This window comes from Vombatus ursinus, unplaced genomic scaffold (genome assembly GCF_900497805.2).
Source record: "Vombatus ursinus unplaced genomic scaffold, bare-nosed wombat genome assembly UNPS02009173.1, whole genome shotgun sequence".
Lineage (NCBI taxonomy): Eukaryota > Metazoa > Chordata > Mammalia > Diprotodontia > Vombatidae > Vombatus > Vombatus ursinus.
Genome location: NW_020948951.1, coordinates 11,817,134 through 11,889,222, shown reverse-complemented (window position 1 = coordinate 11,889,222; position 72,089 = coordinate 11,817,134). Strand labels below are relative to the sequence as shown.

The window sequence follows — 72,089 nt, the reverse complement described above, 5'->3', positions numbered from 1 at the left end:
TATCACCCCCGTTTTGCAGATAAATTAACTGAGCTTCAAAGAAGTGACAGAAATTACTCTTCACAGTCACATGGTCATTAAATGGATGATTAGTGAGCTTTAGCCAAGAATTGGGGAGCTTACCCAGGACATTGATCAAAGGAGGGCTGGTTCCAGCATGACCTTCTAGGGACAGAAAATAATGGAGAAGCCTGTGACCCCTCCTCACATTCCTCAGGCTGACTGGGTCCTAGGTCATCACCTGACTTTTTCCTCTGCTAGTCTCTTCCTCCACCTTCCACTTCAACTGCCCTGGCTCCTGGGCAAGCTGAGTATGTCTATATCCCACACTAATGGTAACTCCCTGGCCCAACTGGCACAGAAAACAGGAAACAAGAATGGCCCTCTCTCCTGCCTTTCCCCCTGCTAACCTCTCCTCCAGAGCTCCATTTGTGTGGAAATCTGAAGCCCCTTTCCCTACAGACATTGCTCAGGCCTCTCGAGCCCCCTGTTTGCCCAAAAAGGAATGTTTCCCATCCAAAGGGTCATAAATTTAAACCTGGAAAAGATCTCCAAGATCATTTAGTCCAAGCCCATCATTTTACACGTGAAGAAACTGAGGCCTGAAAGATGAGAAGGATGTGTCTATATTCTAACCAGTGGCAAGGACCTGAGCTGGAACCTGAGTTCAGATTCTAAGACTCCAGATCCACAGCTTTTTCCCACTGTAACTCAGACTCCCAGCCTTGTCCCCCATGGCTACATGTTCTATCTCAGTCCTGCCCCAGGCATTAGCTGCTTTCCATCTCAGTTCCTTCACCTCAGCTTCCTGTCAACATTCTGTACTTTCTGCCAACTGTCTGCAATTCTTGTCTACCCTGATTTTTATTCTTACAACTTTATCCTTCACCTATGTCCAGGTAGTAACATTAGACTGCCCCCTATCCCCATCCCAGATTAGCTTTCTCCCTGACTCCCGCCCTGTGGTTCCTTCTTTTCCACATCTACTGTGTCTGAGTTCTCGCCCCCAACCACAAATGTGGGAATATGGCTATCCTTACCATATCTTTGCTGCTAGTACATGATTCCTTCTTCCTTCTGAGAGACCTTAATGGACTTTAGAGGGGATTTAGGTCAACTACACATACCTAAGAAGCATGAGAAGAAGACTTGGGACCAGATTTGTCATTTCACTAATATGGGGCACTGTAAAGAGAGAAATTCCCTTTACTAGTTTAGAAAGCCACTTTCTCTGAAACTTAGAGTCTTAGAGAATTGCCTGGGGCGTTGAGAGATTAAGTGACTTACCCAGGGTCACACAGCCAGGATGTGTCAAAGCAGGATCATGAATGGGAATCATTTCTGAAATGCCTCCAACAAGTGTTTATCTGACCTTTGCTGGAAGACCTCTAGTAGCTCAGCTCATAAATTAGAGATCTTAGAGGTCATCTAGAATGATTCATTCATTTTACAGATGAGGAAACTGAGGCACAGAGGAATGATGTGACTTTCCCTAGTTTCCCCAAGCTTGGAGAGCTTGGATCCTTATGAATTTCCTCATAGTAAGCAGAAGTCTACTTCTGTGTCTTCTCCCCAGCTCTCCTTAGTTCTGTGCTCTGGGGTCAAGCAGAATGAAGTTAATCTCCCTTGTACATGACTGGCTTTAGTGTATTTGAAGATTGTAATCATGCCTTCCCCTAACTCTTCTCTAGACTAAACCATCTCCCTACTCTCTCTATCTTAGCTGCCTTTCTCCAGTTGTGTCCAAGCTGGCCAACATGCTTCTTTAGGGATCTACATAGAGGTTTCTCCCAAATCTCACAGTCTGGGTCCTGACAGTCTTCCAAGTTCTCCCAGATCTAAACTCTGTACTCTAAATCCTTCCCAATTCTGCTGTGACTCTTAGAGATGGTCAGGAATGCACACAGTTCTATAGGTGGGGTGGGATCCAGGCAGAGTATACTTGTTTTCTTCTCCCCTCCAGTCACATCCTCTGGAACTGGCCCAAATTCTGCCTGTCTACCGTTCCCCTTCTTTTCTCTGGTCTATCACCCATGTAATCTACATACCCTTTCTGCTCTTCCCACTTGTGAAGAATGTGAGAATATGACTGACTATTGGGATAAAGTTGAGGATGAAAATTCCCTCCTTGGGATAAAGGGGAGAAGGTGATAAATCACCTGAGGAAGCCTGGGAGCCTTGGTCATTGGGTGCACCCCCTGCCAGCCCCACTTGCTGTTTCCTCTCCAAAGTAACACTTCTGTGTATGAATCCCACTTTGCCCCAGAGCAAGATGAGATACCAGCAGCCTGCCCCACAGGTCAATCCCAGGCAGGAGGTTGGAGGGAGCAGAGAGGCCCATGTACATGTCCTGCTCTTCTGAGTTTCTGCTCTGCCCAGGCCAGGGACCTCAGGCCATGGGGCCCTGGCTCCCCCAGGACACTAGTACCAGCTCCTGGAGATAGATGTGCAGTCCAGCCTCCAAGAGAGACACCTCAGGGAGCCACGAGAGCAAAACTGGCCCTCCTCCCCCTCCTGCTCTAGTTCCCCTTGCTTCCAAGGGCTGTGCAATTAAGTAGAGGTACCCTTGGGGGACACTTAGAGTCTGTTCAGGCTTGCAATTGTCCCTAGGTCCCAACCCTGACTACCTGGACAGGAAGTGCTCTTCAGGGCAGTTACGTGTACCTCTGGGACTAGCACAACAGCCCTAGGAGTCTTTTCCACTCAAAGGGCAGACATTTTGTCCTCACTCCCTATGGGACCTCTGATTTTTACCACCATTTTCTGGACAGAAAATCTTCATCTGGTAGCCAGGCCACTCCTTCTTGAGAGATTGGGACCATAGAACTTGGGTTTTTTTTCAAGGGTCAGGCACCTGTGGTTTCAGAGAACACAGACACAATCTAGTTTGCACTGATCAAATATTTATTAAGCTGCTATTGTATACAGAGCACTATGGTGTTACAGTTTAATGAAGACCCAGTCTCAGCTCTAATGTAACAGTCAAGTAGGGGGATGTAGATTGTACACAGATGACAACAACAACAACAACAACAATAACAAAATTTTTATGATACTTTATGGATTGAAAAACACTGTGTAATAGAGCACCAGCCCCGGAGTCAGAAGGCCCTGAGTTCAAATTCAGCCTCAGACACTGGACACTTGCTAGCTGTGTGACCCTGGGCAAGTCACTTGACCCCATTGCCTAACAAAAAAACAAAAACAAAAACAAAAAAGGAAAAGCACTGTATATACATATCTCATTTGTTCCTCACAATAATCCTGTTTAATACACCCATTTTACAGATGAAGAAACTGAGTCACAGAGCGGTTAAAATAATTTGTCCATGATGGTACAATAACAAGTGTCTGCAATATTACTGTGCCACAAGAAATAGTCTTGATGATTCTAGGTCACATGACCAATTAGACAGAGGACATATTCACCAATCACCACTAACACTCAAAAAAAATTTTTTTAAATGAAGAGGATTATAAACCAAAGATAGAATCTATAAGTTAATAGATTAAGAAGCACAAGGTAGGGGCAGCTAAATGGTGCAGTGGATAGAGCCCCAACCCTGGAGTCAGGAAGACCTGAGGTCAAATCTAGCCTCAGACACATAACACTCACTAGCCGTGTGACCCTGGGCAAGTCACTTAACTGCATTGCCTCGCAAAACCAAACCAAAACAACCAAACAAAAAACAACAACAACAACAAAAGAAGCACAAGGTAATAATAGCCCTATGAATTAACACAGAAAAATACTCATTCTTAACACACTCAAGCCCCTTACATCATCAACTTCCAATCTCTAGCAGGGTGAACAAATTGATTCACAGACTTGTGCTTCAGGATTCACTCAAGGATTCACCTTCTTCTGTGGAGACTGTACTGGCACACCCTACCATCTTATCATCTTCCATTCCAATACAGAAAGAACCAAGAATGTACTCTGCTGAGCCATGTCAGGGGGAGGTGTGGAAATTTGGCCTCAACATCTGAGAACCTTAAGACTGTGAAGAATCTGCCCAGAATATCTACCTTCCCTTCCTTTCCCTTAATCCTTCAAAAAGTAGAGAAAGACTACCCAGCCAACTCAAAAGAACAAAGAATGAGAGTGAGGGACAGAATTGTGGAAAGGGTCCACTGAGTGGCTTCAATAAGCATGAAGTAAAAGGGTCTGAAATTAAGTTAGATCTACTTCTTTCCTGCAGAAGCTATGTAAGGCAGGGACTGACCCAATAACAAGTGAATGCACCAACATTGTAGGAAGTTGAGAAAACTTTGCACTCTAGTGCTAGGTAGGAGTATGCCTTCTATTAATGGAGGAGTCAGAAAGTGACATTATGTAATGTACATAGATACATGCATGCATACATATGTGTGTGCGTACATACACATATCAATGTATATATAACTAAAATCAACAAAAATTTCAAGAGGAAGAAGATTTGATTAACCCCCCCCCCCAGGGAACAACAAAGAGGACATTAAAATTAAAATGAAGAGTGAGTACTAAAATATCAAAGAATTATAAGCTTCTCTAAATAAATTTTATAATACAAAGGAACTAAATCAATAGCTGAGGAAAAACAGAATTATGTGGCATCCCAAGAGAGCATAACAACAAAATGTTCCAGAATGGTTCAATATAGAAATTTTTAAAAAAATAAGAGAGGAAGGTGGAAGAGAATAAGTGTCAGAACTTATGGCTTATATAGCAGAAATAATTAGCAGAGAAGATAAACTTGTACCCATGGTGGCAAATCTCTCCAAAGAAGCAAAAGAGAGAATTACAATTTTGGAAAACAAATTTACTAAAATGAAGAACAGTCTGGAAAAAGAGAAGCAAAAGGCAATAATGCTGAAAAAGACAAATTACAAAAGCCAAAGATCTCAAAGAAAGGATGTGCAGATGCAGTTTAAAGATCATAGGTCTTTCAAAGGAACATTTTAAGTAAAAAAACCTGAACACCATAATGTGAGAAAAAATGCAAGAAAACTGCTCAGAGTTTCTGAATACAGAAAACAAAACAACAATTAAAAAAAACCATACAGATCGCCTCTGGAAAAACAAACTCTTTGCTTCAAATTCCAAGACACATAGTGGTTAAATATAAGAATTCCAATGACAAGGGGCAATTAGGTGGAGCAGTGGATAGAGCTCTGGCCTTGAAGTCAGGAGGACCTGAGTTCAAATCCGGTCTTAAACACACAACACACAACACATACTAGCTGTGTGACCCTGGGCAAGTTACTTAACCCCAATTGCTTAGCAAAAAGCAAAAAAAAAAAAAAGAATTCCAATGACAATACCAAATTCTGCAGGTGGTCGGGAGAAAGAATTTCAAATATAAAAGGTAGGAAATACAAATAACACCAGGCTCTTCTGCACTGCCCCCACCCCCTCTAGAAACTGTAGACAAGAATGAAATCATATAGTCCAGAAAGCAAAGCAGCTCAAGATACAAACTAAAATGAAATATTCAGCAAACATGAACACAATTACTGATGAAAAGACTTGATGTTCAATAAAAGAGTCTTTTGAAGAATTCCTTGAGAAAGAACATAGACTATTTGGTTTGTAAATGCTTGGTTGGTTGTTATCTTCATTCTTGAAGAGGACCAAAATGGCATCACTATACTAGAGTCAAATTACAGTGTGTCCAACTATGGCTGATCAGACCAATATGAGCTCTGCCACAGGTCAGGCACAAATAGCCCATGAGAATATTTGGGGTGCCTTCTCTAAATTTGTGCATCTCATGTTTCTTTTGAGCTACCTAATTCTTCTTTGCTCATGGAGCAAAGCATTTTCTCTGATGTGGGCATGCCATGCTGAGTGGTCCTGTGCCAAAGTCTCATGTCATACAATTAATTTCAAAGTCTTAAGAGAGGCCTTGAGAATGTCCTTATATCACTTCTTGTGACCACCATGTGAATGCTTGCCCTGTGCGAGCTCTCCTTAAAATAGCCTTTTTGGCAAGCATATGTTTTGTATTCAAGTGACGTGGCCAGATCATTGGAGTTATGCTCTCTGAAACAGAGTTTGAATGCTTGGTAGTTTATTTCAAGAAAGGACTTCAGTGTCTAGTCTCTTATCCTGCCAGGTGATCTTCAGAATCTTACTAAGACAATTCAAATGGAAGCAATTCAGTTTGCAAATACTCCAAGCAATGAATACACAAGAACTGTTAATAATAGGAAATAGGAAATAGTAAATAACTAAATAATTTACCCAATCGTCAGATATTATTAAAAAAACCCACAAAGTTTAAGATTAACATAGAGGGTTAAAAACAATGACAGAGGGGCCATTAAGAGATTTTTTTCTTTAAGCACACAAAGAGGACAAAGATGAAAGCCGAGTTTAAAGAAATAAAAGTGACAGTGGAGGAGCAGGCCTGAAACACAAAAATTCCCCAGAGATACATTAATATATTTTGTGGGACTTATTGGACAACTGGGAGGGTGCATAAAGGGGAAGGCGGGAGGGAGAGGATAGAAGAGAATCTGTGATGAATTCTAATCAAATACATGGGTAAACAAAGGGATGGTAGCTTTTTTATTCCTCAGAAAAAAGGGAGGGGGAATCTGAGAATCAAATAAGTGACAAAAGGGAGGTACGGAAGCAGGGTAACAAAAAAGGAGGTCTCAATTCAATGGAGGGGGGAGGGCACTCCCATTTAAAGAACACTGCCATGGATTAAGTGGTATTTATCGGTATGGGGAGATAGAGACCTTACAATAGGTATGATCTGTGAAGCATTAGTACATGAGAAGACCACTTCCTATGAAAGAGTGTTGTATCTCCATGGACAACACCCTACCTCAAGAAAAGGAAAATGGAACTCCTAGGGTCAACTGACACCCAGAAGGGTAGGAGAACACAAACGCAGAGAAGACATTGAATAACAAAAGGGAAGAAGAATGATATTGGGAAGGGCAGTGAGTAGAATTGTATTTGTGATACAGGGTAATTTATACCACTAGACGATGCTTTTATTCTTCTTATTTCCTTCATTAAGTTCTACTTTTAAGAGTGATACACAAGAGAAAAAAATAGGATGGTCAGGCATAAGCCAAACACAATAATATAGAATTGGTTAGTAGAGAAAGTTCAACCTTGGCACTGACAAAACTTTAATTTATGAGGAACACAAAGAGACTCAAGAAGGAATAAATAAGCACACAGATCATAAATCAGAGAATGAAAGTTCAGAATAGGTAGAAAGGGAAGAGATTTAATGAAGACAACAAAGTTAAGAAATCCTTATTTTTCTAAGAAAGCACAGAATCTCACACTGTGAGGTCAAAATGGAAACACGATTTAGACATAAAGGGTTTTGTCATAAACAAATTAGGGGATCATGCAAAAATTACCTGTCAGACCTATGGATAAAAGAAGATTTTATGACCAAATGTGTGTGGGGGGGTGGAGAGAGAAAGAGAGAGAGACAGATAGACACAGAGAGACAGAAACAGAGAGACAGAGAGAAAAAGACAAAGACAGAGAGTATCATAAGATGAAATTAAAAAGGTTTTGCACAAACAAAACCAATGCAGCCAAAATGAGAAGGAAAACAGGAAACTGGGGGGGGGGATTTTTAGGCAAGTTTCTCTAATAAAGGCCTCATTTCTTAAATATATAGAGAATATATAGAGAATTGAGTCATATTCATAAGAATAAGAGGAATTACTCAATTGATAAATGCTCAGGGGATATCAACAGGCAGTTTTCAGAGGAAGAAAGCAAAGTTATCTACAGTCATCTGAAAAAATTCTCTAAACCACTATAGATTAGAGAAATACAAATTAAAACAACCCTAAGGTATAACTTCATGACTATCACATTGGCTAACATTACAGAAAAGGAAAATGACAAATGCTGGTGGTGATGCGGAAAAATAGGTATATTAATGTCACTGTTGGTGGAGTAGTGAAACTAATCCAATCACTCTGGAGAACTATTTGGAACTATGTCCAAAGGGCTATAAAACTGTGTTTGACCTTTGACCCAAAAAACCACTACTAGGTCTGTATCCCAAAGAGATCAAAGGAAAGGCTCTATAGGTACAAACACTCTTTATAGCACCTCTTTTTGTGGTGGCAAAGAATTGGAAATTGAGGGGATGCCTATCAATTGAGGAATGGTTGAACAAGTTGTAGTATATGATTTGATATAATATTATTGTACTATAAAAAATGATGAGGAGTGATGGTTTCAGAAAAATCTGGGAAGACTTACACGAACTGAAGCAAAGTGAGGTGAGCAAAACTAGAAGAACATTGTATATAGTAGCAGTAATATTCTAATTATGATGAACTGTGAAAGACTTGGCTACTCTGATCAATACAATGATCTATAATAGTTTCAAGGGACTCATGATAAAAGATGCTATCTATCTCCAGAGAGAGAACTGATGAACTCAGAGTGCAGATTGAAGAATATTTTTTCCTTTTCTCTATTTTCCTTTTTAAAAAAAATTTTGCAGGTGGCTAATATGGAAAACTTTTTCCGTGACTTCACATGCATAATGGGTATCATATTGCTTTCCTTCTTAACAGGTAAGGGAGAAGAGTAAGGAAAGGAGAGAATTTGGAACTCAAAATTTTAAAATGGATGCTAAAAATAAATACTTTTTCTTTTAAAAAAAAGCATAGAAAAAAGAAAAAATCTAACAATGAAAAGGAGTTTGAGAGGACTGATACTGGGAAATTTGGAGCTAAGCACTTGTTAGGGGAGAGAAGGGGGAAAAAGGAGAAGAATGTGATAACTAAAATAAAAGAAAGAAAAAGGAAATTAATAAGTAATTCCAAACTATGGAGAAGTTTGTCAAATAGGAGGCAGGGGTTGGATGGAGTAGAAAGACTGTAGGAATAGGGTTGCCTCAAAGTGATTTAAAAAATAATTATTTAAGGTAGCGACTCAAAGAGAGGAAGAAGGACAAAAACTCCTAATTAAAAAACAACAACAACACTAAAGACACAAAGGAAGGAAAACATAAACCTAACAAATCATAGAAAAGGTTAATAATTACATGAAAGACAATAGTAATAATGAGACATCATACCAAAATTTCTGGGATGCAGATAAAGTAATCTTTATATGAAAAACCATATCTTTAAAAACATACTTCAATGAAATAGAAAAATAGAGGAATAAGAATTGAAAATACATTAAAAATTAAAACCCCAAAAGGTACATAAACACAAAAGTTGAAACCTTATAAATTAAAGAAACATAATCTGGAAACCAAAAAGACTGTGAAACTGTTAAACAAAATTGAAAACCGGATCTTGGGGAGCCAAGATGGCAGAGTAAGCAGTAAATCACTGTAGTTCTCCCTTATTCACCTCCAAACAATCATTAAATAGTGCCCCAGAACAAATCCTGGGACAGTGGAGTCAGTGGAAGGACAGAGTGGAGCAGTTTTTTAGCCTGGGAGACTTGGAGGATGAACAAGAAAGGTCTGTCTCACTCAGGTAAAACAGGAGCACAATCCAGGTCAGGAACTATCCAAGCAAGCCAGCAGCAAGACCCACTTCAACGAACCAGTAGGAGATCCTGAGCCTCAGTGTGATGGAGCAGGCAAATGCCAACACCAGGACCCACCATGTGCCTTAGCATAGCCAGGGGAACGAGCATACCCAACTCCAAGAACCACCATATGTTCCAGAGGCTAGACCTTTGTGTGCTTCAGCAAAACCCCAGGTATACAGGCAGTCTCCAAAGGCCAGACTTCCATGTGCTTCAGCACAGGCCAGGATAAACATGGCAGCCAGACCTCCACAGGCTTCAGTGTAGCCCTTGGGAACACAGAAAAACCTCACTAAGCCTCGACACATGCTAGACACCACTACTAGACCCCAGCTCAACACCATGTAAGCTGTCAGACTCCTACAGTCTCCAGCTGCCAACAACAGATCTCGATAAATCCAACCAAAGAAAAATCCAACCAAAAGAAAGAAACAAAAGAGGTAAATAGAATATTAGAAAAGTTAGAAATGACAGACCTTTGGAGAAAACTGAATGGGAACAGAAAAGAATATACCTTTCTTTCAGCAGCACATAGCACCAACACAAAAACTGACAATGTGATAGGGCATAAAAACCTCAAGATCAAATGTAAAAAGACAGAAATAGTAAATGTATTATTTTTGGATCATAATGCAATAAAAATTACATTCAACAAAGGGCGGTAGAAATATAGATTAAAAATTATTTGGAAACTAAATAATAAATGGATCAAAGAAGAAATCATAGAAACAATCAATAATTTCATTGAAGAGAATGATAACAATGAGACAACATACCAAAATTTGTAGAATGTAGCCAAAGCAGTACTTAGGGGAAATTTTATTTCTCTAAATTCTTACATCAACAAAATGGGAAAAGAACAGGTCATTTAGTTGGGATGCAACTAAAAAAACTAGAAAAAGAACAAATTAAAAATCCCAAATTGAGCATTTATCAACTGAATAATGCCTCTGATTCTTATATATTTGACTCAATTCTCTATATATTTGAGAAAGGATGCTTTTATTAGAGAAACTTATAGTAAATATGTTTTCCAATTTTCTGCTTTCCTACTAATCTTAACTGCATTGTTCTTGTTTGTGGAAATATTTTTTTATTTAATATAATCAAAAGTATTCCTTTTACATCTTATAATGCTCTCTGTTTCTTGTTTGGTCATTAATTCTTCTCTTATCCATAGATCTGACAGGTAAACTATTCCATGCTCCTCTAATTTGCCCATGGTGTTACCCTTTATATCTAAATTGTGTATCTATATTGACCTTATCTTGGTATATGGTGAGAGGTCTATACATAGTTTTTACCAAACTGTTTTCCAGCTTTGCCAGAAGTTTTTGTTAAATAGTGAGTTCTTGTCCCAAAATCTTGGATCTTAGGGTTTATCAAGCACTAGACTACTATGGTCATTTATTATTGTGCGCCATGGTGGTGCACAATCTATCCACTATTCTATTTCTTAACCAGTACCAGATTGTTTTGATGCCCACTGTGTTTGAGTTTCTGTTTGAGATCTGGTACTGCTAGGGCACCTTCCTTCATAATATTTTTCATTAATTCCCTTGATATTTTTTTTCAATTTTTAAACATTTTTCTTTAAAGTTTTGAATTCCAAATTCTTTCTTTCCTTTCCCTTTTCTCTCATTGATATGGTGAGCAATCAGATACAAGTTATACATGTGCAATTATGTAAAACATTTCTGTATTAGTAATTTTGTACATCCCTTGATATTCTTGACTTTTTGTTCTTCCGGATGAATTAGCTCTGTAAGATAATTTTTGGTATTGTGATTGGTATGGCACTGAATAAGTAAATGAATTTAGGTAAAATTGTCATTGTTTTTATACTGACTCAGACTATCCATGAGCAATTGGTATTTCCCAATTGTTTAGATCTGATTTTATTTGTGTGAAAAGTGTTTTGTGATTGTGTTCATATAGTTCCTGGATTTGTCTAAGCAGGTAGACTCCTAAGGTATTTTGTATTGTCTACCATTATTTTAAATGGAATTTCTCTTTCTATTTCTTTCTGCTGGACTTTGTTGGTAATACATAGAAATGCTGATAACTTATGTGGGTTTAGTTTATATCCTGCAACTTTGCTAAAGTTGTTAATTATTTCAACTAGTTTTTTAGTTGATACTCTAGAATTCTCTAAGTATACCATCATACCATCTCTAAAAAGTGATAAATTTGTTTCTTTATTACCTATTCTAATTCCTTCGATTTCTTTTTCTTCTCTTATTGCTGTAGCTAGCATTTCTAGTATAATATTGGTTTAGCAATCTTACATATAATTTTTTATCTTGGTTTTAGAGAGATCCTACTTATCATTTTAAGAAAGACCCCATTTATTCCTGTGCTTACTAGGATTTTTAATAGGATTAGGTATTATATTTTGTATAGGATTTCGATAGCATTTTATTTAAAGTTTTTGTGTCAATATTCATTAGAGAAAAAGGTCTATAGTTTTCTTTCTCTGTTTTTGCTCTTCCTGGTTTAGATATCAGCACAATATGTGTGTCATTAAAGGAATTTGGTAAGATTCATTTTTAGACTATTTCCCCAAATAGTTTATCTACTATTAGAATTAATTGTTCTTTGAATGTTTGGTAGAATTCACTTGTGATTCCATCTGGTCCTTAGGGATTTTTTTTTTCTTAGAGAGTCCATTGATTGCTTGTTCATTTTATTTTTCTAAGGTACAGTTATTTAACCATTTTATTTCTTCTGGTAATGTGGGCAATTTATATTTTTGTAAATATTCATCTATTGTATTTAGATTGTCAGATTTATTACCATATAATTGGCAAAATATCTCCTAATAATTGCTTTAATTTCCTCTTCATTTGTGATGAACTCATCCTTTACATTTTTGATAGTAGTAATTTGATTTTCTTCTTTTTAGAAAAAAATCAAATTCATCAGTGGTTTATATGTTTCATTGCTATTTTCTTAAAACCAGATCATAGTTTTATTTATTAGTTCAATGACTTTCTCGCTTTCAATTTTCTCAATCTCTCCTTTGATTTTTAGGATTTCCAGTTTGGTGTTTAATTGGAGATTTTTAATTTGTTCTTTTTTTCTATTTTTTTTTTGTATGACCAGTTCATTGATTTGTTCTGCCTCTATTTTGTTGATACGCATGGTTATATGTTTATGTACATACATACACATACATACATACATACGTACACACACACATATATATATAGTATTGCTTTGGCTACATCCCATAAATTTTGGTATGTTGTCTCATTATTGTCATTAGCTTTAATGAAATTATTGATTGTTTCTATGATTTGTTCTTTGACTCATTCATTCTGTAGGATTAGATTATTTAGTTTCCAATTAATTTTTAATCAATTTTTCTATGGCCCTTTATTGAATGTATTTTTATTGCAGTATCATCTGAAAAAGATGTATTTAATATTTCTACTTTTCTGCATTTGAATGTGAGGTTTTTATGTCTTAATACGTGGTCAATTTTTGTGTAAGTGCCATGTACCACTGAGAAAAAGGCAAATTCCTTTCTATTTCAATTCAAATTTGTTCAAAGGCCTAACATATCTAACTTTTCTAAAATTCTATTCATCTCCTTAACTTCCTTCTTGTTTATTTTTATTTTTTGGCTAGATTTTTCTAATTCTAAGAGGGGAAAGTTGAGGTCCCCCACTAGGATAATTTTACTTTCCATTTTCTCTTGTAACACATTTAACTTCTCCTTTGAAAATTTGGATGCTATACCATTTGGTACATATATGTTGAATATTGTTATTACTTAATTGTCTATGGTACCTTTCAGCAAGATGTAGTTTTTTTTCCCCTTAATGATGTCTTTTAATTAAATCTATTTTTGCTTTTGCTTTGTCTCACATCATGATTGCTACCCCTTCTTTGTTTTTAACTTCAGCTGAAGCGTAATACATTCTGCTCCAGCCCCTTACCTTTACTCTATGTGCATGTCTCTTTGCTTCAAATGTCTTTCTTATAAGGATTCTGGTTTTTAATACACTCTGCTATCCACTTCTATTTTATGAGTGAGTTCATCCCATTCACATTTACAGTTATGATTACTGTGTATTTCCTTCCATCTTATTTTCCTCTATTTATCTTTCTTTTTTTCTCCTTTCACCCTGTCCCTCCTCACAAGTGCTTTGCTTCTGAACATCACCTTCTTCAATTTGCCCTCCCTTCTATCAGTCCTGCTTCTTTCTCTTATACTCTTTCTCTCCTACTTTTGTATAGCGTAAGACAGATTTGTATACCCAACTGAGTTCATATTATTCCCTCTTTGAGCCAGTTCCAATGAAAGCAAGGTTCAAATGCTGCCTGCCATCCCCATTCCCATCTTCCATTCCACTATAATAACTCTTTTTTGTGCATATTTTATGTGAGATAATTTATCCCAATCTCTCCCTTCCCCATTCCAGAAATGCATCTCTTTTTCTTGCCCCTTAATTTTGTTTTTGTTGACATAATCCCATTTTAGTCAACTCACACCCATACCCTTTGTCTAGGTATACTCCTTCTAACTGCCCTAACAGTGATAAAGTTCTTAATAGTTACAAGCATCTTCTTTCCATGTAGGAATGTGAACAGTCTAACCTTATTGAATCCCTTATGTTTTCTCTTTCCTGTTTATCTTTTTATGTTTTTCTTGAGTCTTGCATTTTCTGTTCAGCTCTGTTTTCATAAGGAATGCTTGAAAGTCCCTTATTTCATTGAATATCCATTTTTCCTCTGAAGTATTATACTCAGTTTTGCTGGATAGGTTATTCTTAGCTTTAATCCTAGCTTCTTTGCTTTCCAGAACATCATCTTCCAAGCTCTCCAATCCTTTAATGTAGAAGCGGCTAAATCCTGTGTAATTCTGACTGTGGCTCTGTGATAGTTGAGTTATTTCTTTTGAGCTGCTTGCTGTATTTTCTCCTTGACCTGAGAGTTCTTGATTTTGGCTAAAATATTCCTGGGGATTTTCATTTTAGGATTTCTTTCAGGAGGTGATTGGTGGAGTCTTTTGATTTCTACTTTATCCTCTGGTTGTAGGATATTAGAGCAGTTTTCCTAATTTCTTGGAATATAATGTCTAGGATCTGTTTTTGATCATAGCTTTCAGATTGTCCATTAATTCTTAAATTATCTCTCCTTGATCCAAGTTCCAGGTCGATTATTTTTCCAATGAGATATTTTACTTTTTATTCTATAATTTTTTGCTTTTGTTTTATTGTTTCTTGAAATCTCATGGAGTCATTAGTTTTCATTTGCTCAATTTGAATTTTTTTTTTTGCTTTTTGCTAGGCAACGTCCAGGGTCACACAACTAGTAAGTGTCACATGTCTGAGGCTGGATTTGAACTCAGGTCCTCCTGACTCCAGGGCCAGTGTTCTATTCACTGCACCACCTAGCAGCTCCTCCAATTTTAATTTTTAAGGAATTCTTTTCTTCAGTGAATTTTTGTATCTCTTTTTACATTTGGCCAACTCTACCTTTTAAGAAGTTGTTTTCCTCATGAATTTTTGTACATCTTTTCCCATTTTTGTGCTTCCTTTGCCAAGCTGTTGACTCTTTTTCATGATTCTCTCATATCACCCTCATGTCTTTCTCCAATTTTTCTTCTACCTCTCTTATGTGATTTTTAAATTCTTTTTGAGATCTTCTAGGACTTATTTTTAGGCTTGACACCAATTCATATTTTTCTTCAAGGCTTTATATTTAGTTGTTTTGATGTTGTTGTCATCTTCTGAATTTGTTTTTTGATCTTTTTCATCACCAAAGTAATGTTCTATGGTCCACTTCTCTTTTATTTTATTTTTTTGGTGGGGGATTTGCTTATTTTTCTTGCCTATTTCTTGATTTTAATTTTATGTTAAAATTAAACTCTGCTCTTGGAGTGGAGTGGTTGCTGTCTCAAGTTTCAAGTTTTTCATGCTGCTGTTTTCAGAGCTAATTCCAGAGACCTCTAAGTTTTTGGTTCTTTTAAGACAGTATAATCTAAGGAGAGATGTAGTCACTGCTCCCCTGGCATGTGCTCTGGTCTGTGTGTGACCACAAGTGTTCTTTTTTGCCCTAAACCTGTGACCATGATCCCTTCTCCCCTGTAGCTTCAAGATCAGGTGTGCTAGCGCTCCTTCTCACTGTGTATGAGAACTGGATACCCATTTGGATAATGTAACATAGTTCTGAACCCTGTGACAGTAAAGCGTTCCCTGTAATCTCCTTTTGAGCAGTTGTCTGGTCCCCTTGCTGTTTGTGGCCTAAGAGCTCCAGGAGTTGCTGATGCTGATATAGTTGCCCCCAAGGCCTTCATTGACTTACTTGGGTGGAGATTTGCTGCTAGCTTGTTCTGAATATGGGGGCCTTGCTATTGGCTTATGTTGGGCATGGGGCCTCACTGATGGCTTGCTGGGGCAAGGCCTGCTGCTGGCTTGCCCAGGCTGTGTTCCATTCTCACTTGAGTGAGACAGACCTTTTTATTTGATTAACCTAATAAGTTATCTTGGGTTGGAAAATTGTTTCATTGCATCTTTTTGTTGGTTTTGCCACTCCAAAATTCACTTTGAGATATTATTTTAAAGTTGGAGGGGAATTTGGGAGAGCTCAAGTGAGTTTCTGCCTTACTTTGTCATCTTGGCTCTACCTCCTGATTTAAAATTTTTAAATGAAATCCTTGCCAAAAAAAATTACTGCAGTTTATTCAAAAAAAAAGATTCACTATGATCACATTTGATTTATACCAGGAATGTATGGATGATTCACTATTTAGGAAAACAATCCTACTGAAAACAAAAAAAAAATCCACAACTACATAATTATCTTCACAGCTATTGAAAAATACTTTGACAAAATATAGGACATAAACTCTACAAAGCATAAGTATAGAGCAGGGATTTTTATCCTGCAGTCCACAATCCATGAATAGATTTCATGGGTTCTATGAATTTGGATGGAAAAATTATATCTTTATTTTTACTAACCTCCAAGTAAAACTAATCATCTCCTTCAATTATGAAAATAAGTAACAAACCATTATTCTGAAAGGCAGGTCTGTAGGTTTCATCATATTGCCGAAAGGGTCCATGACAACAGAAGAGTTGAGAATCCCTATCCTACAGAGATCTTTCAGAAATACTGGGGACTTGGACTCTACCATTAAGTTAATGAACTAGTTATTTCAACTATAGTATTAAAACCCTTTAATTCTACTTTACCTGTGTATTTAGGTCTTTAATATTCTGCTGCTTCACTTCCTAGTGCAGACTCCACAGCAGACTCCAGACTTTCTCTCTCTGCTCCCATCTTCATAACAATCACACCTCTTTTACCTCTTATTTCCCTCGCAAGCTTCCTCCGGCAAAAAGCATTCTTAACACATCTTCTCTACTCCTTGAAATTTTTTTCTATACCCCTGTCTATCTTCTCTTCCCTTCCTCTATTTTCAGAGGATGAGGGAGGCTTCCCCCTGACCAAAAGAAACCTTTGTACCTGCTTTCCAATCCCTTCTCAATCTTAGTTGTTTTCTTCTGGATACTCCACAGTTTTTCAGTGTTTCCCAATATTAGACACCAGAACTGAACCCAAGACACAAGATATGATCTAACCAGGGAGAAGTACAGTAGAACTATCACCTTCCCTCTTGACATAGAACTTTTCATTCAGCCTAAAGTTGTGGTAGTTTTTTTGACCACTAGATGACACTGTTGAGACACATAGTGAGCTTGAAGCCCATAAAATGGGCCTCCATCACTAATCTTCACATTGGCTATTATGTAGCACATCTTCATCATCCTGTATCTGTACTGTTGTTATGATTTACTCCAGGTTCTGAAACACAAGCAAGATTCTGAGCAAGCTTTATCATTAACGGGATTGGATAGTGGAAAGAATCTTGGCCCTGTGAACAGAGGACCTGAGTTCAAATCCTAGCTTTTCTTTTTAAACTTAATTGACTTAAGGCAAATCACTTCAGTTCCCTCAATTGCATCATCTGCAAAATAAAAAGGTTGGATTAGATAAACTCTAAATTCCTTCCCAGCTCAAAATCTATAATTCTATCATTTATCTTTCTCTGTGGTGTGCCTCTGTCTTTATTCCTTTGTATCTGTCTATATGTACATCTCTCTTCTTCAATCTCTTCCTGCTAAAGTTAGGAGAAAATGCCTTCCCTTTTTTTCTCCCCACAGCGTGCTCCCTGCTCTACCTTCAACACAGCTTTTTAGAGAAAGCCATCCTCCTGTCTCTCAAGTAAGACTATCTCATCCTCATTCAGGGTACCTAAGATAGTGTCCCTTAGGATTTGTGTTGGACAAAATGGCATGATAAAAGGTCAAGAGCCAATAAACCTACCAAGTCATTAAAGTCTACAATTTGCTTTTAGAAGGATAGGTGCCAGGGGATATTAGCTTAAATGTGATTTCTATTCTTTACTATCTGTGTGAACTCAGACAAGTCACTACTCACTACTCTCTGGACAGTTTGCTTATGTGACTGCAGCACCCTCTTGCACCTAGGTGCAAGGTTTAAGGCACATTTTAGGCCATTGTACATTCAAAGTTATAGTTAGTAAGCTCCCACCAATGTAACAGGTCAAGTTAATGATCCTTTTTAAAGTGCTTACCATTTGCCAGGCATCGTGCTTAAGAAAGGCAAAAACAGAACAATCATTTTTTTCAAGGATCACATGTTTTAATGGGAGAAACAACATGCAAACAACTGTGTACAAGCAAGATTTTTTATATATATATATATATGTAAATATATATGAAATTTGGGATAATCATAGGAAGCATATACACATATTCTTTTACCACCCACCTTAATGCTATAATATATAAAAACTTCTTGTAGAAGGTAGCTGGGACTTGAAGGAAGCCAAGGTCCCACTAGAGTGTTTTCTTTAAGTGCTAGCCAGAAAGCATACTAGATCAAAGCAAAAGACATTTAATTTAATAGCAACATCTCCTCCCCACTCTACCCAGGACAAAACCATTTGTGGAGAGGGAAAATGTATGGCTGCAGAGTATATGTAAGGAAACACACACTGAGTGAACATGTGCAGCCAGAGTGCTTCATGCTCCTGAGGTGTTGGCCTTTTCTCTGCCTCTAATGCTGCCCCAATGCTCCCCTGCACAGATACCCAGGTTCTCAGACTTTTGGACTTCAGTTGTCCTCTGTGCTACCATCTGCTGGTTGTAGTTTTGTATAACCCCTTTCTTGGGAGAGGACTCTAACAATTCTTTTAACTATTTGGGAGTGGGGAACCTGCAGCTCTGAGGTCACATGTGATCCTGTAGGTCCTCAAGTGTGGCCCTTTGACCAAATCCTCTTCATTTGTGATGAACTCATCCTTTACATTTTTGATACTAGTAATTTGGTTCCAAATCCAAACTTACATTCTGTGAAGGTTGGATTCAGTCAAAGGGCTGCACTTGAGGACCTAGAGGGCCACATGTGGTCTCGAGGACACAGGTTCCCAACACCTGCCATAGGCTATTTAGCTCTTTGAAATTTCAGACTCATCCACCAGCACCATACAGCTAACTAGAGAAGCCTTTACCTATTTAAGCCTTTATATGTGTAAGTCTATCTTTTGAACTGAACTTCTGTTGCTCAGATTCCCTCAGATTGGTAAAGGAAGTGAATTTCATAGGTTGCAAGGTCATCATATGTCAACAGCATGACTCAGGAGCCAAAAAATAATCTATCACAACCTTAAGTTGCATTAAAAGAGGCAGAGTGCCAAGAGGAAGGGAGATGAAAGTTCTTCTGTACACTGCCCCGGAGTGTTGGGTTCAGTTCATCATTGTTGTCCAAGAAACTCAGTTGCTCTTTCTCTTTTTCCCACCCACATATGACTGATTGATCAGGCAGACCTTGAACTTGGGGATGTGAAAACTGCAGTCATGTAATATTTTAATCATTGTTTAATTTGGGGGCAGGGAGGACAAGAAGGCATTTCTTTGGGTAAAGCCTGCTAGGCTTTACCAAGTTCCTCCTTGTGCTGGCTTTACTATTATATACTCATTTCCACATTTTCAAAGCTTGTCACAATTAGCTTTTCTAAATTCTTGTGTGAAACCTAGTGCAAGAAGCAGGGACAGAGCCATGCATAGACAGAGTAGGTTGAGTGGGGAATAGAATAGGCCCCTGATCAAACATTTCTCCCCAGCTGACCGACCAAGGCAAGTGACTCAAGATTCACATTATACTTTGGATGACATTATTATTTTTAGAGGGCCTCTGATAAATTGTATATGGGCTTCCTTCCTATAGGTAATTTAGAGGCAGAAGGCATCAAAGCTAGCAATTGGGAATATGTTGTTGCTGTTCAGTTGTTTCTGTCACGTCCAACTCTTTGTGACCCCATTTGAGATTTTCTTGGCGAAGATACTGGTGTGGTTTGCCATTTCCTTCTGCCCCTCATTTTATGGATGAGGAAACTGAGGCAACAGTTAAAGGACTTGCTCAGGATCACCTAGCTAGTGAGTGTCTGAGGCCAGATTTGAACTCAAGGAGATGAGTCTTCCTGACTCCAGGCCCAGCACTCTATCCACTGTGCTACCTAGTTACTGAGTTAGGATTATATTAACACACATTAGATTCTGTGGAAGCACTAGTTAGACTGGGCATAGCCATGGTAGAAAAACAAGAACATTAGATTTGGAATTGGAGGACCTATTTACTTGTGTAACCTTGGGTGAGTAAGTCACTTACCCTCTAACCTTCATCCTTCTGATCTGTAAAAAAAAAAAAAAATGGAAGAGATTGACTAAATGTGCTCAGCTTTCTCTTCTAGTTCTAATTCCTATGCTCTATCATCTTTGAGGATCCTTCCAATTCTGAGATCACATGATTAGAATGAGTAAACCTCCACATCCCCCATCTATTATGAACTCCTTCCCACTATACATCCATTTTACAAATGAGAGAAATGAGACTCAGGAAAAAGAGTTGATTCAGAAGTATCAAAAGGTCTCTGTGGAAGGTGAGTATCCAATGGAAAGTGAAGAGGAAGTGTCTTCACTGTTTATAGGATTGGATTTGAATGCTTTTTTGCAAAAAAAAAAATTCTGTCCTACATTTGATGTATTGCTAGCTTGAGTACTTGAATGGGGGCAGAGAGTTCTTTTCTTTTTTTACGTGGCGACTTAGACAAAGTAAATTTTGATGCTCCCAAGGGAAACCTGGGGGAAGAAGCATGAACCAAAGAGTGATTGCTGTGAAGTATTTATGATTGAATCTGGTTCAAGTGAGTCCTGAACTTTGTCAATGGATCATTACTTACATTAGTTTTTTTCCCTCAACTCTGACATTCTATCTTCTGTGGTACTTGGGTGCTGTCATTCTAGGTATCATGTTCCAAGGTCTTTTCTCTCAATTCTGACATTTTTGTTCTAAGGTCCCATTCCATCTCTGACATTCCTGTTCTTTTAATCTTTAAAAAATTTTTATCATGAGTTTAACAAGCATCAACGACAAAAACAGAAAATTATAGATGAAATGGTAAGCTTTTGTTATATATTGTTTGTTTTTAAATCTGTATTAAATTTAACACAGTAGTTACAAAATTCTGAACTTATTTTTGTTTTATTTTTGTATTTAAAATTTTTATTAATGCTCTTTTTCTTTCTTTTTCTGTATCTCTTTTACTACCTCAGCTTCTCCCTCCAATAAAGCCATCCTTTATAACAAATAAATATAGTTTAACAAAATAAAACCATCCATTGACCATGTCTGAAAATGTAAGTCTCATTTGTTACCTCTAGTCTATCACCTTTCTGTCAAGAGGTTCCCACCTCTTCATCATCTATCTTCTGATGTGATGATTGGTTATTTCATTGATCAGAGTTCTGAAATCTGACATTATGTGTTCTAAGGTCTCTCCCGGCTCTGATGTTCTATGAATTTGTGACCAGCTGGATATAAACATGTCAAACTCAACATGTCTAAAGCAGAACTCATAATTTTTCCTTTCAACCCAACTCTCTCCTAAATGTCCTTGTTTCTGTCAAAGACACTGCTATTCTTCTAGCCTCCAGGGTTCATACACTCACTAGTACTTTTGATTTCTTATTCTCCCTCATCCTGCATATCCAATCAGTTGCCTAATCTTCCCATCACTCTCTCTGTATCATCTTTCAAAATGAGTCCCTCTCTCTATTTACTCAATCACCGCCTATGTTCAGGCTCTTATCTGCTCATCCGGACTATTTAAATAGCCTTCTAATTGATCTTCCATCCTCCACACAGTTGCTAAAGTGACTTTACAAATACAGACATGACTATGTCACTTCGCTCCTTAAATACCACCTCCTCCCTTTTGCTTCTAGAACAAAACGTCAGTTTCTCTGGCTACTAAAGTCCTTCACAAACAGATTTCAATCAGTCTTTCAGGTCTCATTATATGTCCTCCTTTTCATCCATTTTGCAGTCCAGCCAAACTGGCCCTCTCTTTGTTCCTTACATATGGCCCCACATCTCCCATTTCTATTACACTGGCCATTCTATTACACACATGTCCAAAATGCATTCATTTCTCACCTCTAGCTCACAAAATGCTTCACTTCCTTCAAAAGTCATCCCAAGTACCATCTCCTACATGAATTTTTTCTTGATCCTCCTCTTTCCCCTCCAATATAACAAAAAGAGAGATGGCTGTGGAGGCAGAAGACCTATTTTCAAGTGGATCCTTCGATGCTTACTTTGTGACTTAGCACATGCCCCTTAACTTATCTGGGCCTCGGTTTTCCCATTTGAAAATGAGGGAGTTGGACCCTATGAGTTCTGAGGTCCCTTCTAGCTCTTGATCAGGGTGTTATGATTCCTTGTTACTTCATATTTTTTCTGTCTATACTTCTCTATGTATGTGTTGCCCACACTGTCCTCAGTGAATGTAAGCTCCTTGAGAGCAAAAATTGTTTTAATTTTTGTCTTTGTATCCCCAAGACCTAACACAATGTTTGGCACATAGTAGGGACTTAATGAATGTTTGCTGATTTGTTGATTGGTTGTATCTGTTCATTGCTAAATTAAGTAGCTTGACCTGCAAGAGTAAAGGGAAGGATGATAGTGAAGGTGGGAATTAGGGGGCTGCTTCTTAGTTTCCTTGGGGCTGGGCCAACATTGGAAAACCCTGAGCCAGCAAGAGGTCCAGCTGGGCTTGCCTAGGAAAGAAAAAGGAAATCAGCCACCAGAAGGAGATGTTTTCTCTTCCGCAGACATTCCCCCAGCTCAGCAGAATGTAAGGGCCAATCAGTATAGTAGGGTCATATCTTCTGACAAACAACAAAAATATTTTATTGGTCTCCCATATAAACTTATTAACCCCATAACCCTGTTCAGTTGTAGAGATCCATGGTCCAGAGAGGACAAGGGCCTATTCTCTACAGGGCCCACAAGTGGGCACCAGATGTTCCATGAAACCTGGGTTGTGGACAGAGGGAGCTCAACCAGTGGGCCACCTCCCAGCCTCTTCCACTGTTGAAGCTCAACAGATCTGCCTCTTCTCGCAGATCCAGTTGTCAGAGGATTGCTCACATGTAAAGTCATTCCACTTGCCATGATGCAACATCATGACACAGTTTTCTTTCCCTTGGCTGTCATTGGGCTCCCCAAAGTTCCAGTTGCTGTGGGGACACAAGCACACACACACACACACACACACACACACACACACATATACACACAGAGGCCATAGTCAGTCCTAAGGCAATGGTTCCAAGTTAGATTGTCATCACTCAAAATGTGATTCTAGATGTCAACTTCATTGGAGGATCTAGATGCATGTAGACGCAACTCAACTCTAGACTGGCCCAAGAGATTGAGGTTTTTACCTCTAAGCTGCTTAAGAATTCCAGGGAGACAGGCTGCCTCTTCTGGTAAGTCCTCTTTAGCCATTCCAGCCCTTAGTCATCTCTCCCTCTTAGGCTTCAGCTGTATTTGTTATTTACACCCTTTATGGGGCAATTGATAATTATTTACTCATGAGTAGGAAGGAACTTCAGAGGACATCTAGTCCAGTTATACTAAAATGGGAATCCCCTCAATAACATGTCCAACCAAATTTTTTTTCCTTAAAGCCTTTTGGTGAGGACTTAAAATCACTACTTCCCAAAGCAGCTCATTCTACTTTGGGACATCTCAAATTGTTAGAAAGTTGTTGTTGTTTTGTTTAATTTTTTTCTCACTGCAACAAGTACACATTTCTCCTAATAAATTTTTTTTTTCCGTTAGTCTTAATTATGTCTTCTGAAGTCAATCAGAATGAGCTTAATCCCTCTTCCACATCAGGATGCATCAAAAAGCTTGGAGATAGCTATCATGTCCTGCCCTGCCTGAGTCTTCTTTTGTTTGGAGACCTCTCTAGTGCCTTCAACCAATCCTTCTATAAGGTCTCAAGGCACCTCTCTGGATGGACTCCAGGTTCTGAGTTTTTTTTCAAAATACCATGCTCAAAACCAACCACAATAGTCCAGATGTAGTCTGATCATGGCAGAATACATCTTCTGAAATTGTACAGTGTGTCTCCCAATACAAGGGGAGATCCTGTTAGCTTTCATCTTATTACCACTGAACATTTGCATTGTATTGAAATGGTATTTAATTTCATATATATGCATACATACTTACATATATACATATGCATACATTATATAAACTAGACTTTTCCCTGAAAACACAAACCATTTCTTACTCATCTCTATATCCTTTTCTGCACCCAGTGTAGGGTCCCACATCTAGTGAGGGTTCAGTAAATATCAATTGAATGAATGAGTTAATTGGGGAGTCCTTACAGACCTGAGGCCCCATTACTAGCCAAACCCTTTTAAGGATGGGTCAGGGGCTCACATGCCTATATCTTGGATTGAGACTCACGTGTAGCCAAGTTCTGTGCCATCAATCCATTTATGAACCCCTTCTTGGACCTTTCTGAGGCCAATCCAGTATCCAAGAATATCAGTAGGGGTCAGGAAGTTCTGGATAGGGAGAGAAAGATGAGATTCATTCAGTTGATGTTAAACTAATGGAAACTAGCATCTAATTTCTAGCCTGGCACAATGCATGGAGACAAGAGGAAAAGCTATTTTTGATATTAAGGATTTGTAGATGGTGAGGAAGGACTCACGGAAGATACAACTATTAACATAAGGCAGCACATGAGAGATGAAACCCTGCATTCTTGAAAGAATCAAACATCTAAGTTTCAGTCCAAATCTAATCATTCAAGAAGCTATGTGAGAACTGTATGGCTCTTAATCCTCCTTGAGCCTCAGTTCCTTCCTCTATATGACAATGATATTGCTCACAATATGATCACAAATAAGAGTCAGATGAGAGTGAATGAAAAGATTTTTGCAACCAACAACTTTTAAAGAAATATGAGGGTTATATATGTAAAGCTTATATCACATTGCACTCCATCTTGGGATGGGGGCAGTGGAGGGAGGGGGAGAAAATTTGGAACTCAAAATTTTATGGAAGTGAATGTTGAAAACTAAAAATAAATTAATTTAAAAAAAGAAATATGAGGGCTAATTAAAATTTGTTAGTGCATGTTACATTACTATAAGTGTACCAGGGACAATAAAGTCTCTCCATCTCCATTAATATAGTTGAATAACCTGACCCAGTTGACCTAAAGAAATATAGAAGATAGAAAGATGAGAGAGCCACAGAGTGAGTGTGTGTGGAGGGAGAAAGAAAGGAGGGGGAGAGAGAGGGAGAGAGAAAGAGAGAGACAGGGAGGGAGAGGGAGAAAGGGAGAGAGGAAGGGAGAGAAAGTGAGGGGGAAAGAGAAAAGGAGGGAGAGGATGGAGAGAGAGGGGGAGGGAGGAAGGAGAAAGAGAGGGAGGGGGAGAAGGGGGACACATAGGCACAGAAGCACAGAGGGAAGGAAGGAAGAAAGGAAGGAAGGAAAGAAGGAAAAAAGAAAGAAAGAAAGAAAGAAAGAGTACTCACAAGGGTTCCTTTTTGATTTCTACCACTCTCTTGGTGGGGATGGAGAATAGAGAGGAGCAGAACATTGTTCAGGCATTTGGAAGAGAGGAGGTAAGTGGCAGGTGACTCATCAAAAGCCACCATGAAACTGAAAATAGAGACATATTAGGGTAATGCCATAAGGGAGCTTTCTCATAGCCCCCTTAGGGATTTCTGCGAGAGCCTATGAGAAATGAATATTCAAGTTCTTTAAAAACAACAGCAGTGACTATGAAGACAAACCAAAAACAAACAGAAAGGAACAAAGGTGCCCTGATTGGATGTATTCTTATGAATTGTAAACATTCAACTGAGGCAGAGACTCCATATAGACCAGTGATCAAAAGATGTGATCTTTAGGAGGCAAAGCTACAGAGACCAGTGATGAGGACCTTTGAGGAGCTGCCATGACATCATAGCTGCAAGAGAGGGAAAGTGTTGATGAACATCCTTCAGCTATATGTGGCAAAAGCTATTAGGGAAAAAGTCATTGGGTTGTGAAGGAAAGCACTAAGAGGGAGGAACAAACCTTTCTTCACTAGCTTGCTATAACTGTTCCCAGGCCAGGACTATAAGTCTCGGAGATTAGGTAGATTTCTTGGTTAGGGCTTGCCAATGTGAAGTTCTTATCCCTAGGGTCTTAGATATGATTCTTCTCTATATCCATTAATTTAGAAATAAAAATGATTCATACTTTGAATTTGTGTCCCTGAGTACTTATGAAGGGAGCTGATGGCTACCTTTGTGGGGTGGGGGTGGTGTCAGATACTGGCATTCCCAAATTCCACTTGGCTGGGACCAGTAAGTAAGAGAGAGGGACGAGAAGTCCCCAAAATGTACTTAGGTACTTTGTGTGAGGAGGAAGCCTTTGACAAGAGAGCTATATGTAAATAAGAGAGACTAATTACAAGAAGAGGGATAGGTCTTTGCGGACTGTGGTAGTCAGAGAATGGATCACTATCTCCTCCAATAGTTTCTCTACCTTTTCCCACCCCTTAAATCTAAATATAACATTGACTACCTTGATCCATCCCACTTCCCTGAGGACCAGGTATTCCACCCCCTACAAGGTTTTCCAGTACCCTTGAGGGGGGGGGTGCTATATAACTTCTAGCTTCTAGTTTCTCCCTTTTCTAATGAATTATTCAAATACCTGCCAAGGAAATCTTCCTGGGAAACAAAAAATGATCATGTTTTTTCATGTAATATAATAGTTTACCTAGAAGATTCTTAAAGGGTCACCTACAAATTAATTGAAGTAATTAATTACTTCAACAAAGTATTAGAATATTGAATAAACCTACACAAATCCTAAGTCTTTCTGTTTGTTGCCAACAAAATTTAACTGGAAGAGATGGGAAAAGAAATTATATTTAAAATATTTAGACTTTATAAAATATCTGAGAGTCTGCCTAGCAAGACATACATGCAGGAATTATATGAATATAAGTATAAAACACTCCTTATATAAAGACAGCCCTCAGCCCTCAATTGCTCAAAGTTGAGCTGTGCTAATATATAAAAAAGGACAAGTTTACCTAAATTAATTTGCTTATTCAGTGTCATACCAATCAAACTGCCAAAGGATGACTCTATAGAACTAAAAAAAATAATGAATAATAATTCATTTGAAAGAATAAAAGTTCAAGAATCTAAGGAAAATAATGAAAAAAAGGGAGGGAGGGAGACCCAGCAGTACCAGATCTCAAAGTAGAGTAGAAAACAATAATTATCAACACTATTTAGTACTGGTTAAAAAAATAGAAAAGTTGATCAGTCAGGCAGATAAGAATCACAGTATCCAATAGCAAATGAACATAATAGCATAGTATTCAATAAAACTAACGGTTCCAACTATTAGGGTAAGACCTCTCTAGTCAACAAAAACTGCTGCAAAAACTTGAAAGCAATCTGTAAGAAATGAAGTTAAGATCAACATGTCATACCATATGCCACTATAAATAGGTTATATCATAAACAAATTCAAGGAGCAGAGAAGTAATATATTTCACAACTTTGGGTAAGAGAAGAGGTGTTGTCCAAACAGGAGATAGAATTAGAGGGAAATAATGGACAATTTTGATTCATGAAATCGAAAAGCTTTTGCATAAACAATATCAATGAAACCAAAATGAGAAGAAAAACAGTTAACTAGGGAGGAATTATGTAGCAAGTTTCTCTAAAAAAAAAGTCTAATGTCAATCCATCCACAGCAGTTATTAAGAATTATATTCAAGATGTTTAGTGAACCAATTCAAATGTATAAGAACAAGAGCTTTCTCCCAGTAGACAAATGATCAAGGGATGTGAACAGGAAGTTCTCAAAAGAAGAAATCCTCTGAGTCACCAATAATGAGAGAAATACAATTTAAGACCCTATGGCCCTACCACACACCTTTGATTGGTAAAGGTGGCAGAAAAAAGGAAAATGACAATTGTTGGAGGCAATATGGTAGGGAAGACACACTAATGCATTGTTAGTGGAGCTGTGAATTGACATATTCTGGAAAGCAATTTGATATACTAAATGGTGTATGTCCTTTGACTGCGTGATTCCACTACTTTAGGATACTTAGTAAACATCGTAAAGAGAGGGAAAAAAAAGAGGGAAAGTATCCAGTTATACAAAAATATCCATAGTGGCACTTCTGTTGTTATTAGTAGTGTAGCAAAGAACCAGAAACTAAGAAGGTGCCCACCAATTGGAAAATGGTTGAATAAATAATATGAGTGTAGTGGACCATTACTGAGTCATAAGAAATGATGAAAGAGTTAGATTCAGTGAGACTTGGGAAAAACTGAATGAATTGATGCAGATTCAAGTGAGTAGAACCAGGACCACAACTTAAACAATGACTCCAACACTATAAAGAAAAAAACAACTTTGAAGACTTAAGAACCCTGATCAATATAATGACCAACCATATCTCCATAGGGTTTATAATTAAGCATGTAACCAGCTTCCTGAAAGAGAGGTGAGGGAGTAGAGGTGCAGAGTGAGATATATATTTTGGATCTAGCCAGTGTATAGACTTGTATTACCTGAGTCTGCTAACTTGTTACAAGGGAGGATTTGTGTGTCCTCCTTCCCCCAGAATGGAGGGGGACAGTAATCAATGAGTTGGAATAAGAGGAGGATGGAGATAGTGATACAAAAAGAAAGAAAGAAAAGAAAGAAGGAAAGAAAGAAAAAGGGAAGAAAGCAAATAAAGAATGTTAATAAAGAATTTTTAAAATGTATGGAGGAGGATAAAAGGAGGTTCAGGGAAACACAAACAAGTAGAACAACTTTGGAACTACCATGCTCAATCAATATCTACTTAATAAAGTAAGATGTATATGATGGAACTTGGTAATTTCATTTATGATCCTCTTTTTCTATTCTTTCTATATGGAAATGTTCATGGTTGTTGGTGTTTTAAGAATTTCAGAATCACAAAAAAGTAAAACTTTTAAAAGATTAGTTTCCCTATTGTTACATGTATGACTTTGTTTCTCTCTTGTTGAAAAACCTATTACTTCTAAGATAAAATGCAAAGTCCTTAGCCTGGCATGCAAGGTTTTTGACAATTTGGCTCTAACCTATCTTTCCAGTATTATTTCACATTATTTCCCTTTGGTGTTCCAACCAAACCTAACAACTAGTAGTCCTCCATCTTATCTTGCCCTCCTCTACCATTGTGCACTTACATGGCCCCTCCTCCTATTCACTTGTTAAACTCCTTTCCTTCCTTCAGGCCCATTTCAGGCGTTACCTAATTCATGAAATCTTCCTTGAGCCCCTGAAACCCTTCTTCCCAGCAGAAAGTGAGCACCCCTTTCTCTATCTTCTCATCACATTTTGCCCGGGCCTCCCCTCTGCAGTGATTGAACTCTCCCTTATAAAGAATTATTTGTATATGTCAGTATCCCTGTATATTTCAATGTATGTTCCTTAAAGGCTGGGATTGTATAGTTTTAAAAAAAATTTTTTGTTTTAGCATTCTCTGCTGATAATTATAATTACAAAGCCCATTTCTCTAGCATTTAAGGTTTACAAAGCACTTTCCTCACAATAACCCTAGGAAAAAGACAGTGGACCCAATTTGCAAATTGAGAAATTGAGGTTGAGATAGGTTAAGTCATTTGTCTAGAGTTATACAGCTAGTATGTTGCAGAGCAAAGATTCAAACTCATATCTTTTTTGCTCTAAGAACAATATGCTTTGTGCTACACCACCTTGGTGTCTACTTTGGCTTCTATTTTGTCTCAATCACAAAATCCCTTCAATGTAATTAATGCTTAATCAATATTTGCAGAATTGAATTGAGGTGGAACATTAAGGAAGGGAAGAGTTTGGAACAGTTTTGGATGGACTGAGTGGTTGAGGAGAGTTGGTCGCTTCAGGGAGTGAGTGATGAGTATATCCAGTGAACAGGGATCCAAGCCCCTCCCTTCTTTGACCTCACCTGCTCATCTCGGTTATTAATAATCACCAGGTGAGCTTGCTTCTGGACACAGTCATCCCTGGCCTGGGACCAAGTGAGCTTGTTCTCGGAGAAGAAGTAACAGGAACCTTGGAAGTCCCTCCAGGTACTAGGGCAGGGTTGGCAGGAAGATCCTGGTGAGGGGAGGGGGGAGAGAGGGAAAATTGACATCAGTTTTGAGCTCTTCATAGAGGGAGACAGTTTCCCAGTCTCTTACTCTCGCTTCACCTGTGAACAGGTGATCAGTCAGCCAGTCAGTAAGCATTCATTAAATAACTACTATGTCAGTCAGCAATAAACATTTATTAAGTACATACTACGTGCCAGGGACTGTGTTAAGTGGTGGGGATACGAAGAATGGCAAAACACAGCTCTTGCCCTTGATGAACTCACATTCTAACAGGATTTGAAACAGAGCAACAAAAGCCAAGGATGGGATGGGGTTGTTGAATTGAGGGCAGGGGGATCTGGGTTATAGGATGACAGGATAATAAAATCCTTCATCTTTCAGGCTAACAAGGAACCTCAAAGACCATTTTGTCCAGTTTCTAAAATGGTGCAGGATTCCCTTTTATGGCATTGTTTGAAGATGTCCAGTGATAGGTCAGTCAACAGGCATTTATTAAATGCCTGCTGTGTGCCACGCACAGTACTAAGCACTGGAAATATAAAGAGAGTCAAAAGCTAGTCTTTCCTCTAAAGGAACTCACAGTCTAATGGGGAGACAACATGTAAACACTTGTGTACAAACACAACATATACAGGATGAATCAGAGATAACCAGTAGACCCTGGCATTAAGGAGTACCAGGAAAGGCTTCATGTAGACCATGGGGTCTTAGCTTAGACTTGAAGGAAGCTAGGGAAGCCAGAAGGAGGTCGAGAGGAGGCAGGGGGAGCAGTCGGTGAAAATACCCAGTGTCTGGAGATAGAAGGTCTTTAATTCCCAAGGCAGCCTTTTCCTTTGGAGGATAGTTGACAATAGTTATAGTTGACATTCACATTTTGCTTAAAAAGTGTTTCCCTCCTAACAATCTCATGAATAAGTATGTAAGTAGAATTAGCATGCCCATTTTATAGATGAAGAAACTTAAACTCAGATAGCTTGAGTGACTTGCCTATAGTCATAAAGCTGGTAAACAGAGAATTGAGATTCAAAATCAGGTCTCTCTGGATTCCAAGTCCAGTGCTCTTTCCATTAAACTACAGTTCTGCTTGTGGCTTTAATTGTTAGGAAAATTTTCTGAACATAATAAAGGTTTGAGAACTAACAAGCATCCTGGGATTCTTACGTTCGTAGGTCCAAGCATTCCCTTGTAGCCTTGGGAATTATTTGAACTCCTGATCTTTGAGTCAGAAAAGTGGTGGGGTTGGGAAGGAGAAATGGATAATACGGAGTAATGCAGCAGAGAAGAGAGAGATTGAGGTGGGATATTGGACCACTGAAAGCCCCTCAGAACACATAACTTGTACTGAGGTTATTAATTGTAACCACCTTGTCAAGAACCGAGGGAAGTTCTAGGAAAGGGCTTTCCCTAATTTCTCTTCTTTGTTCTTGTCCAGGATCAGACATTGTAATATTCTCTATTTGCTTTTTTGCCTAAATGTTTCCTATATCCTGATCTTGCCTTAAATACAGAAAGGTCAGAAATTAGTTGGAGATACACAAAATTTTAAATTTAGGACAGAGAACCAGACCTATGGGTTAGAATTTTCCTAGCTGAGAGCTTTAAGCAATTGTGATTGTACTACAACTTTTTGTCTGACGTCAATGCCATATTACTGCAAAGAAAAGGACTGCTCAGGCTTGAAGGTCATTATATTGACTCTAGGATGAAAAGTAAGCTAATTATTGCAATATGGTATAGATAATTAAATCTCCAGAAAGAAATTAAATCTCCTTCTACCACGGAGGAGATGGTAGCCAAAGATCACATTCTGAAATAGTGGCGTCAAACTCAAATAGAAATGGGGGCCCCTAAACCACTTAAGAGTCCTGTGGGTCACATATTGACTTAAACCATATGTTTCCATTATTTATGTTCTTTTTTATGTATTTTGTTTAATATTTTCCAATTATATTTTAGTCTGGTTTGGGTGATACTTGGGAGTATTTTGGCCCTTGGAATATGTGTTTGAAACTTCTGCCCTAAACTATCCTATCAGGGAAAAAATAGAGACCATTTAATGGTGTTACACTTATATTGTGTCAAAATCTGCTTTCCTGTTACTTTCACCTAATGTTTCTACTTCTGGCCCTGGGGCCAAGCAGAGCAATTTGAACTCCTCTTCCATATGACTATTCTTCAAATCCTTGGTAGCTTTCATGCTCACCCCACCTTCAAATCTTCTCTATTCCAGACCAAACACAATCAGTTCTTTTAACCAATTGTATAGCTCGATTGCTAATCACCTTTTATGGAAGTTCTTCACTTTGACAATGTCCTTCTTTTAATATGGCATTCACAACTAGACACAATATTCCAGATGTCTGAAAAATGGCTTTCAAACTCTTTTTTGGGAATTTCCACTGTCATTCCATAGGGAATGGGTGAGGTCAACCTGATGAGCAGAGTACAGAGAGACCATGCAGAGCAATGGAAAGAACAATGGATTTGGAGCCAGGAGACCTGGCTTTGAATCCTGGCTCTGCCAGTTACTACTTGAGCAAGTCACATGACTTTTCTGGGCTCCAATTTCCTTACCTGTAAAAAAAAGGGGTTGGACTGGATGCCATCTAAGGCTGATTCTCACTCAACATTTGTGACCCTATGGATAACCTCAAAGTTTCTGGGCTCCAGGGCAAAGCCCACCATTCACTTCACCTCTCATGGATTAGACATTATTCTCCCATTAAGGAAGGCTGACCCTAAATTAGTTGTAAGAGAAGTCAAAGTGACATGAGGTGATGTTTACTCTGCAGAAGACTTAGGGGACACAAGATGGCTATCTTCAAATATTTTTAAAAATTGTCCTAAGGAAAAAAGATTTAACTTATTCTGCTCATTCCCAGAAGGCAAAACTAAGAAAAATGAAGAGAGAGAAGTTGAAAAGAAACAGATTTAGGTTCCATATCAGTGAAAACTTGATAACAATGAGAACTATCTGAAAGCATTAAGAGGTAATGTGTTTCCTATCAAGAAGTCATCAATGGGGGTTAATGGCCACTTATTCATAATATTGATAAAAATTGAACTCCTGTTCATCTGCAGATTTTACTTGATGCACTTTGCATAAGATACTAAGAAAAAAGATGATTTCAGAAAGATATGGGAAAATTCATATGAACTGATGCAGAGTGAAGTGAGCAGAAGCGGAGAAACAATTTATACTATAATATCAATGTTATAAAAAGTTTTGAAAGTCTTCAGAACTCTGATCAACTAAATGATCAACCATGATTTCGGAGGATTGAAAAAGAATACTGCTTTGTCTCATTACAGAGAAATAATGGACTAGTATTCAGAATAAGAAATACTTTTTTGGTAACCAATATGAGAATATACTTTGCTTCACTGTGCTTATGTTATACAGTGGTTTTGAATGTCTTTTTTTCCTTATTAAACAGGGGTGGGGGGATAAGAAGTAGAAAAAATGAATGCTTGATAATTAAAAAAATATAAAATTATAAAAAGCACATGGTGAATCAAGCAGTCAGGAAAACAATACTTACAATGACTAAAGCAATGTAAATAGAAAACAAAACAATCATTAAGTCGATTGAAAATAAATTGCCAAATGACAAAGAACAAACAAAAGGCCAAAAAAGAGGGGTGAGAAGACACTCTCTCTTACACCTTTGGAGAGATGGGAGGTCCATGAGTATGGAATATTGCATGTGTTTTCAGATTTTTTATTTATTAATCAGCCTTGCCAATTTTTTTCTCTTCCCATTTTTCTTTTCTTTTTAAAAAAATATTATTTGTTATATGAGATGGCTCTCTGAGATGGAGAAAGGAGAGAGGGAAAGAAAGAGGAAAAATTTTAGTGATAAAAAAACAAGAAAAATCAGTAAAATTTACTCTAAAAAAAAGAGACCTTTTCCAATTCCAAAATTCTATGTCAATGTGTTGAGTACATCAAGTTATAGTCTTCTGAAGAGCCCACTCCACAGGTACTTTGCAGATTGTGTTATTCCATGAACAAAGGAATATAAACAGTCTGGTACATTAGAACTGGGAGGGACCTCAGAAGATACCTGGTACAATCATTACCTGAATTCCACCTAAAATATATTCTCTAAATGGTCATTCAGTCGCCACTTGAAGATTTTTGGATTCAATCTATGAAAACAGACCTCAGAGGACACATGATACAACCCCAAATGAGCATAAATTTCCTGTATAACAAAGTCCAAAGTGACATCTAGTCTCCATTTGAAAACCTCCAGAATCAGTACATGGGAAGGGATAAGGGTCCATCAATCATCTCTCATGTCTCCTGCCACCCTAGTCTATAGGAGGACCTATCTCAACTTCCTAGAGCCATACTCCCTGATTCCACCTCACCATTTCCATTCCTCACAGCCTCCAGTCCACGAAACATCTCACTCCGAATGTTGTCTCGGTCTTCTCTTGCCTCAGCTAGTTCCCGGGACACTATAAATGCACATGGATTGTGATCAGCACAGGATGTAGGGTTAGTATTAGTACATGGGAGTAAGCCCTTAGGGAAGTGGAGGGACAGAGGTAAGATTATGAACCCAGAGAGAGATAGACCAGAATTAGATACTCATTTGAGGAAGATAGGTTAGGGTTGTTCCATGGAGAAGGGTCAGAGTCCTTCTAGGGATCAAGGTCAGGGCTAGTCCGCTGGGAGGGATTGACATCTATCCAAAGGAAATGATTAAGATCAATGTGAAAGAAAGGGTTGGAAAGAGCCCAATGAGAAGGGTAAGAGTCAGGCCAACAGGAGTAGGAGTCTGGGACAGCCTATGGGGAAAGGTTAGGTCCAGGTGGGGAATGAGAGAGTGGGAGGAGAGGGAATTGTGGGTGTCACAGGGTTGGAGGGTGTACATCAGGTCTTGAGGTCTGAACATACAGTTAGTACTCAGGCTGGCTTGACTCTCTTGCAGGTTCCTCAGTTCCTTAGCCATTGTTTCAGCTGAAGGAAGACAAAAATGCCCCATCCCCACCTCTTGTGAGCATCTTCTTAGGAGCCACAAATAAAGATTGTCAGAGTTGAAAAAGACATCAGAGGTCCTTTAGACCAACCAGGAGCAATTATAAAAGAAATTTCCTCTACAATATCCCCAACAAGTAGTTGTCTAGACTTGAAGACATCTAGTAACAGAAAACTCACTATACCCTAAAAATAGGCCATTATACTTTTAGACAGTGATAATTGAACAACTCCTTATCCCCAATTTCTCTCTACCCTTTCCTAGGTATGTCCACTTTTCTTGTTTTTTTAACTTCAGCCTCAATTGGTCCTAAAGCAGTTCTAGCCCCACCCTTATCTGGACCACAGTCACTCACATGATGCTCAACTATGGAACAAAGCACAGGATCATAAGATCATAAAACTGGAACATAGAGTTGAAAGAGACCTCAGAGGACATCTAGTCCAAAGTGCTAATTTTCCAGATGAGGAAACTGAGGCCCAGGGAAATTTAATAACTTGACTAAGGTCACACAAAGAATAAGTAGCAGAGTGTAAATTAGAACTCAGAATTTGTCACTCCAAATTTAGTACCTTTCCGCTGCTCCATGATTGAAGCTTCCACTTTAGAATCCTCAAAGAGAGACCTGCTGAGGAATCCCCATCCCTGTGACCTTGGTTTTCTCTTACCCTTTGTTTTTAGAGTCTGATGCTTGTTGTCCAAGGTGCTCAAGGCTACCTGAAGAACTTCCAGCCTCCCTGAATTCATTGACCCTGGTCACAGAGGAGAAGGATGGAGAGAAGGTAGAGTCAACCCCATCAGAGAAGCAAGGGGTCAGTTCAGAGCTTGAGCCCAGGAAGATCTTCCCAACACATAACCATATTCCATGTGTCCACATTGCTGTTTATTCATGTATCTATCCCCCATCTCATCCCTATCCCATCCCTCATATTGTCCTCACTCTTTTCCCATCTTATTTCACCTTTGAAAAGGGACTTCAGAGGACACATGATACAACCCTTAACTGAGCATAAGTTCCTTATATAACAAAGCCCAAAATGACATCTAGTCTCCACTTGAAAACCTCCAGAATAAGTACATGGGAAGGGTTGAGGGTGAACAAATATCAACCATTGTCTCATCTCTATCTTTCCTTTTCCTCTTCCTCCTCCTCCTCCTCCACCTCTTCTCCTCTCTGTCTCTTTGCCTCTGTCTCTTACACACACACACACACACACACACACACACACACATACACACATACACACACACAATTCAGTCTCTGGGGTCTGTTGGCCCTTCTGGAGGTTCAGAAGTGCTCCAAATATCTATATTTACCACAAGGGCTTAGGCATTACAATCCCCAAAATGCTATTATCACTTCATTGGGAGTGGCACAGGATTCAGGATCTGCATCCTCTCTGATCAGCAACACAAGCAGTCTGGTATTTGTCTCATTTTTGCCCTAGATCCTAATCCCTGGGGGACCCAATCATATTGCCAAAGATTTGCATCCAGATGCAATCCCTCCCTCACACATACACTGAACATGATTCAACGGACACAACTCTCTTCCTTCCACATACTCACAGTCCCTTGTATGCACAATGAATAATAAACTATACGTGCTGTTCTCTCTCCCTCTGCCAAAACCAGATTAAATTACCTAATGCCAAAGGATGACTAGCTTCAAGAGCACATATCATAGCATCAGAGATAAAGAGCTGGAAGGGTCCACAGATACCACTTAGTCCAACCTCCCCTCACTTATTTTTTAAAGATGAAGAAAATAGGGCCCAGGGAAATTGATTGGTTTGTCCAGAATTGTATAAGTAGTAGCAGATGTAGGATTAGAACCCAGATCCTCTGATTCTAGAGCCAAAGATTTTTCCATTGCAATACACTGCCTTAAGTGCCTTTTTATTTCTTTTGTAGTCACTGGGTACTCAGTGATTGTGGAGAGTACTGATCTCTATACCTTCTCTGGTTAGCTATCTGACTTCCCTACCATGCCTACTTCCTATCCTTAATCTTAATACCATTTCAGTCCCCATCCCATTTCCCATCTCATCCCCAAATCAACTACTACCCATCTCACCACCCCATTCCATCTCCCATCTCTTTTCAATATTACCCCTATCTCATCACTATCCCACACCCTATTCTATTCCCCTTCCTTCTCCCCTTTCACCTTCAACTGTGGCCCAAGTGAAAAGATTGTGGGCAGAACCCAAGCATATAGGTTCCCAACCCAAAAAAATTGAGGGTTCACTCACCATTGCCTTGTATTCCCTCCAGGTGCTCCACTTCCTTTGATAAGTCCGTGACTTGGAGAAACAAGGGACACATTTATCTCTCTTTCTCTCTCCCTCCCTTCCTCTCTCTCTCTTTCTCTCTCTCTCTCTCTCCCCCATTCCTCTCTTTTGCTCCTTCTTCTGCTATCCTCCCTCCCTCCTTTTATCTCCTTCCCTTCATCTTCAGTTCTCATAGTTCTAGTACCCCATCCCAACTGCCTTTAGGCTTTCATTTACTCTCTATCACCCTCCCTGTCTCAGAGCTCCTGGAGTCAGGACGCTGGTAACCATGATACTAAAGAGGGTCTGGACTCCTGGATCTCTACAGTCCTTCCCTCTCTTCTTACCCTTGGCCAACAGCATACTAAGAAGAGCTATCCACAGAAAAGAGGTCACAGAAAATAGCAGGTAAAAGGGAAGGGCAGGACGGCCTCCAGGAAGCTGCTTCACCCACCACCCTAGAGAAGACACTGATGTTAGAGAAGGAACAAGAGAGGAAACTTCCCCTTTCATCCCCTCCCACATAGATGGGTGGTCTCCTTACAAAGACCAGGGTAAGGCTCACTATATACCTATATAGTCTTTTGGGGACCCTTGAATTTGGGGACCTGGAAATGAGACTTCAAAAACTTAGGAGGAAAGGATTATAGGAGCATATATATTTAAAGCTAGACTTTAGAGATAATCTTTAATTTCTGGTCTTGCCCTTTATTTTATAAATCAGTAACTAGTAACTCAGAGAGGTGAAAAGGCTGTGATCTGTATAGTAACTGACAGGTGAACCCAGTTCCTCTGACTCAGAGTCCCATGACCTTTCCACACCATCATATGCATTTGGAAGAGAACAAGGGTTGGAAGGGATTTGAAAGAAATTAGTAGTTTGGTAGATTGGAGGGAAGGAGGGAAAGGTTGGTGGGAAGTTGGAGAGAAAAAGACATATGGAGTAAGGAGAAAGATGAGAAGCATGGAGATAAGGAGCTAGTAGAGAATATTGAGGGATCAAACAAAAATAGAAGAGATTGGGGGAGATAAGAAAAATGGGGGGGTGAAATGAGAAATAAGAGAGAGTTAGTGGAGATAGGAGAGGGCTTGGGTAAAGCAAGGAGAGAATAAAATGGAGGAAGGATATTATAGAGGGGAAAAGAGAGGAGGGGCCCTAGAGAAGACAGGGTAGAGGGCCAGAATCTAGACTTCAGGATTACCCCTTTGCCCCAGCAACCTTTCCAAAGCTGAGAATCCAACAAAACATTCAACTCTAAGATCGGGTAGGTTTGTTCAGCAAAATAGCCAGTCTTTTAGCTCACCAGCTTCCCAGGGTCGCCATTGGCGCTTGGTGTCAGCCATCTCAAATTCCTCAGAGATCTCCCATTGAGTGTATTGGGCAGATTCCATGGATGTGCAGCTTTCTCTCCTCTGGGAAGCCCTTGCTTGGAAGGTTATTTTAGTAAACTCCACCCTTCACTTAAAAGGAAATGATTTGTTGCTCCACCCACTCCCCCTCCCTCAACTCCCCTTAAATTTTACTTCTTCCTTTCACAGTTTTTTCTTACTCAGCACTTAAACCTGGAGAGGACTCTGTCTGTCTGCACCTGCATTACAAAGGAGCCCTGGGAGCTGATGGTAGGGATAACTAAATCTTTCAGAACTCACTTAAGCATGTGGGCATGATAGCTGTCTTCATACCTAAAGAGCTTCCATGTGAAAGACAGATAAGTCTTGTTCAGTTTGGGATGACAGAATTAGTAGTTATAGTTAGAAGGAAAATACTTCTGTTCAATGTGAGGAAAAATTTACTAACAAAGCTGTCCAAAAGTTCAGTGACCTGCTATCTTGGGGGACAGTAAGCTTGATGTCACTAGAAGTCTGCTAGTGTAGGCTGGATGACCTTTTGATGGGGATATTGTATAAGGAACAATTACAGGTTGGATTAGACAGACTCTAAATTCCCTTCCTCCATAGAGATTCTCTGATTGCTCTTCTCTTTTTCCTGGTCTCAGGCCCTAGGATTTCAAAAGAACTGAACAGAGGTCTGGGGTTCATTCACCTATTCTCTTTTATATATCCAAGGCATCCAGCTCCATTTCCTGCTGCCATCATCAAAGGATATGGAGGTTCCAACAGTCAGTCGTGAGTGTCCATAGCTTCTCAGGTTTGGCATGTCATTGGTGGAGTTGGAAAGGGGGAGAGGAGTGCCTGAAGGAGAGTCTCTGTACTTTATTCCACCTAAATCTGGTCTTTAACCTCACCTCATCCTCCAATGATTCTGCTACTTTCTGCTTCTTCAATTTATTATCCTCATACCTCTACTTTGCCCTCTCCTCCCATTTAGTTTTTCTCTTTGATCAATCCCTTTCTCATTTTGATCTTCAATTTCTCTTTGTACACTGACTTCTTCCCTATTGCTTGCAGACATGTCCAGACCTCCCTCTTAAAGAAAAGCCTTTGCTGGACCCTGCTACCTTCTCAAGCTATCATCCTATAGTTTTCTTCCGTTTCAATGCCAAGCTCTGAGAACAGATGTTTACATTTGTTGCTTCCAGTTCCTCACTCCCCACTCACTTCTTTTTTTTTGATTAAATTAAATTTTCTCCAATTAACAGGCATTTATTTTCTTTCCCTTCTACCATCCCCACAAAGAAAATAAAAACTCTTGTAACAAATATGTACAGTCAAGCAAAACAAATTTCCACCTTGGTCATACTCCAGAAGTATGTCTTATTCTGCATATTTAGTTCATCACCTCTGTCAGAAAGTGAGTAGTATTTGTTATCATTGGTCCTCTGAAATCATGATTGCTCCTTGCATTGATTAGAGTTCTTAAATTTTTTCAAAATTGTCTTTATAATGTTATTGTTATTGTACAAATTGTTCTGATTCTACTCACTTCACTCAGCATCAGTTCATAGAAGTTAACAATCAATAAAATTATGTAATTGGGGAAAAAGAAAATATTATTTTAAAATAATCAATAAACTTTATTGAGGACCTACTATGTGCCAGGCACTGTGCTAAGTGCTAGAGATAGAAATAAGAAAGACAGTCCCTGTCTTCAGGGTGCTTACAATCTAGTTGGGGAAGACAGCTGAAAAGTAAGAGAGGTTAAGATAGAGTGGCCAGAGGGTATCCAGAGTAGGGGAGTAGAAGGGGGATGATGTCTGAGGGTTCAAGAGCAGATAATAGGAAATGAAGTTATTGGGAAAATTTGGAGCCTTCTATAAAAGGAAGACTTAAGAGGAGTTAATTGTTTCACCCTCCAGCCCTTCAATCAGAGGAGAGAGACAACTGAGGGTATTGAGGAAGTGTTGAGTATCAAAACTGAGTCAATCTCCAAGATAATGAGATTTCAGGTAATGAGCTTATCCAGAGCCATAATATTCACAGAATGTCAACCAAGCAGGGCAGATGATAGGAAATGGGAGTCTTGGGTTTATTTGAAGCCACAGTTAATTTCTTATGATACAATACTGTTTCATCACATTCATGTGCCGTAACTTTTTTAGTCCTTCCTCAATTGATGGAAATTCCCTTTAAATTCCCAGTTCTTTGTCACCACAAAAGGACTACTATAAATATTTTTGTACATATGGATCCTTTATATTTTGGGGAATAGACCTAATAGAGGTATCTCTGAATCAAAGAGTATGAACCATTCAGTTCATACTTTTGGGACATAGTTCCAAATTGCTTCCACTTCTCCATCCATTGTAATCTGGCTTCTGACTCTACCAACTGATCATAATTATTCTCTCCAAGTTCACCAAATAGTCTCTTTATCAATAAATCTAATAGGACATTTTCTCAATCTTCAAATCTTCTTGATTTCTCTTCAGCTTTTGACATTGATGACCACCACTTTGTCCTAGACGATCTTTCCTGCCTAGGCTTCTGTGACACTGTTTTTTCCTGATTTCTCTCCTACCTCTCTGGCTTATTCTTTCTCAGTCTCCTTTGCTGCATCATTATCCCTATCTCTCCTCTTAGGTGTACTCCAAGGCTCTGTTCTGGGGTTTCTTCTTTTCTCTTTCTAGGTTCTCTCTTTTGGTATCCATCCTTATCAGCTCCCAAGGTTATCCATCATATTTACATACCTTGCCCTTATCTTTCTTCTAAGCTCTAGTCACAAATTTCCAACTGCCTGCTAGACACCTTCCACCTGCACCACCCATGGGCATCTCACACAACATATCCCAAACAAAATTAATCGTATTCCTCCATTTCTTTTGAGTCACTCCCATAACATCCCAGTCATTCACACTTCTCTTTCTCTCACCCCTGTGTCTAATTAGTTGTCAAATCCTGCCAACTCTGCCTCTACAACATGTCCTATCTGCCCTCTGTTCCCCACTCACACAGCCACCAACCCTAATTGCTCTCACCATCTCTTTTCTAGACTATTACAACAGTCTCCTTATTAGTCTCTCTGCCTCTTCTATATATGTTCCTCATTGCTACTAAATCGTTATTCCTAAAGTGCAGCTCTGATTCTGCTAAGTTCTTTATTGCTTCACAAATCAAACACAAACTCTTCTGTTATTGAAGCCCTTTACAACTTACTAACTCCTAGTAACTGATCTTGTGTTACTCCTTCTCAAGCACTCTACCCTTCAACCAAACTGGTTTGCTTGCTATTCTTCACACACAGTGCTCTATCTCCTATCTCTGCTTTCTTGCACTGTCTCCTATGCCTGGAATGCTCTCCCTCCTCAGTAAGGTGGATCAGGGGATAGAAACTTGGATGGACTTGAAGTTTGGAATACTTGAGTTCAAATCTTGCCCCAGAAACAGCTGTGTAACTGTGGGCAAGTCACTAAACCTCTGTCTGCCTCAGTTTCTTCAACTATAAAACGGGGATAATAATAGCATCTATCTCTCAGGGTTGTTGAGATGATCAAATGAAATAATATATATAAAGCACTTTGAAAACCTTAAAGTGCTATATAGTTATTGTTATTATTATTACCTCCATCTCTTAGGATCTCCATTATCTTTCCAAGCACAACTCAGGTACTACCTTAGACAGGAAGCCTTTCTTGATGCTTCCACATATACACCTTCCATTACTTTGTATTTACTCTCTACATATGTTGTATATACCTACTTATGTACATGGCAACTAGGTGGTACAGTGGATAGAATGCCAGGCCTGGAGTTAGGAAGATTCATCTTCATGAGTTCAAATCTGGTCTCAGATACTTATTAACTGTGTACTCTGGGAAAGTCACTTCACCCTGTTTGCCTCAGTTTCCTCATCTGTAAAGTGATCTGGAGTAAGAAATGGCAAGACACTCTAATATCTTTGCTGAGAAAACCCCAAATGAAGTCGCAAAGTGTCAGACATGAGTGAAATGATTGAACAACAACAATAAAAACTCATGTATGCACAATCTCAAAGAGGTGGAGCAAAGATGGTGTAGTAAAGGCAGTGAGTTGCCTAAACCCTTCCCCAAACACTTCCAAATACTTTAAAATAATGACTCTAAACAAATTCTAGAGGGACAGAACCCAGAAAAAGACAGAATGAAACAATTTTCCAGCCCAAGACAATTTAGAAGTTTGGCAGAAAAGGTCTGTTGTACCAGGGTAAGAGGAGCACAGTACAGTGCAGGCCATGCCAGCACATACCAGGCAGCAGCAAACCAGGATCAGGCCATGGGGTGACTGAATCAGTGGCAGCAGTAGTGGTTTCCAGACCTCTCAGCCCACAGATGGTTAGGTGATTGAACAACAGGTCAGTAGGAGATTTACAGGGGTCCCTTTGTCGCATTGTTTATACTTGGATCTAGGTCATAGTCCTGGGTCTTAATCCCATGTGAGCAGGAGCACTAGCACAGTAGAACTTGCAGCTGCAGGAGAGCAGGGATGCTGGTCACAGTTCTAGGGTTGAAAAGAGTGCTTGTGGACACTCACAACCCAGTACACAGTATAGAAGAGTAGTAAACACACCTCTCCTTAGATCATACCATCTTGGAAAAGCCAAAAACTTGCAGGTCCCCAGAATTACCTCTGAAATCAGCTGCACAAAAACATCAATCTTGGGACAGTGCCCCCTTCACTTGGGAAGCAGAGTTCCACTTTAGCATAGAGTTAAAAATAAAGAAACAGACTGAAAAATGAGCAAAGAACAGAAAAAAATTCTGACCATAGAAAGTTGCTATGGTGACAAGGAAGATCAAAACACATTCAGAAGAAAATAAAGTCAAAATTCCAGTATCCAAAGCATCAAAGAAAAATACGAATTGGTCTCAGGTCATGGAAGAGCTCAAAAAAGATTTCAAAAATCAAGTAGGAGAAGTAGAGGAAAAATTGGGAAGAGAAATGAGAGTGATGCAAGAAAATCATGAAAAAACAGTCAACAGCTTGGTAAAGGAGGCACAAAAAATACTGAAGAAAATAACAGCTTAAAAACAGAATAGGTCAAATGGTAAAAGAGACACAAACATCCAATGAAGAGAAGAATGCCTTGAAAAGCAGAATTGGCCAAATGGGAAAATACATACAAAAATTCACTGAAGAGAACTCCTTAAAAAGTTGAATTGGCCAAATGGAAAAAGAGGTACAAAAGCTCACTGAAGAAAATAATTCCTTAAAAATTAGAATTGGGCAAGTAGAAGCTAATGACTTTATGATACATCAAGAAACAATCAAACAAAATCAAAAGAATGAAAAATAGAAGAAAATATGAAATATCTCAATGGAAAAACAAGTGACCTAGAAAATAAATCCAAGAGAGATAATTTAAGAATTATTGTACTACCTGAAAGTCATGATCAAAAAAAGAACCTAGACATCATCTTTCAAGAAATTATCAAGGAAAACTTCCCTAATATTCTAGAATCAGAAGGTAAAATAGAAATTGAAAGAATCTACTGATCACTTCAGGAAAGAGATCTCCAAATGAAAACTCCCAGGAATATTATAGCCAAATTACAGACCTCCCAGATAAAAGAGAAAACACTGCAAGCAGACAAAAAGAAACAATTCAGATATCATGGAGCCACAGTCAGGATAACACAAGATTTAGCAACTTCTACATTAAAGGATTAGAATACTTGGAATATGATATTCTGGAGGGCAAAAGAGCTAGGATTACAACCAAGAATCACCTACCCAGAAACCTCCAGGGGAAAAAATGGACATTCAATGAAATAGAGGACTTTCAAGCATTTCTGATGAAAAGACCAGAGCCAAATAGAAAATATGACTTTCAAATACATGATGCAAAAGAAGCATAAAAAGATACACAGAAAAGAGAAATCATAAGGGATTTGATAAGGTTAAACTGTTTATATTCCTACATGAGTAAATTATATTTATAACTTCTAAAAACTTTCTCATTATTAGGGCTGTTAGCAGTATACAAAAACAGAAAGCAGAGGTGAGTTGAATGTGATTGTATGATTATCTAAAAAAATTAAATTAAGGGATGAAAAAGAATAATGCACTGGGAGAAGTGGAAAGGGAGAGGTAGAATGAGATAAATTATCAGACATAAAAGAAACCTGAAAGATATTTTACAGTGGAGGGGGAAATGGGGGAAACAGGGAGGGGAGCACATGAATCTTATTCTCATGGGAATTGACTCAAAGAGGGAATAATATACACACTCAGTTGGATGTAGAAATCTATCTCACTATACAGGAAAGTAGGAAGGGAAGGGAATAAGAGGAGAAGGACTTGATAGAAAGGAAGGCAATTTGAGGGTGGTAGAAGTCAGAAGCAAAACACTTTTGAGAATGGACAGGATAAAAAGAGAGAGAGAGAGAGAGAGAGAGAGAGAGTAGGATAAACAGGAAAAATAGGATGGAGGGAAGTACATAGTTGGTAAGCATTACGGTGAAAAAAACTTTTTTACAGTGAGTTTTTCTGTAAAGACTTCATTTCTGAAACATATAGAAAATAGAGTCAAATGTATAGAAATAAGAGCCCTTCCTCAGTTGATGAATGGTCAATGGATATGAACAAGTGGTTTTCAGACAAAGTAATCAAAGCTATCTATAGTCACATAAAAATACTTTAAATCACTATTGATGAGAGAAATACAAATTAAAACAACTCTGAACTACTATCTCATACCTGTCAGATTGGCTAATATAGCAGAAAAAGGAAATGACAAATGTTGGAGGTGATATGGAAAAATTAAAACACTAATGTGCAATTAGTGAAGTTGTATACTGATCCAACCATTCTGAAGAGCAATTTGGAACTATGTCCAAAGGGCTATAAAGCCATGCATACCCTTTGGCCAAGCAATACCAATACTAGTTCTGTATCCCAAAGAAATAAAAGAAAAAAAAAAACAAAAAGGAAAAGGACCTATGTGTACAAAAAATATTTATAGTAGTTCTTTTAGTGGTGGCAAAGAATTGGACATTGAGGGGATATCCATCAATTGGGGCATAGATGAACAAGTTGTTGTATATGATTGTGATAGAATACTATTGCTTTAAGAAATGAAGAGCAGGATGCTCTCAGAAAAACCTGGAAAGACTTACATGAACTGATGCAAAGTGAAATGAACCAAATCAGGAGAACTTTGGACACACTAACAGCAATATTGTATGAGATCTACTATGAATAACTTAGATATTCTCAGCAATACAATGATCCAAGACAATTCTGTAGCACTTATGATGAAATGTGCTGTCCATCTCCAGAGAAAGAACTGGTAGAGCCTTAAAGTAGATCAAAAATAATTTTTATTTTCTTTCTTTCTTTTTCTTATTTTTTTTGTCTGTGTTTTCTTTCACAGAATGACTCACATGGAAATGTGTTTTGCATGACTACACATGTATAACCTATGTTAAGTTGTTTGCCTTCTCAATGGGGGGGGAGGGAGGAAGGGAAAGAATGTGGAATTCAAAATTTAGAAAAAAAGAATGTTAGAATAGTTTTTACATGTAATTGGGAAAAATAAAATATTAAATAAAAAAACTCTTATGTACACATTATCTCTCCTCCTCCTAGAAGAATGTAAGCTTCTTGAGGGCAATAACATTTTTGTTTTTGTATCCCCAGCATTTAAAATAGTACCTGGCAGTACACAGTAGGTGCTTAGTAAATGTTTATTGAATGGAATGGTCCAACTTCAGGGACACATTTCCTTCAGAGAACCTTCAGATTTAGAGGCCTTTAAGTGGTACCATTCTGTAATACAGCTTTCTAATCAGGGCAGGGAAATTTCTTGGGCAAAATCTCATGGGTAACATTGAGGTCAAGAATTCTAATTTCCAAGCTCAATTGGATGAGAATGAGTTGGGAGAGGGGACAGAGACAGACAGACTGACACAGAGACAGAGATAGTCAAAGAAATAACAACAGATATATTTTCTTTTGCATCGTGTTGTTTGCAGAAGATCAGTCATAGAGTTCCTGAATAGCTTCCTATTTGAGGAACAAAGCCAGTGAGTTCCTTAGACATTTCTGATCTAAAGGGAAGGGGATTATCAGTTTATCAGTTTTGTTTTACTGTCCTGAGGAAGTTTCTATGACCACAAGTTATGCTCCCTTATTGGGAAGAGAAGTTTTTATGGGCCAAGTGTGAGCACTCATATGTCTTTGAGGTGACTAGGCTTTCGGAGATTGAGGATGTATTCACAGCCACTTCTAAAGAAAGTATGAGTACTTTAATGTTTCTTTACTCCACCAACAACCACATGGACAAGAAAACTTTGAGCTTGGGGATATGAAAACTGCAGCTGTGAGTTATTTTGGTCTTTGTGTTTTCTGGGTGCTCACTGATTTGAGGATGCTAGGGTTTGTCAGGTTCCTCCCCATGGTAGTACAACTGCTTCCACATTTTCCAGGTGGTTCACCACCAGCTTTAAAAAAAAAACCAAAAGAACAAAAACCTCTTCCTGACTGTCTAACTCTGGGAGCAGAAACAGAAATAAACACAGACCAACTAGGTGGTTGTCTGTGGGGTGTAATTTGAGGGGCAAAGATTTCTTTCCAAGAAACTGTCTTTGACTCATTTTAGAAATAAGTCTTTGTATTAAGATATTGTTTCCAGGAGATGTCAGCTAGAAGGTAGGAAGCAATGTGGTACTAGGAAAGAGAAACTGAATATTCAGTTACATTGGCACAGATTAGCAGAGATAAAGTGGTTTAGTGGATAGAGAACAGTTCTTGGAGTTATGAGATATGGGTTCAGTCACACACTGTCACTTGCATCTCAATACCCCAAGCAACTCCCTAAGACTGTAAATTGTGAGATAATTGTCAATCTGCATTAGTAGAAGGGGTTTCCTCTCTAAGAGTACCCTATATACTTGACATTACGTATCTAGAAAAAAAAAGAGATAAATCAGAAGAATTTCTGCCCAAGAATAGCTTGGAATGGAACTAGTCATGGTATTGTGCCAAAAACAGTAGCTCCATAAGACCTGGGTTTGAAACCTGACTTTTGCAACTTGTTATCTATTTGACCCTGGACAATTTGCCTAGTCTCTCTGGACCTTCATTTCTTCATCTATGAAGTAAAGGAGTTGAACAAGGAGTCAAGGTGACATGGCTCAGTTCTTCATTTCTCCCTAAGTTCAGCTCCTAACTCTCTAGTCTTCATTGTCCACCATTCCCCAGCAGCTTTCCCATCCTGGAAGATCTTTCTGCCCTTGCTAATGTCATAATATGAGATTGGCAAAGACAATGGAGTCATTTCTCTTTAGAGGAAAGCTGTGGAAGGATTCCAGGAAGAATATTTCAGGGATATGTTCAGAGAAATATGCCAGAAACAAATGGGAGAAAATTCCAAGACAGTGCTTTATCACGGGTCCTGGGTGACCAGCCTTTGAGGCAACCAGCAGTATCCAGTGGTTTACCAGAGGTACCCATACTTATTTGTCCTACTGCTCCCTTTAAAAAAATTGCTCAGTGCCCCTGTGGAAATCTACTTTCTTCAACCTTTTAAAGATTTTTAAAAAATTATGTCATTTCAAACTACTACTGCCCCCCTGGATCATTCCAGCACCTCTCCAGAGGGTGGTATCACCCACTTTGGGAACCTAGAGAAGACAGTGACAAGCCAATGAAGGTGATAAGTGGCATTTGATGTAGATTCAGCCAGATTATGGGAGACAGATGTGGTTTGCCAAGACAGAGACCACCTCGCATCATACTTTTGAAATCAAAATGCTTGGCATGAGTGGCAGACAGGTGATCTCTGCCAACATGATGTTGGGCAGTGCCGAAGAAATCCTGGTCATAGATATGTAAAGGTGGGATCATGAAGTGGGCATTCAGATTGCCAATCTCACTAAAAGTGACTGGGTTACTCCCTCATGGGAGTTTTTGGCATTGTTTATTCCATTTGCTCTCTGTGACAAGACTAATATCTACCAGCATTTTCCAACAACATGGGTAAGACTTATGTCTCTTCTTCTCCCTTACTTATTCCTTTCTTCCTGCAACAGGAATTAATTTTCTCTAAAAAGAAACAAAGCACTCACTGGGACCTCATTGGCCCTGCTTCCTTGATGCTGCCTCTTGGTCACCTGAGAACATAAAAAGTCTCATACACATGGAATCAGAGCGGCCCCCTCTTGGCTTGTGGATTTCTTTTTTCTTTATCTTTTTTTTACAGGTTATACATGTGTAGTCATGCAAAACACTTCCACAGTAGTCATGTTGTGAAAAACTAAGTGTATCTCCCTTCATCCTATCCCACCCCCCATTTATTCTATTCTCTCTTTTGACCCTGTCCCTCCTCAGAAGTGTTTGCTTCTGATTACCCCTCCCCCAATCTGCCCACCCCTCTATTATCGCCCTGCTCTCTTGTCCCCTTCCCCCCCATTTTCCTGTAGAGTAAGATAGATTTCCATACCCAATTGAGTGTGTATGTTATTCTCCAGATATCACCTCTTCACCTTCAACTCACCCTGTGCCCTCTATTTATCTATCTATCTATCTACATACATACATATAATTTTTACCCTCCAACTACCCTAATACTGACAAAGGTCTCATGAGTTACAAATGTCATCTTTGCATGCGGGAATGTAAATGGTTCAACTTTAATAAGTCTCTTATAATTTCTCTTTCCTGTTTACCTCTTCATGTTTCACTTGAGTCTTGTATTTGAAAGTCAAATTTTCTATTCAGCTCTAATCTTTTCATCAAGAATGCTTGAAAGTCCCCTATTTCCCTGAATGTCCATTTTTCCCCCTGAAGGATTAAAATCAGTTTTTCTGGGTAGGTGATTCTAGGTTGTAGTCCTATCTCCTTTGCCCTCAGGAACATCATACTCCATACCCTCTGGTCCCTTAATGTAGAAACTGCTAAATCTTGGGTTATCCTGATTATGTTTCCACAATACTTGAATTGTTTCTTTCTGGCTGCTTGCAATATTTTCTCCTTGACCTGGGAACTCTGGAATTTGGCTACAATATTCCTAGGAGTTTTCCTTTGGGGATCTCTTTCAGGAGGTTGGATTCTTTCAATTTTTATATTACCCTCTGGTTCTAGAATAGGGTAGTTTTCCTTGATAATTTCTTGAAAGATGATGTCTAGGTTCTTCTTTTGATCATGGCTTTCAGATAGTCCAATAACTTTTAAATTCTCTTTCCTGGATCTATTTTCCAGGTCAGTTGTTTTTCCAATGAGATATTTCACATTCTCTTTTATTTTTTTTTAATTCTTCGGGATTTGTTTTACAGAGTCTTCCATAAAAATTAGAATGGAGCAATTGGAAGCTAGTGACTTTATGAGAAATCAAGACTAACATGGCCACCATTCTAGCTTTGGCATTTATTTTTTCTCTATTAGGTAATTACGATATTTTAACTGTTCTGTCTGACTTGTAACTGAACTCTCCTATATATAGTCACCCCTTTTTAGAAAACAAGATCCTTGAGAGCAGGGACTATCTTACTTTTCTACCTGTTTCCCCAATGTTTATCACAGTGCTTTGCACATAGTAATCACTTGTTAAATGTGTTTTCTTTCCGTCCTCACTACTTCCCTTCCTCTGGCAGCAAGGTAGAGGATGGATTGGAGTGGGGACTTGAGACCAATTGGGAGGCTATTCTAATAATCCAGGTTAGACATGACGAAGGCTTAAACTACAATGGGGGCTATGTGGGTGGAAACAAAGAGTGTGGTTCAAGAGAATTACAGAGAGACAGAGCTAAAATTATGGAACAGCAGAAAGAAGTACATCCATAATAATTTTATTAAATGACAACAATGGAATAACATTCCAAAATTCTTTAGATACAGTCAAAACAGAGCTTAGGGGAAAATTAATATTAATATTATTTTAGAAGTTTGAATATCAGGGATAACATGAGTTTATAGTAGACAAAATGTTATTTAGGGGACACAGATGTATTAATCTTTGAAAAAATGTGATTGTCAGTGTTTTTTCTATATGTTCTGTCAGTTTTACATCCTGCCTGAAGGAGAGACTATCGGGCCTAATCTTATAACAATGATGCATAGATTCTATAAGTTAGAACCTCCCTTAAGGGAAAACCATCATGATGGTCTCAAGACCACTAGGCCCAATCTTATAACAATCAATTAAAAACTGATAAAAACAATCAACCATTTCAGCAAATTTACAGGATATAAAATAAAATCATATGATTCATCAGTATTTCAGTGTAATACCAACAACATTCAGCAGAAAGCTCTATAAAGAGAAATTCCATTTAAAATAACTACAGATAACGTAAAATATTTAGGAGTGTACCTACCAAGACACATACACAGAAACCATAATATGAACGTAATTACAAAACACTCCACACAAATAAAGATGGATCCAAATAATTTAAGAAGTATTAACTACTAAGAGGTAGACTGGACAAATTAATATAATTTACTTATTCAGTGCCATACTAATCAAACTACCAAAGGATTAATTTAAAGAATTAGAAAAAATAATAAAACTAATCTGGAAGAAAGTAAGATCAAGAATTTCAAAGGAATTAATGAAAAAAAATGGGAAGGAAGATGGGGGAAAAAAGCCGGTTTCCCTCAGAAAGAACATTAAATCAAGCCTCTAAATAGATTCTGGAGTGAAAGAACTTACAGAAAGACAGAGTGAAACAATTTTCCAGCTTAAGATAACTTAGAAGTACTTCAGGAAAGGTCTGTGTGATTTGGGTAAAAGGGGAGCACAACCCAGTGCAGGCAGCATCTGGGCAAGCCAGTGAGAGGCTCTTAGCCACAGCACAGATTAGCAACTGAGGACCCCTGGTCCTGGTGCAGCAGAAACATGGCACAGCCTATGAGGCTTCCAGTCCAAGTTCTGAAAACAAACTTCCAGCCCAGGAAGCCCTAGCAAAACAGGTGTTCCTAGGCCAGGTCACCCCAGCACAGTGGACAAGCCACCAACACCCAAGGCCCTGGCACAGAAAGCCAGTTACCAGGCCTCTGGCCCCCAGAACAAGAAGCTTGGAATAGTGCCACCTGTGCCCGAGCTTCAGAGCTCAACTTTAAAAGTCATGAAATAGGCTAAAAATTGAGTAAAAAGCAGAAAAGAGCCCTGAGCATAGAAATCTACTGTGGCAACAGGGAAGATCAAAACAAACTCAGAAGAGGACAACAATGCCAAAATGCCTACATGATAAACCTCAAAGGGGAATATAAATTGGTCTCAAGAGCAAAAAGCCTTCTTGGAAGAGGTCAAAAGGGATTTTAAAAGTCAAATGAGAGAGGTAGAAGAAAAATTGGAGAAAGAAATGAGAGGTATGCAAGAGAGAGAGTCAGCTTGGAAAAGGAAGGACAAAAATTGACAGAAGAAAACAATTCTTTAAAAAATACAATTTGCCAAATAGAAAAAAAAAATCCATTAAAGAAAATAATTCTTTAAAAAATACAATTGGTCAAATAGAAAAAAATATTCAATGAAGAAAATAACTTTAAAAGTAGAATTGACCAAATAGAAAAGAAGGTACAAAAATTAACCAAAGAAAAAAATTCCTTCAAAATTAGAATTGGGCAAGTGGAAGCTAATGACTCTATGAGACATCAAGAATCAGTAAAACAAAATCAAAAGAATGAAAAAGTAGACAAAAATGTAAAATATCTCATTGGAAAAACAACTGACCTGGAAAATAGATCCAGGAGAGAGAATTTTAAAATTATTGGACTACCTGAAAGCCATGATCAAAAAAAAGAACCTGGACAGCATCTTTCAAGAAATTATCAAACTTCCTTGATATCCTAGAACCAGAGAGGAAAATAGTCATTTAAAGAATCCACTGATCACCTCCTGAAAGAGATTCCAAAATGAAAACTCCAATGAATATTGTAGTCAAATTCCAGATTTATCAGGTCAAAGAGAAAATACTGCAAGCAACCAGAAAGAAACAATTCAAATATCATGGAGCCACAGTCAGGATTGCACAGGACCTAGCAGCTTTTATGTTAAAGGACTGGAGGACTTGGAATATGATATTCTGGAAGGCAGAGGAGCTTGGATTACAGCCAAGAATCAACTACCCAGAAAAATTGAGCATAATCTTTTAGGGGAAAAGTTGGATATTCAATGAAATAGGGAACTTTCAAGTTTTCCTGATGAAAAGACCAGAGCCGAACAGAAAATCTGATCTTCAAAATGAGACTCAAGAGAATGATAAAAAGATAAACAGGAAAGTAAAAAAGTTATTCAATAAAATTAAACTGTTTACATCCTTACACAAGCAGACGACACTTGCAACTCTTAAGAATTTTACCTCTACATACATAGACAGAGGGGGTGAGCATAAGTTAACTTTGATGTGATTATCTATCTATCTATCTATCTATCTATCTATCTATCTATCTATCTATCTCTATGTGTATGTGTGTGTGTGTGTGTATATATATATATATATATAAATTAAGGGGTGAAAAAAAGGATTGCACTGTGAGAAGAGGAAAGAGGGAGGCAGAATAGGGTAAATTATATTACATGAAGAGGACAAAAGACCTATTACAGTGGAGGGAAAGAAAGGAGGGGGTGAGCATTGTTTGAACCCTATTTGGCTCAAAGAGGGAATAACATACACACTCAGTTCAGTATAGAAATTGATCTTACCCTAGAGGGAAGTAAGAGGGGAAAGAAAAAGGAGTGGAGGGGGGGGGCTAATACAAGAGAGAGTGGAAGGGATGGCAGAAGTAGGAAGGGAAGGGGCAAAGAAAAGAGAGAGGGGGCTGATATAAGGGAGGGCAGATTGAGGGAGATGATGGTCAGAAGCAAAACTTTGGTGAGGAGAGACAGGGTGAAAGGAGAGAGAAAAGTATAAATGGGGGAAAATAAAATGGAGGGAAATATACAGTTATTAATCATAATTGTGAATTTGAATGGGATGAGCTCTTCCATAAAATGGAAGTGGATAGCAGAGTGGATTAAAAACCATAATGCTACAATATGTTGTTTACATGAAATATGTTTGAAGCAGAGAGATATGCACAAAGTAAAGGTAAAAGGCTGGAACAGAATATATTATGCTTCAGCTGAAGTTAAAAAACAAAGCAGGAATAGCACTCCTGATCTCAGACAAAGCAAAAGCAAAAATAGACATAATTAAAAGAGATAAGAAAGGAAACTACATCCTGCTAAAAGGTACCATAGACAATGAAGTAATATCAGCACTAAACATATATGCACCAGGTAGTATAGCATCCAGATTCTAAGAGGAAAAGTTAAGTGAATTACAGGAAGAAATAGACAGCAAAACTAAACTAGTGGAAGACCTCAACTTCCCCCTCTAGGAACTAGATAAATCTAACCACAAAATAAACAAGAAAGAAGTTAAGGAGGTGAATAGTATTTTAGAAACGTTAAATATGATAAACCTCTGGAGAAAATTGAATAAGGATAGAATGGAATATACCTTTTTTTCAGAGGAACATAGCACCAACACAAAAATTGACCATGTATTAGGACATAAAAACTCACAATCCAATGCAGAAAGGCAGAAATATCAAGTGCATCCTTTTCAGATCATGATGCAATAAAAGTTACATGTAATAAAGCGCCACAGAAAGATAGATTTAAAATTAATTGGAAATTTAATAATCTAATCTTAAAGAACGAGTGGATTAAAAAAATCATAACAACAATCAATAATTTCACCAAGGATAATGGCAATAATGAGAGAACATATGAAAATTTGAGATGTATCCAAACCAGTTCTTTTTTAAAAATTAATTTATTTTGATTTATCAACCATCACTTCCATAAGCTTTTGAGTTTTAAATTTTTCTCCCTCTTCCTCCCCAAGGCAGTGTGCAATTGATATAGGCCATACATATATATTCCTATTAAACATATTTTTACATTAGTGATGTTGTAAATAAGAATTAGAACTAATAGGAGGAACCACCAGAAAGAGGAAACAAAATACAACAGGAGAAAAAAATAGCAAAAACTATGCTTTGATCTGCATTCAAACTTCACAGTTCTTTCTTTGGATGTGGATAACATTTTCCATCATGAGGCCTTTGGAGATGTCTTAGATCTTTGTATTGTTGAGAAGGGTTGTCTATCAATATTAGTACCTAACTGATTATGTTATTCCCTTAGCCAAATCCGATGAGAGTAAGGTTCAAACAATGCTCATTTCCCTCCCTTCTTTCCTTCTGCTGTAATAGATTTTTGTGCCTTTTCCTGTAATATAATTTACTCTTGTCTGCCTCCTCCTTTCCTTTTCTCTCAGTACATTTTCTTAGTTAGATCAGATTAATCCACTTACTTGGATCCATTTAACCCACTTGATTAGATTTTTTTTAATCATTACATCAAAGTCAACTTATACCAACCTCCTTTATGTATTCCCCTTTAACATAGTGTGATAACAATACAGTTCTCAAAATTTACAAGTGTCATCTTCCCTTGTAGGGATGTAAACAGTTTGCCCTTATTAATAACATGTTGTTTCTTTCTGTCCTGTTTACCTTTTTATGTCTCTCTTGTGTCTTGTATTTGAAGATCAAATTTTCTGTTGAGCTCTGGTCTTTTTATCAGGAAAGTATTGAAGTCCCCTATTTTGTTGAATATCCATCTACTCCCCTGAAAGATCACATTCATTTTCACTGGGTAGTTGATCCTTGGTTGTAATCTAAGCTCCTTTGCCTTATGGAATATCATATTCCATGCCCTACGGTCTTTTAATGTAGAAGCTGCAAGGCCCTGCATAATCCTGACTGTGGTTCCATGATATTTAAATTGTTTCTTCCTGGCTGCTTGCAGTATTTTCTCTTTGACCTGGTAATTTTGGAATTTGGCTACTATATTCCTTGGCGTTTTCAATTCAAGATTTCTTTTAGGAGGTGATCGGCGGATTCTTTCTATTACTATTTTACCCTTTGGTTCTAGGATGTCAGGGCAGTTTTCCTTGATGATTTCCTAAAAGACACTGTCTAGGCTTTTTTTTTCATTGTGATTTTCAGGTAGATCAATAATTTTTAAATTGTCTCTCCTGGATTGATTTTACAGGTCAGTTGTTTTACCAGTGAGGTATTTAACATTTTCATCTATTTTTTCATCCTTTTGTTTTTGTTTGACTGATTCTTGCTCTCTCATAGAGTCATTAGCTTCCATTTGCCTAATTCTAAATTTTAACAAATTGTTTTCTTCTATTAGATTTTGTACCTCCTTCCCCATTTGGCCAATTGTGTTTTTTTAGGGACTTGTTTTTTTCAGTGCACTTTTTTCCAGTTGGCCAATTGTATTTTTAAAGGACTTGTTTTCTATAGTTAATTTTCGTCCTTCCTTTTCCAAGCTATTGACTTCCTATTGCATGCCTCTCATTTCTTTTCCCATTTTTTCTTCTACCTCTCTCATTTGACTTTTAAAATCCTTCTGAGCTCTTCCAAGAGGCCTTTTTGGGCTTCAGACCAGTTCATATTCCCTTTTGAGGTTCCAGATGTGGGTCTGTTGACAATGCTGTCCTCTTCAGAATTTCTGCCTTGACCTTCACTCTTCCCATAACAAGAATCTAGAGTACGTTTCTTTTTGCTCATGGTGTTTGCTTATTTCCTGGCCTTTAAAGAGATTGACCTCTCATGCTGGGGAGCAGGGGGCACTGACCCAAGCTTCTTGTATTGGGAGCCCAGGGCCTGGTCACTGGCTTTGTGTGCTGTGGCCTCTGATGCTGGCAGTTTTCTGGCTATAAGATTCTAGCAGTTTACCTGGTGTTGGACTGGAATCAGCAACACTGGAATGCTAGGGGTACGATTGGGTAGTGTGGCTCCTAGAGATTTCCTGCTCACCTAGGCCTTTCTTTCCTTTTGTTTTCTTCAGCTCCTTTCAGATGGATGTTGCAGGATGTTTATCTGCCTGGGGCTTCTTGGGGTGCTGCATCCCTTAGTTTTGCTGAGGCACTGGGAAATCTGATTGCTGCAGAATGCCCAGTCTCCTGGTGGTTTTCCAAGTTGGTTTCCACCAATTCCCCCACCCTCACTGAGGCACTTGGGGGTCCAGGTGTTGGTGTTTGCCTGATCCACCACCTGGGTTTCAGGATCTCCTCCTGATATGCTAAAGTAGGGCTTTCCCTAGCTTGCTGGGACACCTCCCATTCTGTACTGCTCCCCTTTCTCCAGGGCAAGAGGGGCCTTTCCCATAAATTCCTCAAGCTACCTGGGCTACTGGATTGCTGCACCCCCATCTTTCTTCTGGTTCAGCTGTTCCAGGGTTTTTCCTGGGGCAATATTTTCTGGGCTTTCAGAGGTTAATAAGGGAGGGTAAGAGTGACTTACTTTTTACTCTGCCACCTTGGCTCCTGGAAGCGGAAGTCCAAAGCAGTTCTTAGGGGGAAATTTTATATCTCTAAATGCTTACATGAATAAAACAGAGAAAGAGCAAATCATTGAATTGGGCATGCAACTAAAAAAACTAGAAAAAGAACAAATTAAAATCCCCAAATAAATACCAAATTAGAAATTCTGAAAATCAAAGAAGAGATTAATAAAATAGAAAGTAAGAAAACTATTGAACTAATAAATAAAACTAAGAGCTAGTTTTATGGAAAAAAACCAATAAAATAGATAAATCTTTGGTTAAGTTGATTTAAAATAAAAAGAAAGAAGAAACCCAAATTACCAATGTCAAAAATAAAAAATGTGAATTCACCACCAATGAAGAGGAAAACAAAATAATAATTTTGCCCATCTGTATGCCCGTAAATCTGACAACCTAAGTTAAATAGATCAATATTTACAAAAACATAAATTGTCAAGATTAACAGAAGAGGAGGTAAAATATTTAACCCTATTTTAGAAAAAACAAATTGAAAAAGGCATCAATGAACTCCCTAAGAAAAAATCTCCAAGGTCAGATGGATTCAAAAGTGAATTCCACCAAAAATTTGAAGAATAATGATTTCCAATACTATATAAGTTGTTTGGAAAAATAGGCAAAGGAGGAGTCCTACCAAATTCCTTTTATGACACAAATATGGTGCTGATACCTAAGAGCCAAAACAGAGAAAGAAAATTATAGACTAATTTCCCCAATGAATATTGATGCAAAAAGTTTAAATAAAATGTTAGCAAAGAGATTACAGTAATTTATCGTGAGGCTAATACACTATAACCAGGTGGGACTTAAACCAGGAATGCAGGGCTGGATCAATATTGAGAATACTCTCCACATAATTAAGCATAATCAAAGCAAAACTAACAGAAATAATATGATTATTTCAATAGTTGCAGGAAAAACTTCAGGTAAAATACAGTACCTATTCCTATTAAAAAACACTAGAGAGTATAAGAATAAATGAAATTTTTTTGTAAAAATGATAAGTAGTATCTTTCTAAAACATCAGCAAACTTCATATGTAATGGGGACAAGCTAGAAGATTTCCCAATAAGATAAGAGGTGAAACAAGGATGCCCATTATCACCATTGTTATTCAATATTGTACTAGAAAAGTTAGCTTTAGCAATAAGAGAAGAAAAAGAAGTTGAAGGAATTAGAATAGGCAATGAGTAAACAAAGCTATCACTCTTTGCAGATGATATGATGGTACACTTAGAGAACCCTAGAGAATAAACTAAAAACTACTTGACATAATTAACAATTTTAGCAAAGTTGCAGGATATAAAATAAACCTATATAAATCACCAGCATTTCTATACATTACCAACAAAGCCTAGCAATAAGAGATAGAAAGAGAAATTCCATTTAAAATAATTGTAGACAATATGAAATATTTGGGAGCCTACCTTCCAAGAGAAACCCAGGAACTATATGAACACAATTATAAAACACTTTTCTCACAAATAAAGTCAGATCTAAGTAATTGGGAAAATATCGGTTGCTTATGGGTAGGTGGGGCTAATATCATAAAAATGAAGATTCTCCTTTAATTAATTTACTTATTCAGTGCCATACCAATGAAACTAACAAAAAACTTATTTTGTAGAACTAGACAAAATAATAACAAAATTCATCTGGAAGAACAAAAGGTCCAGAATATCCAGGGAATTAGTGAAAAGAAATGCTAGGGAAGGTGGCCTAGTATACCAGATCTAAAACTGTATTATAAAGCAGCAATCACCAAAACTATTTGGTACTGGTTAAGAAATAGAATGGTGGATCAGTGGAATAGATTAGGAACACAAGACACAGTAGTAAATGACCACAGTAATCTACTGTTTGATAAACCCAAAGACTCCAGTTTCTTGGATAAGACATTGCTATTTGACAAAAAACTGCTGGGAAAATTGAAAAATGGTATGGCAGAAACTAGGCATAGACCAATATTGCACACTTTATACCAAGGTAAGGTCAAAATGCTTACATGATTTAGACAGAAAGGGTGATACCTTAAGCAAATTCTGAGAGCAAGGAATAGTTTGCCTGCCAGATCTATGAAGAAGGGAAGAATTTATTACCAAAAAGAGATAGAGAATATTATGAAATGCAAAATGGATAATTTTGATTGCATTAAATTAAAAAGTTTTTGCACAAACAGAACCAATGCAACCAAGATTAGAAGGAAAGCAGAAAGATGGGAAACAATTTTTACAGCCAGAATTTCTGATAAAGATCTTATTTCTCAAATACATAGAGAATTGATTCAAATTTATAAGAATACAAATCATTCTTCAATTGACAAATGGTCAATGGATATATACAGGCAGTTTTCAGATGAAGAAATTAAAGCTATCTGTAGTCATATGAAAAAATAGAGAAATGCAAATTAAAACAACCACACACTTGTCAATTGGTTAATATGACAGAAAAGAAAAATGATGAATATTACAGTGATGTAGGAAAATTGGAACACTAATGCATTGTTGGTGGAGTTGTGAACTGATCCAACCATTCTGGAGGGCAATTTGGAACTATGCCCACAGGACTATAAAACTGTGCATACCCTTTGATCCAACAACACCACTACTAGGTCTGTATCCCAAAAAGATCATAAAAAAGCAAAAAGGACCCACATGTACAAAAATATTTATCATAGCTCTTTTTGTGATGGCAAAGAACTGGAAAGTGAGGGGATGTCTATCAATTGGGGAATGGCTGAACAAGTTGTGGTATATGAATGTAATGGAATACTACTGTGCTATAAAAAACGATGAGTAGGTGGATTTCAGAAAAACCTGGAAAAACTCACATGAACTGAAGCTGAGTGAAGTGAGCAGAACCAGGAAAACATCGTACACAGTAACAGCAACATTGTGTAATGATTACCTACAATAAACTCATCAACCCTCAATGATACAATGATCTAAGACAATTCCAAAAGACTGGTGATGGAAAATGTTGCCCACATCCAGAGAAAAGACTATGGAGTCTGAATGCAGATCAAAGCATTCTATTTTAACTTGTTTTTTGTTTTTTTATTTCCCACGGACTTTCCATTTTTTTATTCTTTTTTCACAACATGACTAATGTGGAAATATGTTTAACATGATTGTACATGTATAACCTATATCAGATTTCTTGCTATCTTAAGGAGGGGAGAGGGGATGAAGAAAATTTGGAACTCAAAATTTTGAAAAATGAATGTTGAAAACTACCTTTATATGTAATTGGAAAAAATAAAATACTATTCGATGTGAAAAAAAGAAAAAAAGTGGGAAAGAAGGGAACCTAACAATATTTCAAACTGTACTACAAAGTTTTACTTATCAAAATAATTTTGTATAGGGTAAGAAAGAGAGAGGAGTAACTAGGTGATACAGTGGATAGAGTACTAAGCCTGAAGTCAGGAAGATTCATCTTCCTGAGCTCAAATCTGGCCTCAGACACTTATTAGTTGTGTGACCCTGTGCAAGTCACTTAATCCTGTTTGCCTCAATATCCTCATCTGTAAAATGAGTTGGAAAAGGAAATGGCAAACCACTCCAGGATCTTTGCCAAGGAAACCCCAAATGGGGCTGAGAAGAGTCAGACATGACTAAAACAATTGACAAAGTGAGAGGTAGCTCAGATTAGGTATACAATATATAGAAGTAAATGAGAGGGTGAAGGGAGACCTGGCCATACAGGCTTCAATGGAGACCCTGGGGGGATTTCCTCTCCTGTCAGTGATAGCCCCTGAGAGAGCAGCATATGAAAACCTGCCCTGTCAGTCCTTGTGGAGTTGGACGGGACCACAGAGACTATCTAATACAATCTGCACCTTCCTCTCTGCAATATAACAAACAAATGCTCATCTTGCCTTTGCTCAAACTTCTCCAAAAAGGTCACGTGATGTTTTCAGATAGATCACCAATAATCTACTGATTGTGCCATGGGAACCACTGACCTAGTGCATATCCGTGGGTATGGGAACTTAGTACATTTTAATGGATGATGATGCTAATTTTTACCCATGATCACATATTTAGCACTAGAAGGAATCTTAGAAGTCATCTAGTCCAGCCCCCTCACTTTATAGATGAGAAAAATAAGGCCTAGAGAGGTGAAGTTACCTTACTACCTGTTGACCTTGGGCAAGTGACACAGGATGTGAATGCAGGTTGTCTAACTCCAAATCCAGTTTCCTCTGTGCCAAGTCTAATTCTTTGGAAAGAGTCTCTGTAGGAACTGAAATCAACAACCACCATTCATCAAAATACAGTGGAATTTAATACAGACTAGGTCTCAACTGGCAAATAAAACATGTTTGGTCTCACATGGAGCTGGTTCCATTGGGCACCCTAAAAACATAAAAGGCTGCCCAGTCTTATATAAAGCTTGGCCTAAGATTGTTTTGGTGCAAGATCCTCAAAACCATTGTCTACATGCATCTTCTGCATGGCATATCTCAAAGGAAAAGAAGTCAGTAGATGTTTCTCACCATCCACAACCAAAAGAAACTTTATCAGAGCGGGTTATATCATTGAGTGGCACAGCCCAAAGAACTTGTACTGCAAAAAAGGAAGATCTTGATCCATCACAAGACAAATCTACTAGTCTGTATCAGCAATTTAAGAAAACATTTAGCCAATATGGAAAAGTTATGATTCCAGTACACTTAGTGACTTCCGGTGTTTGGTTCGGAATATTTAATTATGAAGCCTTAAAAAGAATAAATGTTGTTCCTTTTCTGGAACTCATTGGGTTACTAAACAGAGTAGTAGGCATTTTGAAAAATTCCCAAAGTGGAAATGCACTAGCTGCATACGCCTTGTTTAAGATTGTAACACCCACCAGATACATTGTGACTTTGGCAATCTTGAAATACTAGTGCTTCAAGGGTTGGAGAACCCATAAAGCCTTTTTAAAGTTAAATATCACTAGAAAAATCAGTGTTCTTTGCAAAAAAAAAAAATGAACCCAGTGTACTAATTTCATATCAGCAACAGCATAAGTAATGGTTATTAATTTATGTCATGATGATTTTTCAAGTATCTTTCTTTTTCTTTTTTTTTTCTTTTTTGGTGAGGTGACGGGGGTTAAGTGACTTGCCCAGGGTCACACAGCTAGTAAGTGTTAAGTGTCTGAGGTCAGATTTGAACTCAGGTCCTCCTGACTCCAAGGCTGGAGCTTTATCCACTTTATCCACTGCACCACCTAGCTGCCCCTGTTTCTTTTTCTTTTGTTTTTCTTTTTCTTTCTTTGTTTTGGGCAATTGGGGTTAAGTGACTTGCCCAGGATCACATAGCTAGTAAGTGTCAATTGTTTGGGCTGAGGCCGTATTTGAGCTGAGGTCCTCTTGACATTAGGGCCAGTGCTCTATCCACTGCGCCACCTAGCTGCCCTCAAGTATCTTTCTTGTTGATTTTACTGACTGCTGTAATGATGATAGACTAAGGAATTTACTACTTGTATAAGAAATTTGTCTCATAGAAAGGACGGCTCTATTGCAATCATGATCTTCATGTTATCCATCAGTTAGACTTTTAACCATAATCAGTTCTCAACATGGAGAGCTCTTAGCAACACTGTTGCCAGTGAATAAGACAAGTTCTCCTAATTATACCTTTTTTAAATTCTCTATCAAAATCTCTGAAATTTTTCACTAGTAAAAAAAAAATAGCAAGATGAGGCCATTCCAATAACCATCTACCAGTTAAAACTTTAATTTTATATGAAGAGAGTTGAGTTAAAATTGAGATTATGTATGTGATAAAAGAGATGTAGTGATTATACATAAATGATTAAACAAATTGCCATTTAAAAAATAGTTTTCCCAAAAATCTTTGTCAGTCAAATTTTTCAAAGTAAGTACATATGTCTACAATTCCTTTTTAAAGATTTAAGTTGGTAGCTATTACCTAGAACATAAAACTTTCCTCTAAATGCATTTTTTCTCTTCATCAATTAACTTTTCAGGGTAAAAATGAAAGTAATTTTGTTTGCTGGTAAGCTTGCTACTAAAATCAGATACTCATAAACTGCTCTTCATGTTTGTGACTGAGTAAGTTATAAGAGTAGGGAAAGTGACTTTGGGCACCCTTACAAACATTGTTTAAGACTTGTCATCTTTTAGCATGCAAGTGCTTCTGCTGCCCCTACTAAGATACTGCATTAATGTTCATTTTCTTTTTGAGTAAACTCAAGAATCATTGCTTCCCATTTCCAGGCAGAAATTTCTGTTTGGAACATTATACTTGAAATTTTCTTGGTATGATTGTGCCATTCATGTTTTCGGTGACAATGACTGGTGGAGAATTCAGTCATTATGAAATATTTTAAACATCATGATGGGTGTGTCTCTTTTGCACAACTAATAATTGGCTTCCGTTCTGTGTATTTGGATTGCTATTTGGAGAATGATGTGGTATCTGTTCATGTCATATTTATATATCTGACTTGATATGACAATAGAATTTGAGTAAAGACAGTATCCCTGGTTCATGCTGCTTCACGAGGGTTATTGGCAAAATTTAACTTGAAGGAATATTTATATTTTTAGTCTAGTCACTATTAAAACATTTTGTAAATTAATATCTCATAAACTTCTTGTGAGGATTACAGTTGAAAGAGTGCCTTCTTATTCTGAAATGCAGAGGCTTTGAGTAATCTTTCATTTCTCCTGGCATAGAAAAGTTTAACATAATATTTTAGGCTGGCAAAGAAAACAAATTTAAAATTTTATTTTTAATTAAACAGCTCTCTCTCATCTCTTTCTCCTCCCCTCCCTGGTTGAAAAATAAAAACAAAACAAAAACTCTTGTAACAAATCTGCTTACTCAAGAAAAACAAATTCGTTGTCCAATTCTGTGTCATGAGTTCTTTACCTGTCTGTCAGGAAGGAGATGGAATGCTTCATCATTGGTCCTCTGGAATCATGGTTAGAGTTCTTAAGGGTTTGCAAGTTGTTTATCTTTACAGTATTAGTGGGGGTTTTTTTGTATAAATTGTTGTGGTTCTGCTCACTTCACTCAGCATCAGCTATTACAAAGCTTTCCAAATTTCTCTGAAAAAAAAAAAAAAGCAAATAAGCACAGTAGCCTAGTGTTTGAAAATCTAAAGATCCCAGATATTGGGGGCAGAACTCACTTTCAACAAAAACTGTTGGGAAAATTGGAAATCATGCTAGCAAAAGCTAGGTATAGACCAGCATTTCACACCCTATACCAAGATACATTCTAATTGGGTATATGATTTAGCTCTAAAGGCTAACATCATAAACAAAGCAGAAGAGTATGGAAGAAATTACATCTTACATCTATGGATAGGAGAAGAGTTCATGATCAAAAAAGACAGTGATTTGCAGGAGATAAGATAGACAATTTTTATTACATAAAATTTAAAAGTTTGTGTACAAGCAAAACTCAGTTAAAACTAAAAGAGATGCAGAAAATTGAGGGGGAATCTTTGCAGTAAGTTTATTCAACAAAGGTCTCATTTCTAAGATATATATGGTTCACTGATTCAGATTTCTAAGAAAAAGAACGATTCCCCAATTGGTAAATGATCAAAGAACATGACAGCTTTTAGACAAAGTAATCTAAGCTATCAATACCCATATGAAAAATGGTCTAAATCACCAATGATTAGAGAAATTCAAATTGAAACAACTCTGGGGTATTACCTCACACTCATCAAATTGACAAAATTGATAAAAATTGAAAATTACAAATTCTAGAGGGGAGCTTGGGAAAACAGGTACATTAATGCACTGTGGAACTGTGAACTAGTCCAGCCATTCTCAAAAGCAGTTTGGAACAATGTCAAAAAAACCTTTTAATCTGTGCAGCTCTTTGACCCAATAATACTGCTACTAAGTTTCTAAGCCAAAGAGATCAAAGAAAGAACAAAAGGACCTATATGTGCCAAAATATCCGTAACAGTTCATTTTGTGGTGGCAGAAAGCTGGAAACTGAGGGGAGTGGGGATCCATCAGTTGTGAAATGTTCAAACAAGTTACGGTATATGAATGTAAAGGAATATTATTGCCCTGTAAGAAATGATGAAAGAGATGGTTTCAGAGAAACCGGCAAGGCTTGTATAAATCGATGCAAAGTAAAATGAGCAGAATGAGAATAATTTATACAATAATAATGATGTCACAGAGATAAACAACTTTGAAAAACTTAGCAACTCTAATCAACAAAATAACCAACCAGAACTCCAGAGGACTCATAATGAAGCATGCTACCAACTTCAGAGAGAGAAGTAATGGACTCAGAGTGCATACTGAGGCATTTTTTCTTTGAGAATGCCAACGCAGAAATTTGTTTTGCTTGACTATACATATTCTAATGAGTTTTCTTTTTCTTGCTTTCTCATTGTGGGACTGGGGATGTGGGAAAAGGTGAATGCAGATTAGAAAAGAAAAAAGATTACATTTTTTAAAAGTTTAAAATAAAAGAAAAACATAAGAAATCATTAGATAAAAAAGAAATGTTGTTGAGAAAGAAATAACATGATGTAGCAATTGACTGGCTATGCGGGGGTGAGTTAGAGGAAGTTTATGAGGATAGCACAGAGATTTTGAACCTGGGTGACTAGAATAATGATTGTATTCTCAGCAGAAAAGAAGTTTTAGAGGAGAGGTGTTTTTGGTGGGAAATGTATTGAATTTTATTTTGGACATGTTGAATTTAAGTTGCCTATGGGACATCCAGTTTGAGATGTCCAATGTACAGTTGGTGATGTGAATTGGGAGTTCAGGAGAAAGAATAAGGCTGGACAGATAGATCTGGGATTTTTCTTCATAAAGATGATAATTAAACCCATAGTAGCTGATGAAGTCACCAAGTAAGAGGGTTTAGAGGTACGTCCACTGATAAGGAGAAGGATAAAGATTTTGAGCCAGCAAGATGGCTACAGGAGATGGAAGAAATGGTCATACAGGTAGTAGGAAAACCAAAAGAAATAAAGAAATTAGTGCCATTAGTGTTTCCTGAGAGGAGAGGGTGTATGGGAGGAGAGGATAACCAACAATGCCAGATGCTGGAGAGGAGTCAAAAGGATGAGGACTGAGACTAGATAACAGACTCCAAGGCTTCATAGGTGTTTCCTCGTTAGAATGTAAGCTCCTTGAAGGCAAGAATTGTCTTTGTTTTTGTTCGTATTTATATTCCCAGAGGCTAACACAGTACCTGGGACATGTTATTGCTCTTATTGTTGGTGCTGTTCAGTCACGTCCAACTCTTTGTGACCCCATGTGGGGTTTTCATGGGAAAGATACTGTAGTGGTTTGCCATTTCACTCTCCAGTGGATTAAGGCAAACAGAGGTTAAACGACTTGCCCAGGATCACATAGCTAGTGAGTATCTGAGGCTGGATTTGAATTCAGGTCTTCCTGACTCCAGGCCCAACTTTCTAACCTCTAGCCATCTATTTGTCTTCAGCCTGGGACATAGTAAATGCTTAATAAATGCTTTTTATCTACCTATCTACTTACATGAACCCTATAGACCCATGAACTGAATTGGCTAATTTTTGTCCCCAAATTTAACTTTTATGAAATTTGAGTGGAGCCTCTCAAAAGTGCTTTTTTTTTTAAAAGCATGTATGCCAGACACTGTCTTTCTCTCTCTTTTTTTAAAGATAATGGGAGAAGCAGAAAGCACCTCCTTTCCTTCTCTGAATAGTCTACTTGGCCTGTGTTGCATGGCCCATTCTGCAGGCAAGCCTTATTTCCCTCTTCTCTGTTAGCTTTGGTGCTGGCTATCCCTTTGTCGACACCACATTTCCCAATATCTGTGTTAAAGGACTTAGTACATTTTCCAGGAACTTTATTTATCTTGTGTCATTGAAGAATTTACCCTTAAGTCTGCAGAACAAACCAATCTCTTTCAGAAAGTAACATGACAGAGAAAGGTCCCAAATATATTGTCAATCACATGGTCTTGATGGAAGCAACCACTGAAGTTGCTGCCATTTCTCCTGAAAAGGTAATGATTGTAGCCCCAGAAAATGAAGAAAATTGTAGCCTACCCTTAAGAACTGGAGGTTCTTTCCAGGGACCTCAATAACTATCCTAGGGGGGACCTGAATTTCAGAGTAGACCCATTTATATAGGATTTTGTAACCTAATGAAGATTATCCTCCCCTCCCTCCAACGGATTCTTAACTTAGGCGTCCTTTTGTTTTCTAGTTAATGGGAGCAGGGGACCACAGATTTATGAATGGAAGACTTGCTAAACCCTTTATTTTACAGATAAGGAAATAGGCTTTGGAACTTCAGTGAGATTTTTTTCTTTTTAAGCAAGGCATAAATGGGGCAATAGGATTTAATTTAACTGTCTCTTTTTTAAAATTTAGAAGTTTTTAAAATTGGTGTCACGTTATCTGGTGGCCTAGGAACTAGAATCATGAACCACTCAGGCTCATCTCATTTCTCTGTGTGTGTGTGTGTGTGTGCGTGTGTGTGTGTGTGTGTGTGTGTGTGTGTGTGTGTTTCTGTGTCTGTGTCTGTGTCTCTCTCTTTTTCCTCATGGCCAGTGAATTCCTTTCCCCCCGGTTTTCCTCTATTCCTAACATGTAGGACAAAGCATCATCATATAGTCATTGCCTACCCGTTACCCGCTAGACCAAGGTTAGCTATTTACACTGGGAAACTCAGTTATCACTGCTTATGCTTTGGAGTGAATTTCCATATGTTGGTTACTTTCATTTTCCAAGTGTGATGTCAATAATAATAATACATATTATATCATCTTATGCTATGTTACATTATATCAAACATTATATCACAATGTGATATCAAAATAATTATATACTAATCATATCATATGTTATACTTTACTGTGTTATATATTTACTGTGTCATATAAATGACATTGTATTATATTATGCACTCTGTCTCATTTCAATTCCATGGAACAAGACAAACCCTGGTCTCTGCCCCACTACTTTCTCACTTTCTTTTATGTGTTGCTCCCCTTGCTCCAATTAGATTGTACTGTTTTTATTTTTTATTTATTGTATCCCCAGAACTTAGCACAGTGCCTAGTATGTATCAAGCACTTAATAAAAATTAAGTGGATTATTGGATTATAGTGTGTTGTACTGTATTGTATTGATAGATCATTTTATATCATATTAATTATGTCATTTCACATCACTGCACATCATACTATACTATATTATACTAGACTAGACTGATTATATTAATTATATTATGTTACTCTTCACCAAACTCAAAGATAGTGATGTATGTGTGAGTGAGGGAACACACATTTATATAGAACCTACTATGTGCCAGACACCGTACTAAGCACTTTATAAATACGATCTCACTAGATCCTCACAACACTGTGAGGTAGGTGCTATTATTATCCCCATTTTATGGTTGAGGAAACTGATATAGACAGGTGAAGTGATTTCCTCAAACATTCGGGTCATAAATGTCTGAGGTCATATTTGAGCTCTGAGATTTGAGATCTGATTGGTGTACTGCACCACCTAGCTGAAGATGTACAGAAACCTTTCCCAAAGTGATTGCATGTGTTAGATCAGGGGTGGGGAACCTGCGGCCTCCAGGCCACATGTGGCCTTCTAGGTCTTTGGGTATGGCCTTTTGACGGAATCCAAACTTCACAGAACAAATCCCCTTAATAAAAGGATTTGTTCTGTAAAACTTAGACTCGGGGTAGTTAGGTGGCGCAGTGGATAGAACACTGGCCCTGAAGTCGGGAGGACCTGAGTTCAAATCCAGCCTCAGACCAAACACTTGACACTTACTAGCTGTGTGACCCTGGGCAAGTCACTTAACCCCAATTGCCTTAAAAACAAACAAACAAAAAAAACTTGGAATCAGTTGAAGGGCCACATCCGAGGACCTAGAGGGTCACATGTGGCATTGAGGATGCAGGTTCCCCACACCTGTGCTAGATAATACCAACATTATTACCCCCATTTCACAAAAGAAGAAATAAAGGCTCAAATAAATCATTTGCTTAAGCTTGCATAGTTAGTAAGTAGCAGAACTAAGACTTGAACCCAGATCTTCTGACTGCATGTCCAGTGTTCTTTCCTTGGACATTTTGTTTAGGGCATGGTGTCTGTTCAGGGGCTGTCCACAGTAAGAAAAACAAAGTGTATGTGAGAAGGAGCAGGGTATAATGAGTAGCAGATAAGCCTTAGAGTTAGAAACACCAAGTCTTGTCTCTGACAAAAGCTGGCTGAATCCAGTTGTCCTAGATAACTCTTTCAGACTGTAAGTTATAGATAGGTCGCCACTCTGCATCAGTAAAGGGAGTTTTCACATTGGCAGCACTAAGAAATTTGGGCCAGATCAAACCTACTCACCCTTGGAAAATCACCCTGTGTGCACACATGATTCACAAAACCCATGCATACACAAATACCACAAAGACATATGTACATAGGTGTCTATGAATCTATATATATACAGTATTCATGCTATTGCCTGGCCTTGTTTCTCTGTGGTCAGTAGGCTCTGATCACATGTTTTCCTGTTTGTTGGTTTATGGTAAGATTTGTTGGCCAATGGAGATACTACTTCCTCCTTTCAGTTCCCATGTGGTTGAGATTTCTGGGCAATTTCCTTGGGGTGGGGTAGGGAAAGGCAGCAGGAGGCAGCTGGTCTCAGATTAGAAAGTGAATTATAAATTTACTGCAGATGTCACACTTAGATTTTGTGATTGATCCATGAATCCAATAGTACAGACAGGTTTCCCACCACCCCCAGGTGGATGCCCATTTATGTTTAAGAAGCAACTATTCTCATTATGATCAGACAGTCAACAAGCATTAATTAAGTGCTTACTGTGTACCAGGCACTGTGCTAAGCAGTGGGAATACAAATATGAGCAAGAAGACAGACAGAAAGACAAATATAAGCAAAAGCACTTTCAAGGAGCTTACATCCTAATGGGAGAAGACAACACATAAAAGGAAGCATAAGAGGGGAAGGAGAAGAAAGTTATCCAGAGTGGGCAAGATGGAAGAGTACAGATTACAGCCTGATAAGAAATGCAAAGATGGCTGGCCTGGGCACTCTCCTTGAATGGAGATTCTGGGAAGAGCCATCTAATGGAGGGAGAGGACCTTTCTGAGGTGTGAATTTAAGAGCTAAAGTGACCTTCTGGGATGGAGTCTTCTGGAGCATGATGGAGGAGGCCAGGTTGTTACCTGGCTAGAAATAAAGAGAAATGAAAATTAGGCCTAAAGTCCTAACAGTTATTAGATTAAAACTGAGATTTCAGGCCACAACCTTGGAGAAAGAGCCAATCTTTCTCCCAGTAGGATTTCGCTCTCCATCTCCTCAGGCTTTTTTGTCCATGACCTACATTCCTCTTCATACCTCAGAGGCTGAGAGCATGGAAAGGCTTTTCATCTGTTAATGATTTCTCTGGTCATGGTAATCCATGAAACAAAGAAAAACATAGAGCTCAGCTCCCGTCTGCTTTTGTAGTGATGGCAGCAGAGTAGGTGGGAAGGAGGAAAAGGATACTAAGAATCACGTAGGCCTTGACTACTAATGTGCATTTGATTTTTGTTACTCTAGTCTGAGCTCTTTGTCCAATGCCCTACAAGTTGACCTTCTACTAGAATAACAGTCTTATCTTGATTCTAAATGAAAGCAGATGCCTGAACAAAGTTGTAGCTACATGGAAGGATGGCTTGTGAGTTCTTCTTAGGGAAGTCAATAAAGAGCTTAGTAGAGTTGGTTTTGTTGTACATCCAAAAGCAACAAGAAATGTCACTTTATGGAATATGGTCATCTTGTGTTATAGTGCTCATGAAAACTATTTGTAAAATGACCGCTATTATCATTATAACCTAGGCACCAACATATGTTGCAGAAAACAAAAGGGTAGAAAAACTATATAAGTAATTGAGAGAGACCCTCCAAATTAAGTGAGTATGTACTTTGACACTTAATAATTCCAACATAAAGAAGGGAATCTTTGAAGGGGATAAAAATGTGTTGAGAAATTTAATTCAAGAATAAGGAAGGACAGAAGCCAAAGACTTGTAGTTGACATAAAAGCCTTACTCAGTACATCATGAAAGTACTACAATCAGAAGTTAGTAGAATGGCAAATAAAAATAGCATTTTAAAAGAAGTTGATCATATTTTAATGGAGAGGAAAAACTACTGAGGTAGGAGTCTTTTCTGAGTCAGGTCTTTGTGTATAGTCAAAACACTGCCTTGTTAGAACAAAAATCAAAATTAATGCAAAACTCAGAGAAAAATAATAACAGCTGGAATTTATATAGTGCTTTAAGATTTTCAAAGTGCTTTACAGATATTATTGAATTTATCCTCACTACAGCCCTGGGAGATAGAGGCTATAGATAAGGAAACTGAGGCAGACAGAGGTGAAGTGAGTTGCACATTGTTGCACAGCTAATAAGTGTCTAAGGCAGAACTCAGGTCTTCTTGACTTCAGTTCCATCCCAGTCTTTTATCTATTGCTCCACCTAGCTGCCTCTATCAGTAATTACAGGAAACAAAGTCAATTGGTTTAATAGTATTAAGAGGGGCGTCTAGGTAGCACAGTGGATAGAGCACCGGCCCTGGAGTCAGAAGGTTCAAATCTGACCTCAGACACTTGGCACTTAGTAGCTGTGTGACTCTGGGCAAGTCACTTAATGACATTGTCTAGCCATAATAATAATAATAACAATAACAATAACAATAACAATAATATAGATAAAGAGTTTTGTATGACAAAAACCAGTGCAATGAGAATAAAAAGGAAAGAAATAGATGGGGGGAAAATATTTCCATAAATATTTCTGACAAAAATCTGACATTAAAATAAGGAATTGACTCAAATTTTTTGAGAATGCAAACCATTTCTCCATATTCAGTTGATAAAGTACATGAATAGGAGTACAGATGGACATCCTGGTCCCTAATAGGTTCCCCAGAGATATTAAAGAACCAGGTTTATTCTTGGAAAAGGATTTACAGGAAGGCATGA

At 38.1% G+C, this 72,089-nt stretch overlaps 1 protein-coding gene and 1 pseudogene across 3 annotated transcripts; one reads left to right on the top strand and one right to left on the bottom strand.

The window, feature by feature from the left end:
- Positions 1-22,794: 22,794 nt before the first annotated feature.
- On the bottom strand, positions 22,795-38,810 carry LINC01835 (long intergenic non-protein coding RNA 1835). 3 transcript variants are annotated; one of them, XM_027850828.1, is made up of 9 exons: positions 38,666-38,810; positions 37,709-37,819; positions 37,344-37,394; positions 35,757-35,840; positions 35,007-35,069; positions 34,475-34,564; positions 29,950-30,101; positions 24,401-24,501; positions 22,795-23,151 (listed from the first exon to the last, which is right to left on the bottom strand). In XM_027850828.1, exons 1-9 carry the CDS (start codon positions 38,751-38,753, stop codon positions 23,013-23,015), a joined length of 879 nt encoding a protein of 292 aa, XP_027706629.1. In that variant the 5' UTR covers positions 38,754-38,810; the 3' UTR covers positions 22,795-23,012. The 3 variants fall into 3 exon arrangements, with proteins under 3 accessions (XP_027706629.1, XP_027706630.1, XP_027706631.1); XM_027850829.1 differs by lacking the exon at positions 35,007-35,069; XM_027850830.1 differs by lacking the exons at positions 34,475-34,564; positions 35,007-35,069.
- A 21,889-nt stretch (positions 38,811-60,699) lies between these two features.
- On the top strand, positions 60,700-61,978 carry LOC114035033 (annotated as a pseudogene).
- The last annotated feature ends 10,111 nt before the right edge of the window (positions 61,979-72,089 follow it).

What these genes read in the sequence shown, in the direction of transcription:
- LINC01835 (XM_027850828.1), bottom strand. Translation starts at nt 38,753, where the DNA reads ATGGAATCTGCCCAATACACTCAATGGGAGATCTCTGAGGAATTTGAG. An exon ending in GGAGGGAATACAAGGCAATG is followed by an intron (nt 35,841 to 37,343) that starts GTGAGTGAACCC and finishes CTCTGTGACCAG; the next exon opens with GGTCAATGAATTCAGGGAGG. An exon ending in TCAGACTCTAAAAACAAAGG is followed by an intron (nt 35,070 to 35,756) that starts GTAAGAGAAAAC and finishes GTCTTCCTTCAG; the next exon opens with CTGAAACAATGGCTAAGGAA.